General features: G+C 38.1%; 2 protein-coding genes across 3 annotated transcripts; one reads left to right on the top strand and one right to left on the bottom strand.

Moving 5' to 3' along the window:
• Nucleotides 1-11,324: 11,324 nt before the first annotated feature.
• On the top strand, nt 11,325-11,676 carry LOC131156357 (small polypeptide DEVIL 14). The gene has a single exon (XM_058109977.1). The coding sequence runs from the start codon at nt 11,436-11,438 to the stop codon at nt 11,550-11,552; it is 117 nt and encodes a 38-aa protein (XP_057965960.1). The 5' UTR covers nt 11,325-11,435; the 3' UTR covers nt 11,553-11,676.
• Nucleotides 11,677-26,448: 14,772 nt separating this feature from the next.
• On the bottom strand, nt 26,449-66,237 carry LOC131155125 (uncharacterized). 2 transcript variants are annotated; one of them, XM_058108055.1, is made up of 9 exons: nt 66,015-66,237; nt 65,529-65,600; nt 64,710-64,875; nt 63,468-64,450; nt 61,697-61,870; nt 61,474-61,590; nt 44,216-44,395; nt 44,072-44,118; nt 26,449-27,060 (listed from the first exon to the last, which is right to left on the bottom strand). In XM_058108055.1, the coding sequence occupies exons 2-9, from the start codon at nt 65,574-65,576 to the stop codon at nt 26,751-26,753; spliced, it is 2,025 nt and encodes a 674-aa protein (XP_057964038.1). In that variant the 5' UTR covers nt 65,577-65,600; nt 66,015-66,237; the 3' UTR covers nt 26,449-26,750. The 2 variants fall into 2 exon arrangements, with proteins under 2 accessions (XP_057964038.1, XP_057964037.1); XM_058108054.1 differs by having other exon boundaries at nt 65,910-66,089.
• Nucleotides 66,238-72,089: the final 5,852 nt, after the last annotated feature.

Below are 72,089 nucleotides of genomic sequence, written 5' to 3'. Positions count from 1 at the left end.
GCTTCATTGAGATAAAGCTATATAGGTGGGAAATTAAAAGCATGGCCATGAAATATGCATGCATACATGATGCATGGGCCCACAAATAGGAACTCACGTGGCATAGACGTGGACCTGAGAATTCGAATGTCTGCAGAAATGAGAGAGTGGAGACCCATGGTGTCGTCCGCAGGAGAGGCCTTGTGATATGTAAGGTTGCTGTTGAATGCGAGGGATCGTGCCACCCATTTTCCCCCCTAGTTTTGCGTATCGAGATCAGAACTAATTATATATACGTCTCTAGTCCTCTCCTTCTCTACCTCTACGCACCACCACGTAGCTCGCTCCTCGCTCCCTGCACATACAGTGAATGTATATTAATAATTTTTGCATATCACTGTGCTTCAAACACCCCGCAGGCCCCAATGATAGATAGGTGCTAGCAATAGCTAGCTAGCTAGAGATTATACGTAAAAAATATATATATTATATTATAAAATAATGCAGTGTATTATATTATATTATATAGGTTGAACTTAGGAGGATACGGTGCACGTGAAGATGGCATATTTTAAGGGTATGGCCGGAGCAAGGATCGAGGTTTTGTTAACTATATATATACCCGACATCTCACTTTAGGTAAAAAATAAAATAAAATAGGTAAAATCTTTCTTAGATGTGAATTTGGTCATTATTAATTTGGTTGGTTTGAAAATAATAATAATTTTTTTAAAAAGGTAAAATGATCATTCATTCATAAAAGAACAAGTTCACAAGAAGCTTATAAAATAAGGATAGTATAGAGAAAAACCAACCAGTAGAGAAATATAGTGGTAGCAAAAACTAGCAAAAATCATGCTATTGTGAGAAAATTAGAAATTAAGAGCCAATGGATGAAAGAAAAACCAAAAATTCGTTCCAAACCATATTGGACAAACAAAAATTTGCTTGAGACCAAAGAAATAAGTCATTTAATGCTTTCCGACTCACTTCGGAGGAAGTAGAAAATTTATGTTGAAAAATCCTTGTATTTCTTTCTCTTCAAAGTTCCCAAATGATTGCTGCATGCAGAAATTGAACCTCTGACTCTTTTAGCTAGACCCCTGCTCTTTGTTGAATTCCAAGCGAACAACAAAATAGATAAAGACGTAGGCATAACCCATTGCAAGTTTAATTGAAGAAAAGAGTCCCAAACTTGCTTGCTGAAATTGCAATGAATCAGAGTATGTGCAATAGATTCCTCATCTTGTCTACACAGGTGACACATTGATGGTAGAAGCTAGCCCCTTTTTTGAAGATTATCCAATGCCAAAACTTTGTTTTTAGAGGAGAGTCAAAGGAACACTGAAACTTTAGAAGGGATTAGAGGATTCCAGAGCAACCTCCAATGGGTTTGGAAAGAAGGGTTAGCTGAATTAGAAAGGGAGGAATAAAGACTTTTAACTAAAAAAATATTATTCTTCGTGAGAGGCCACAAGCAACAATCTTCCCTACACTCAAAAATCTGCTTACTATAGATCAACTCCCTCTAATCCACGATTATTGAAAACTCAGTGCCTTGAATATTTCTATAAAACAAGATATTCCAATTTTCGCCTACTTGATTGCTGACCAAGATGACGCTGATATTTGCTTCTTGCTGGTTGGACAAGCTGAAAAGAAGGAGATACAACTTTTTAAGAGGCTCATTAGCTACTCATTTATTATACCAAAAGAAGTTGATTTGCCATTTCCTATACGCATCTAGTTAAATTCCAAAAAATCTCCTTCGCCTTTATAATACCCTTCCAAAGACACCAGCTTGGTTGAAATTAACTGCCTCCACTTTCAAATATCTTTGTAACCATATTTAATAGTGATAAGGAGCCTCCATAAGTTGTTCCTCTCAGTGCAAAACCTCCACATCCATTTGCCAAGAAGAGATAGATTCTTTTTTTTTTTTTAAATATTCTTAATTCCCAAACCTCCTTTTCAAACTAGGTGATAAAAACTGCTCCATCTAATTAAGGAGAATTTGAAAATTTTTAAGTTGCCCCTCCAAAAGAAAATCCTTCGGATTTGTTCAATTTTGTTAGCCACAACCAAAGGGATAGGTAAAATGGACAAAGTAAATTGGCAGATTTGATAGTGCATTCTTGATAAGACTTGATCTCCCTCCCAAAGAAAGATACTTTGCTTTCCAATATGCTAACCTTAATTCTAATTTTTCCACTGTAGGATCCCAAACATTTCTTGCTCCAACTTTTGCTCCCAAAGGCAACACTAAGTAAGTTGTAGGGAAAACATCCATTTTAAAATTTAGGATATTAGCACATATGTATCAAGGCACTCTGGTCATTGATTGGGAAAATGTGGCCTTTTGTTCAGGTTAATCTTGAGGCCAACAGTAACTTAAAAAAAAAAAAAAAAAAGCAAGGCTCTTAACCATTCAAGTTCATCAACCGAATCCCTACAAAAGATGACTTTATCATCGACAAATAGTAAATGAGAAATCTCTATACATTTAGTAACATTTGATATAACAATCCCATTTAGGAGTTTAAACTCATTGGCCTTCTTGATCATTTGACTAAAAGCCTTATAACAATAGTAAAAAGAAGAGGTAAGAGGGGATCACCTTGTCTAAAACCTTTGGTGCTTTTGAAAAAACCTAAAATTGTCCATTAATGATGACAGAAAAGGATGCACTAGAGATGCAAAATTTGATCCACCTTTTCCAATACTTTGATCCAAAACCCATGTTCTTCATTAAATTCATTAATAGCCCCATATAACATGGTCAAAATATTTTTCAAGATCAAACTTGCAGAGGGAGCCTTTTAGTTTCTTCTTCTTCCAAAAATCTATACATTCATTAGCCATGAGAGACGCATCAAGAATCTGTCTATCTGAAACAAAAGCAAGTTGGTTTTCAAAAATAATTAAACGCAATACCCCTTTTAATCTAGTAGAAAGCACATTTGAGAGAATTTTGTAGAAAACTCCAATTAGACCGATGGATCTGGACTCCTTTATATTTTCCACCCCCCTTTTCTAAATTAGAACAATGAATTCTAAGTTTAAACTCCTTTCAAACTTTCCTTCCATGTAAAATTCACTTAACGCTGCCATGAAGTCATCCTTAAAATTAAAGTCCCCCCAACATATTTGTATTAAAGCAAGAGGAAGTCATCCTGGAATACAAGGTCCAAACCTATTGGGGTCAGTCCCGACATGTCCGTGACATTGAGCTGGACGTGCTGGAACTGATGGTGCCCAAAAACTCTTCCCCGGGAGCTTTTTACGCACTTATAAATAAAGTTATTATACAAACAAACTTAGCAAACTTAGTGGATTTAAGCACTCAGGTGTCCAAGTCGGGCATACAAGATCCAAACCAAGTGGAGTTAATCCCGACACATCCATGACATTGAGCTGGATGTGCCGAAACTTACGGTACCCAAAAACTTCTCCCTGGTAGAAAATTATGCTCTTAGAGGCGAACTGAGTAAACTTAGTTGATTTAAGCACTCAAGTGTCCAAGTCGGGCATACGGGATCCAAATCAAGTGGGGTTAGTGCCAATATGTCCATGACATTGAGTTGGACGTGTCAGAGCTAACTGTACCCAAAAACTCCTCCCTATTTAAAAATTATGTGCTTAGAGGCGAACTTAGTAAACTTAATTTATTTTAAGCACTTAAGTGTCCAAGTTGGGCATACGAGATCCAAACCGAATGGGGTCAGCCCAACACGTCCGTGACATTGAGTTGGACATGCTGGAGTTGATGGTGCCCAAAATATCCTTTCCAAGAGCTTTTTAAGCACTTAGAAGTAAAGTTGGAATACAAACAAACTTAGCAAATTTAGTGGATTTAAGCTCTCAGGTGTCCAAGTCGGTTATACGAGGTCCAAACTGAGTGGGATGAGTCTTGACATGTCCATGACATTGATTTGGACACGTCGAAACTTACGGTACCTAAAAAATCCTCCCCAATTGAAAACTATGCACTTAGAAACTAACCTAACAAACTTAATTGATTTAAGCACTTGGGTGTCAAGTCGGGCATACGAAGTCCAAATCGAGTGGAGTCAATTCCGACTAATCAAATCTAGCTATTTAAAATTGTATCATTTTTTGTCTAACTATGTCTGATCATTTTTGCTATCAAATCATTTGTACTTACAGTACGCACATATTCAAAAATTGTATACTAATTTTTTGTATAATTATTACTTTGTAGGGTCTGCGGTCTGTCAGGTGAAGATGAGGACGATGCCAAGGGCTACAGTCGAATGCAGTTTTTTTTTTTCATTTTTGGGTATTTTTTGGTTATCTAAATAGATCATGTACATATGATGTTTCTGAACAATTTGTTATAGATATATTTTTCATTTTCTGAACAATTTATGAAATTTTCATTCATTTTGGTTCAATACTATGTGCGCAAAAATTTAATTACAGGTTTTTACAGTTATTAATGGATGGTCTTAAAAAAATTATTTTAAACTTTTAGTGATGGTTTTGAAAATCGTTACTAATATTACGACTTTTCGTAACAAATTTTAAAACTATCGCTAATAGCATGATTTTTAGTGATAGTTTGGGAATCCATCACTAATAGTATGTCTTTAGTGATGAATTTTAGTCAAAAAAATGTGTCAGTTATAGTGACAGCCTTAAACTTTTAGTGACGGAATGAAACCATCACTAATACTCCATTATTAGTGACGGTTTCCAAAATTATCACTAATAGTTAGTTGTGACCACCATTTTAGTCACCGCTCCGTAACCGTCACTAAGTCATTACTAATAAGTATTAGTAATGACTTTCTATTATTAGGCCTTCTTTTTTGAAGTGTTGTTCTTATGGATGTAGGCATTCTATCGAATCACGTTAATTCTTGTGTCATTGTTTATTGCTTTCTTTATTAAATGTGTGATTGTGTTTTTGTATAATTCATCGTTAATTGTTATATTGCACGATCGTTCCACACGCATTAATTTGTGTACAACATTTTGATTGAGATTTAACCCACAATCCATACATGTAGGATTTTGTGTCACACCTTGGCCAACAATCTCATTTCTCCATGATCCCCAGCAACCATCCACTAGTGCTGGGAATTAACCTTGTGCCTTTTGGATATGATACCACTTACAAAAAATTATAGCAAATAAGCGCTTGTCATTATACAAAAAATTATAGCAAATATTGAGAGTGCTACCCAAGTTCCTATATAGCACAGTAGACCAAGCACTCCTTTTGATTGTAACATTTTTTTTTTTTATTGATGGGAGGTCTAGATCTGATCTACACATGGTCCACCTTCAATCCTATGCACTTTAACTACACAAGTAATTCCAAGGGCGCATCAATGGACGGGCGACTTTCACCCCTTCGGATTTGATGCCGCACCATAGTGTCCAAAAGTAATGTGATGGTAGCTGGAATCCCCAGATTAAAGGGGAAAAAAAAAACCTACGCAAGTAATTGCTGGCACAACTTGGCCAATACTTTTGACAGACCTCTTTATAATTACGGGACTTGTATATAAAATATATATTTATTATGTTTTCAATCTGATTGGACCTTTGCTTATCTTTTTCCTATTTATTTATTTTTAATAATCTCATCATTAATGTTGTGTAGGATAGGGTAAGAAGAACTCAATTCTTTCATTGACCATTGGGTACAAGAAGAAAATAGTTTGGATCTTCGTTCTGTCCTTAAAACTTGTGTGAGGTCTGGAGCAACACATTTTCTCCTGTATGTATAACTTAAGAAATTATTCACTTCATCACCTGTTGATCTATTGCTTCTTGGTTGAATTAATATATACTAAAAAGAAAATTATTCACTTTGTCACTTGTTGATCTATTGCATCTCTTATACGAATCTTACCCAGTTGAATTATATGCCATAATTAATATACACCGCACTTTGTAGGTCTCATTTTCCAATGAATCCAACCCCATTTGCTTTTTGGTTGGATTAAGGCTGAGAAAAAACCAGCCACTTCTAAACAGGCCTATCAATCTTGGGATTATGAACTGGATTTATCAGACTGATTTCGAAACATCTTTATTGTGGTGTCATTGGTGAAATATTGTGAGTTCCACTATAGGTAATTATTAGGAACTTAGATAATACCTCTCTCTCTCTCTCTCTCTCTCTCTCTCTCTCTCTCTCTCTTTTGGAATCTTAGTACGACTCTACAATATCAGTTTGTATTAGAGTTCATAAACACATAATCTGCAAGCTTCAGTTTGTGGGAGTTCATAAACTGGATAAATATATATATATATATATAACCGGGTGAAGATTTTGAACTCCATTTATGGGTTAGGCCTGGATAATGCTGAATGTCCTTGAGCCTTTTTGCCCATGTTAATTTGTCACTAAAGGAGTAGTTGTTTTGAACAACATCCTATATTCATAACAACCATTACTATGCATAAGATTTAAAACCATAATTCAAAAGATGTTATATTTTTACTCATACCTACTAACATGATGCAAAAAACACATCATTTGGACCTATACTACTAATCAAACTATACCATTTATTTATGTGGATCCAAATTTTATGATTGATGGGTATTAATTTTTACATATAAAAAATGTTCCTCACAAATCTTTGTCCTCTTCACATACCGTATTGTCATGAGCTAAGCTTATTCAAGGTATTATGCTTGCCTATGACCGCTTATCTCGTGTGTTTGGGATGAGTTTCCATCATGTAAATACTAGTGTCGGTATATTTTCTGCTAGTAGAGTCTTTATAGGCCAAATAAGGCAGTACGACTCTTCAGTCACTTTGATGTTTCCTAGTGTCAGGATGATAATTACATAAAAACCTCTTTAAGGGAGGGTGAGTGTTCATCAGTCATTGTAAAACTCACTAGCTATTGTCAACGTGTTTAGCCTACTTGTCTCCCTCACTAAACACACAATGTCAATGAAGGTCTTGTTAATGAATTGTGTTTGCTTCAATGTTTACTGCTTGCTTGCCACGACTTTTATGAATGCTTACTCTTTCTGCTGCCATTTGATTGAATGCTAATGAAAGTGTTTCGTGGATGAATGTTGGTAAATGATAGGCTAGCTAGTTAAACAAGAGTGCTTTAGCTAGCGCCACACAACCCTTCACAAGGGTGTGAAAATGGTCGGAGCATGACAGTTGGTATCAGAGCTAAGTCCGTGACACTTGGTATTAGAGACCAAGGTTGAGTTGCTACATGAATTCGATTGCCTTTGTTGTTGGATTTGGAAAGCTTTGGTAAGTGACCATGCCACCAAACAATGCTGAGAGGATCAGCGTGCTGGAAGCACAGGTTGAGACTACAACCAACACTATGGCCACAAAGGTGGCCCAGATGAGAGAACTTGTTGATGAAGTGATGAGATCACAAAAACATCAAGCAGTTGATGTGGAGCCCAGGATGTACGAGGGTGCCTGAGATGCCAAGGAGTTAGATAAATTCTTATTTGATGTGGAGCAGTACTTTCATGCTGTGAGGATGGCCTTAGAACAGGCAAAGGTGGATACTGCGACCATGTACTTTGTTGGTGATGCCAAACTGTGGTGGCGTACCAAGTACAGAGAAATTGAAAATGGAAGCTGTGTAATCGATAGTTGGGAAGACTTGAAGAGAGAGCTCAAGGCCCAATTCTTTCATGAGAATGTTGAGTATAATGCAAGGATAAAACTGAGAAATCTCAAGCATACGAGGTCGATTAGGGAATATGTGAAACAATTTTCTGCTTTAATGTTGGATATTCGGGATGTGTCGGAGAAGGACAAGTTGTTCTATTTTCTAAAGGGGATGAAACCATGGGCAAGAACATAACTTCATAAGCAAAGGGTTCAAGACTTGTTAACTGCACAAGCTGCTGCAGAACGCTTGACTGACTACGCTAGTGATGATACCGCTTCGTCCAAATGGTTTGGCGGAGAGGGTAACAGTGAAAAGTCTTTCAAGAAGGGCAAATCCAAGAGTGGGGGAGTCGACTCTAAATCATCAACCTCAAAGGAAGTTTCGTCGTCTAAAGAGTTCAACACACCCAATGGAAAGGGGAAGAGTAAAATTCTGTGTTTCTTGTGTGGTGGATCTCACAGAGTGAGTGAGTGTCAACACAAGGGATTACTTAATGTCTTACAAGCTTCCACTTCGGGAAAAGGGGTGGAAAGCGAGGAGGAAGAGGATGATGCCCCAAGAGTAGGTTCAGTGCGGCTAGTGAGCGCATTGGAAAAGTAGGAAAAAATATCAAAAGTTACACGAGCAAAAGGGTTAATGTTTGTCGACTTGAGGATAAATGGGAAGAGTATCCTCGCTATGGTGGATACGAGGGCTACTCATAATTTTGTTTCACAGTTGGAAGCATGGAGACTCAACTTATCCTTGGAGAAGCATACATGATGCATGAAAGCAGTTAACTCTGTAGCCCAGCCTACTCTAGGAGTAGCCAAGCAAGTGACTATAAAGCTTGGATAGTGGGAAGGTCATGCGAATTTCACAGCGGTGCCATTGGATGACTTTCCAGTCATTCTAGGAATGAAGTTCCTAAGGGGAACGAGGGCAGTGCTGATGCCTTTGGCTGGTTCCCTGTGTCTGATGGGAGATCACTCGTGCATGGTGCAAGTCGTTGCAACGAAAGGAGACAACGAGAAGTCCCTTTCAGCCATACAACTCAATAAGGGGTTGGGTCAGGGTGAGCAGACACGTCTAGCCATGGTGGTGGTAGACAAAGAAGTAGGCTAAGAGCTGGAGCCTACGACCATCCAAGCGGTGTTGGATAAGGATAAAGAGGTGTTTCCGGATAAGCAACCTCACAATTTGCCTTCACGACGAACTGTGGAGCATGATATCAAGTTGTTATCAGGAGTGAAACCACCTGCTATAGGGCCATGTCGGATTGTACCTCGAGAGATAGTAGAGTTGGGGAAACAACTTGATGAATTGGAAGCGGGATGTGATTGCCCTTCCAAAACACCATTGGGAGCATCGATGTTGTTTCAAAGGAAACATGAAGAGCATCTACGAAAGGTGTTCGATAGACTGAGGGGAAACAGTTTGTATGTGAAGAAAGGGAAGTTCTCTTTCGCTCAATGGAGCAACAAATTCCTTGGTCATGTGGCTGAACAAGGTCGTATCCGGAGGGGTATGGAGAAGGTAAGGATGATTCAAGAATGGAAGATCCCCACGACAGTGAAGGAGTTGCGTTCCTTTCTTGGCCTTACTAGATATTATAGGAAGTTCGTTAAGGGGTATTCACAGAGAATGACTCCAATGACAGGACTACTAGGGAGGTATTATTGGCCACACACGCGGGATGATGTGGTTGATTATACCAAAACTTGTCTCACTTGCCAACAAGACAAGGGGGCAGAAGAAGTATGGTACTTTCATGGCCGCACCAAAATACTGTTCGGCAGAGGAGACGACACAATTGTTCCTTGTGCCTATTGTGAAATATTGGGGTGTTTCCCAAGTTATTATTTGTGACTGAGACTTAATGTTCACTAACAACTTCTTGACATAATTTTTTAGGATATTCAGGTCACATCTTGACATCTCTTCGAGTTATCACCGACAGACTGAAGGACAAATGAAGAGATTCAGAGAGCTGCTAAGTGAGTACTTGTGCCATTTTGTCAACAGTAACCAGAAGAATGGGGTGCAACTACTTGATGTGGCTTCGTTCTGTGGAAATGCCCAAAGGAGCTCAACAACTAATAAGAGCACTTTTGAGCTTGTTATAGGCTAGCCACCGCTGTTACCTCACACAGTGGGCAAGCCGTACAAACGAAAGAGTCCTAGGGTGTACATCTTCACCAAAGAATGGAGACAGAATGTAGAGTTTGCCCGAGCCTATTTGGAGAGAGCTTCTAAGCAGATGAAGAAGTAGGCAGATCAAGGGAGAAGACCGCAGTTTCATGTCAGCTGCCTTAAGCCGTTCAACCCCAACACCAATGACCTGAGTAGAAGTCAGTCGAACAGAGCAGAGTTGAAGACAGTGCAACCTGATAGACGTGAAGTTGAAGAGATCCTTGCAGACAGAAAGTTCATATCCTTAAGGAAGAAGCGGCATAAGTTCCTAGTGAAGGGGAAATGCCTTGATGACAAAGAAATCAACTGGATTTCTGCAGAAGATATTCAACCATTCGTCAACAAATTTGAAGTATACCCACCGCCAAAGTCTACGAGGACGTCGACCGCATAAGTGGGGGAGAATGTCACGAGTTAAGCTTGTTTAGGGCATTATGCTTGCCTGTGACCGCTTATCTCATGTGCTTGGGATGAGTTTCCATCATGTAAATACTAGTGTCGGGTTATTTTCTACTAGTAGAGTCTTTGTAGGCCAAATAAGGCAGTATAACTCCTCAGTCACTTTAATGATTCCTAGTGTCAGGATGATAATTACATAAAAACCTCTTTAGGGGAGGGTGAGTGTTATTTAGTCATTGTAAAACTCACTAACTATTGTCAACATGTTTAGCCTACTTGTCTCCCTCGCTAAATGCACGATGTCAATTGAGGTGTTGTTAATGAATTACATTTGCTTCAATGTTTATTACTTGCTTACCACGACTTTCATGAACGCTTACTGTTTCCGCTGCCATTTGATTGAATGCTAATGAAAGTGTTTCCTGGATGAATATTGGTCAACGATAGGTTGGCTAGTTAAACAAGAGTGTTCTAGCTAGCACCGCACGACCCTTCACAAGGGTTTGAAAATAGTCGGACCCTGACACGTATGACTGCTAATACATACATATATATATATATATATATATATATATATATATGGTTTTCTTTTTGCATTAAATAACCTACTTTGACATTTGATGTGTATGTGTGTGTGCCTATAGAAATTTATCGAAACTTTGTGATAAACCATTTATTTAACAATTGACAACAGTCGTGTGGAGGTTGAAAGTTCATGCATTAACACAAATTTTGAGAGAGAAAAACGCTTGACATTGAATTTTTCTTCTTTACTAATTTTTAGGTCAATATTAGGCCATTAAAAAACCTTACAAACGCCTGAATGTATGTCATCCAAATTATAAAATATGTATTTGTGCACATGCGTATGCAAAGAGGGTATGTATGTATACGAGACAGTGATGACCCTCCACATGAAGAAGTTTATGACAGGTCCTTTTCAAGTAGGGCCAGCGAGGAGACAAGCTAGTAGGTCTGCTTTGTTATCTTACTTGGACATTGGGACCCTACCAATGCCCAAACCTTTGTGACTCACCACAGATTCATCCTAGCTACCTTGCATATCTTCAACTCTTCCCTCTATATAAAGCTTAACATCATCCATTCCAGTACACAACTTATTCTTCCGAACCACTTGCTTCCAAAGTTCCACTCCATTTTCTGCAATAATTACCCATCGGCAGCCAGCTAGCTAACTAGCTAATTCTCATTCCTGTTTTCGTTCTCGATCGTCATCGATCAATATGAGGAGTTTTAAGCTTCGGTCGTGGCAGCGGTGCTCAAAGCACATCAGAGAGCAGCGGGCGCGGCTCTATATCATATGGAGATGTGCTGTGTTGCTCATTTGTTGGCATGAGTAGCTAGGGACATGATTAATTCTGTGATGATCGATCAGGAGCATGTGTGCATTGGACTTAGCTTCGGAACATGCAGCTAGAGCCGCACTTTAATTCAAATTCTGGATTAATTGAGGCTTCCTGCAGAACTTATATTGAATTGTTAACCATGCAAGCTGTTGCATGATTTCATAGCAGATTCTTGGTTTCGTACTGAGTTTCTGCACAATCCAGTGTATAGTTTAGCTTGGTTTTGTGTAGGTCTGTAACTTAGATGACATCCGGGAATGTTCGGCTGGCCATTTTGTAAGATAGCTGTTCTTCGAAAAGTGAAAACCATATGCATGCTGTAATATATAACGTTGGATTCAATTTTGCAAATTTGTCTCTTTTGTTTATAACATATAAGATCAACTTGTTCCACCACACTTCCTGGAAATTTCTAATTAGTAATTGTATTAACTTTTTCCCTTTGCTCTTGAAATTTATTCTAGTAATTAATCTCAGCTAAGCACTAAATTATATAAGACTTCTTTCCAACATTCTGTGGCCAAATTCTCAACCATTCCTCCATGTTTTCAGAATTTAGAAACAGTAATGAATGAAAGGAACCACACGAGGTTCCTAAAGCTTGGTGGGTCTAGGGGAAAAAGAAGAGGGTTGCTAATTAACTTGCTGTGAATAAAGACAATCACAACTTATGTGCACTATTTGGAAGCTATAATTTGGCTGCTTCGACAGTATTTTGTTCCCTATTAAGTGTAATAAATTGCATAGTTTGTTCCTAAAGTTCTCCATGATTGCGTCCCATCAAGATACCATCTATCAAGGAATGACACGCGTCGCAATTTGAGTGAACACAAGATTGGAATTGTCAAAATCAAAACAAGTTAATAAGCAGCCACAATAATTTTTTCAGAACTTTGTAATTTACCCTTTTCGCAAAATTTCAAATCTTGTAATTATTTTTTCTTTGCATGTGTGCCCATCTATCCCCATTCACTATTAAGTAGATTAGTCTCTCCTCATCTTCGTTAGTTACTATAATAAAGCCAAACTTAGGGCACTGACTGAGGGAGTGCGGATGTGCAAAGAGATGAGTTATATGAATGTGGAGATTGAATATGACTCTAACGTAGTGGTCGATTGGGTTCGTTCTCGGAAATGCATGGTATGGTATTTGTGGGATTTTTGGGAAGAGTTGCTTGAGGCTCTTTCCATGATTAATTTTACCATTGCTCACCAATTCAGAGAAGGAAATAAGGCTATAGATTTCTTGGCACGCCAGGGAGAGGAAGGCAACACTATGAGATATATGGAGTTTGATTCTTTACCTCATCTAATTAGAGGCATGATGCGACTTGACAATTTTGGTCTCCCTAATTTAAGAGTCTAATGTGTTGTTCTGTCTTCGTTTTCCTTTTCGATACATTTTGTTTCTATATGTTTGTAATTTGTTTTGCTGCAACCACGATTTTCCTCCGCCATAAGTGAGGGGTTTTCTAATAAAGTAAGGAGGTGCGGCCCTCTTTTACCCCCCAAAAAAAAAAAAAAATCTTTGTTAGTTACTAACCAGTAGTCCTAAGAGATTTGGAGTTCAAATAATATATATCTAATTTGAACTTATATGCATTTAGAGAAAACATAACCTGAACTATACCAAATGTTATTCAAAATCAATGCAAGTCAAAATTCGCATTAATTAGAAATCCATACCCCAATCCCCAAACATAAACTAGCTTCTATGTTTTCAATGATTTACCATTATTGACATAATCGTTGAGCTATATATATTAAGTACATAAGCCTCCTTTCATTCTTAGTTGATTACTAAACATTAGTTCTATCTTATAGAGATCTAGAGTTCAAACAATATTAAATTTGGAGTTGTACTTATGGATTTAGACAAAATACAATATTTTCAATATCAAATATCATTCAAAATTAACACAAGTCAAAATCCGCAACCAGAAATCAATACTCTGAACACAAATTGGCTTCTATGTTTTGAGTGATTTACTATTATATATTAACATAATCATTGAACTATATATACATATGATACAACCAAAATTAGTACGCCCATATTTACAAGTATGCCCATGGAGGCAGACAACCGTAAGATTGGTTTTGGGTAACGTTCGGTGTCTCGCGTAACTCCCACTAAATTATTAATAATCCCCAGCGTGGTTATGGAAGCAGAGGTTGATGACTTACATAACCGCCCGAAAGTTACTTGCATGAGTTACTTGCAACCCATAAGTTGTTCGTAACCCCCTATATATAATGGTACCTCATGAATGCCAAGCTGGGGAAAGACCTACCCTTGTTACTATAAAAAGGGGATCCCAGAGGTAGGTAAGGATCTCATATCTACTTCTTTCTACTATTGCAATTTAGAGCCTCTCATTAGTCCCATACATAGGCATCAGAGTGATCCCTCGGAGTACACCCTGGGTCCTTCAAGCCATTCTTGTTTGATCTTTTTCATGTGGTCATGATCGGAGAACAATTCATGAAGATCATTCCATTTTCAGGCAGCAACAATATATTTGGCACTATCTATGGGAACTTTTTTGAAAGGTTTTTACAATCCTTGATCATGAGCCCAAAAATATTACATTAACCTAGAAGAGGTGATGACAGCAAGAAGGAGTCGAACAAACTTGAAAAAGAAGGGCCCAACTGATGAGCATAGCTCATAAAGCCCGAAGAGTTGACCTAAAAGATGAGCACAACTCACGAGGCCCAAAGAATTGGCCCAATTGATTAGCACAGCTCATGAGGCCCGAAGAATTGACCCAACTGATGAGCACAACTCATGAGGCCCAAAGAATTGGCCCAATTGATGAGCATAACTTATGAGGCTCGAAAACTGGCCCAACTGATGAGCACAACTCATGAGGCCTGAATGTTGGATATGTTGCTCATATTGAGTGGAATGCATACACCGAAAAAGCATAATGAAGCAAAGAACAAGGAAGTAGGCTGCAAGAAGAAACCATCGACTATTTGGTTGACAGTATAATCAATGGTTTACCCTGGGGAGATAACTATTGACAATTTCAAGGAAACGGTCGATGATTTCAGTTTGTAGGAATCAGCTTCGGTTTAAACCATTGACGGTTGTGCTAAAATCATTGATGGTATTGTTCGTCGTTAAACACACAGGAAGATCAATAGATTGAGAGATTCAGAGGATTTTCCTCCAAGATTTACTACAGGAGTGTTTTAGATAGTTTTTAAGACTTTTGTACACATAGAGTTAGCATATAAACATTATTTTGTAGCTCTTGATGTAAGTTTTTTCAATTAATAGTAAAAATCAACCGCTTGCTCCTATGGACGTAGACACATTGTCAAACCACGTAAAATATTTGTGTCGTGTGATTTATTGCTTTCCTTTAATCTTTTTGTGATTGATTGTTTGTGTATTGTTCATCATTGGTTACTGCATTGCTTATTTCGATTCGATTTTTGATTTCCACCATGCATTGGCATTTAGCGCTTTGCACGACACTAAAGAACCGACCCAATTGATGAGCACAACTTATGAGACCTGAAGAACAAGTTCAACTAATAAGCACAACTCATGAGGCCCAAAGAACTGACCCAACTAATGAACATAGTTCATGAGGCTTGAAGAATTGGCCCAACTGAGGTGCATAGCTCATGAGGCCCGAAAACAAGCCCAACTGATGAGCACAACTCATGAGGCTTAAAGAACCAGCTGAACTGATGAGCACAACTCATGAGGCTTGAATAAATAGCCCAACTGATGAGCATAGCTTTTAAGACCCAAAAATTGGCCCAATTGATGAGCATAACTCATGAGGCCCAAAAACTAACTCAGTTGATAAGCACGACTCATAAGGCCCAAAAAACAGGCCCAACTGATGAGCACAACTCATGAGCCTTGAAGACTGGCCCAAAATGATGAGCACAACTCATGAGATCCGAAGACCAGCCCAAGATGATCAACATAGCTCATAAGGCAAATAAATTTTAATTTAAGAAATCGTAAAGCATCCTGCTCGAATCGAGTGGAGGTATAAAACAAGTCAGGTTAAAACACTAATCAGCTAAGACTGAGTTAATCCAGGGAGAAACTGGCTTGGATTGAGCCGTTGATCATGCTAGACTCAATTCAGGTGGAGCTGGTGTTTGAGATATCGGCTCGGATGGAGCCAATTGATGTAAGAACTAGATTGCATTAAGCCAATTGTAATCAAAACCAACTTGGATTGAGCTACTTACTCTGGTAGCTTTGGCTCGGATAAAGTTGGGGTCTAGAATCGTTGGCTTAGATTGGACTGATTAAGAATTGAAACCGGCTTAGATTGAGCCAGTCATCAAATAAACCTTGGCTAGAAGGCCTACCTGCTCATATGGGGTTGGAATTAATTGGAATATGCCTTCATTGGTCATTTAAGGAACTAGTTCAAATTAATACTTTCAAAAACTTGCTTCGAATATTTGAGAGTATTCGAGGGTCAATTGTTATAGCTAAAATTAGTATAGCTATATTTACAAGTATGCTCATGGAGGCAAGTAGTCGTAAGGTCGGATTTGGGTAATGTTGGGTGTCTCGCGTAACTCCCACCAAATTATTAATAATCCCCATTGCGGTTACGGAAGCAACAACTGATGGCTTACATAATCGCCCTAAAGTTACTTGCATGAGTTACTTGCAACCCATAAGTTGCTCGTAACCCCCTAGATATAATGGTACCTCATGAATGCCAAGCTGGGGAAAGGCCTACCCTTGTTACTATAAAAAGGGATCCCAAAAGGAGGTAAGGATATCACATCCGCTTATTTCTAATGTTACAATTCAGAACCTATCATTAGTCCTTTACTTAGGCATCAATATGATCCTTCAGAGTACACCCTCGGGTCCTCCAAGCTATTCTTGTTTGATCTTTTTTAGGTGGTCATGATTAGGGAATAATTTTCGAAGATCATTTGATTTACAGACTGTATTTTTGACTTGACAGTGGTCGGTCAACCATTGTCAAGTCCTGCCTTTGGGTCACACAACCCAATCATGTGGGGGTAATACATGACAACAGCCAGCTAACCTACCAAGGTTGTTTTTGTTATTAATATATGAGATGAATTATGCTTATGAAAATCCAATACGTTCTGCTTGATATGTGTATATATGTTCTTCCTAGATATGATATAGAAAGTTATATTAATATGTTTATGTATGGCCTTATGTATAACACAGAAATACTCATGTTGCCACACACTAGTATTAGTTTATTTCCCTTACTGAGAGGTGTATCACCCCAAATTATATGAACTTTTCAAGAGCCCCTGATAGGAGAACGGATAAAGCTCTGCTGAGATAGATACAACTGACTTGCCCTTTCTGAAGGGTAAGTGTTTTGGTAAGGTCAGTTGCATTATGTGAGAAAGGACCCTAGAATTCCTTTTGGGTTATAAATATGAGTACAATGGATGTAGTAACTCTGGTATTGTGAGGGATGGTATCGTGCATATGGTATTATAAGATGTTTATGATTTTATGTTTCCTGCTACTTAGGCTTCCGTACTATATTTTGGTGTATCCCTAGTACCCACGGGTTCAGGTTGATTATGATCTACTGGATCTGTTATTTTGGATTTTAGTATATTATGGAAAAATAATAATAATGTGGAAATTAAGCAGGTCATTACACCAAGAAGTCTGGAATACTCTCCACCGGATATAGAAAGAAACCGACAAAGTGAAGCGGATTTGCCTCCAAAATTTACGAGGTGAATTTGAATCCTTGCAAATGAAGTTGTTTGAGTCCATTGTCGAGTAATATACTTGGGTAATGGTTGTCTCGAACTAGTTGAGGAGAAATGGAGAAAATCTCATAGACATGAGGATATGTGAGAAAATTTTGTGATATTTGGATTCAGAATTTGACTACATAGCCGTCATGAGGGAAGAAACGAAAGATCTAGAGACCATGTCTGTAGAAAAGCTCGTAGAATCTTTGCAAGATCACGATCAGAAGGTGAACAAAAGAAGTGATGATAAGTCACTGGAACAAGTCCTACAATCAAAACTATCTTTGAGTAATGGGAGACACGAGCAAGGGGGGACATCATACCGAGGATGAACGCGAGGTCGAGGATCTCGTAGAAGAGGATTTGGATATACTGAATCCATAGGAGGAGGCCAAGGCAGACAAGGAAGACATGGACAACAAAACAACGTCCCACGAGGAAGAGGACGTGGAAGAAGAGGTGGCGGTTACAACAACCATCAGAACATTGATAAAAGAAACATTGAGTGCTATAACTACCATAAGTATGGCCACTATAGCTATGAGTGTTAGGGGCGACAACAAGAAAACTTTAGCAAGGAGGCTAAGCTTGCCGAAATTGAAGATATAAATGGAGAGTCGTTGATGCTAATGGCGCACAGCTCAACCCAGGACCATAGTGTTTGGTACCTTGACTCTGGAGCTAGAAACCATATGACTAGCAGAAAGAACCTATTCATGGAAATTGATGAGAAAGTTCAAGGGGAGATCTCTTTTTGAAATTTCTATAAAGTCCCAGACCGAGGGAGAGGAGATGTCCTGATCAAGCGAAAGGACAGAGATCACACTTTCATCTCCAACGTTTATTATGTGCCAGACATGAAGATTAACATTTTGAGTCTCGTGCAACTTGTGGAGAAAGGCTACCAAATTAGCCTTAAAGATAAAAAGATGGTGATATCAGACGCTCGAGGAAGCTCATCACTCGAGTCACTATGGCAAAGAAACGGATGTTCTCTCTCACCATCTATCATGACACGCCAAGATGTCTAAGCGTCATCATCAACCACAAAGATTGGTTTTGGCATTTAAGGTTTGGACTTTTCAACTTTGAAAGCTTGAAGAACTTGGGAAGAAAGAAGATGGTGAACGACTTACCCAACATATAGTATTCGAATGAGATATATGAAAGTTGTGTTCCGAGCAAGCAACACAAAGACAACTTTGGAAAGCAAGCCGATTAGAGATCTACCACACCGCTCTAGCTAGTACACACAAATGTGTGTGGTCCATTGAACCCAATTTCAAATGGGCAAAACCGATTCTTCCTCACCTTTACTGATGATTACAATAGAAAGACTTGGGTCTATTTCCTGAAAAGGAAGTCAAAAGTGTTTGACAAATTCAAAGACTTCAAAACTCTCGTGAAGAAGCAGAGTGGCTATCGCATCAAGTCACTCTGATCAGACCAAGGAGGAGAGTACCAGGAAGAAGCTTTCCTAGAATTCCTCAGGCAACAAGGGATTGAAAAATAGTTCATACCGGCCTACACTCCCCAATTGAATGGTGTAGTTGAGAGGAAGAACCGCACGATTCTTAATATGACCAGGAGCAGGTTAAAGGATAAGAATGTGCCAAAATTTTTTGGGCAAAATAGTGTTATATGCAGTCTATCTGCTCAACAGGTGTCCTACAAAGAGTCTTGATTCAAAGACACCACATGAAGCTTGGAGTACTCACAAGCCTAGTGTGAGTCATCTTAGAGTGTTTGGCTCCATAGCCTACGCAAAGATCCCAGGGTCAAGAAGGACAAAATTAGAAGACAAAAGAGAGAAGTGTATCCTTGTTGGATACAACGAAAGCACCATGGGATATCGATTCTACAATTCCATCAACAAGAAATTCATTTTCAGCCAGGATGTTATTTTTGAAGAAAATGAATCCTAGAAGTGGGACCAGGTTGAATCTTCCAAAAATGCAGAATTAATACTTGAAGGAGAAGAACCCACACAGACAAGAGAAGTGGTTATAGAGTCACAAGTTTCCAAACTTCAGACACCTCCACACATTTTCTATTCACCACAAAGGAATGGAACTCCATCATCAAATGAGCATGAAATCTCATACATGAGGCTTAGAGGAGCCAATACCCTAGCTAATGTGTATGACAATACAGAACCTATAGAAGAGTATTTTACTCTATAATGTCTGTTGTTGACTAGAAACCCGATTAGCTTTGAGGAGGCTAACAAAGAAGACAAATGGAGAAAAATGATGAATAAGGAGATTCAATCCATCGAGAAGAACAAGACTTGGGAGCTGAAAAATCTCTCGAAGGGCCACAAGACTATTGGTATGAAATGGGTCTATAAGACCAAAAAGAATGCTCAAGGAGAAGTCCAGAGATACAAAACAAGACTTGTCGCCAAGGGCTATAGGAAGAAAGAAGGGATTGATTATGGAGAAATATTTGTCCCGGTTGCTAGGCTTGGGACTATCAGATTACTAATTTCATTCCTTGCACAAAATGGGTGGAAAATTTGTCAGCTAGACATGAAATTAGCATTTATGAATGGTTTTCTGAAAGAAGAGATCTATATCGATTAGCCACCTAGATATGTGAAGAATGGCAAAGAAGATAGAGTGTACAAGCAAAAGAAAACACTTTATGGCTTAAAGTAGACACCTCGTGCATGGAACATGAGGATTGATGACTATTCCCAAAAGAATGGATTTGAGAAGTGTCCTTACGAGCATGCGCTATACATGAAGATGGAGACAAATGGAAGCATGCTAATTGTCTGCCTATATGTTGATGATCTTATCTTCATCGACAACAATCCAGAGATGTTTGCCGCTTTTACGAGGAGCATGGTTAAAGAATTCAAAATGACAGATATTGGTCAGATGACTCATTTCTTTGGCATAGTAGTTGTGCAAAGAGAGAAGGGAATCTTCATCTCCCAGAGACACTATGCAAAATAAATATTGAAGAAGTTTGGGATGGACAATTGCAACCCTAATGACAACTCCGGTTGAAACAGGATTGGAGTTGAGAGAAAATAAGCAAGAAGATGTTGAACCAACATATTTCAAAAGTCTGGTTGGAATCTTGAGGTATTTCACGTGCACAAGACCAGACATACTCTATGGAGTTGGACTTGTCAGCAGGAACACGGAGACTTTTGACTAGTCTCATATGAATGCAACGAAGAGGGTACTCCGCTATATCAAGGGTACCATCACTGATGGTATGTTCTATTCATCAAGAGGAGATTCCAAACTTATTGGCTATTCAGATAGCGATTAAGGAAGTGATCTTAACGAAAGAAAAAACACAACCAGATTTACATACTTCATGGGAGATATATCGTTTACATGGTCATCAGAGAAGCAACCCATTGTAATGCTGTCATCATGTGAAGCTGAGTATTTTGTCGTCAGCTGAGCTTTTTATCATGATATATGGATCAGGAATGTACTGAAGTATTTAAGATTTTTCCAAGATGGCCTCACAAAAGTCTACATCAACAACCAATCAGCGATTGCACTTGCAAAATATCCAGTCTTCCATGAAAGAAGCAAATATATTGATACTTGGTATCATTTTATCAGATAGCATGTCAAGAAGAAAGAAGTGGAGCTGGTGTCTTGTAGAACATATGATCAAATTTTTGATATTTTCATGAAGCCACTCAAGCATGATATTTTTGCAGGACTAAAAACAATGCTCACAATGATAAAGCCAGGAGAGTCAAGTTTAAGGGGTTGAAAATTAAACTTGACGGTGGTAGCCATCTCCACCAACCCCAACCCACCTTAATTGAAATTAAGCCAATCACCTCTACCAACCTATTGAATATTGAACTTAATAGATAGCCACCTCCACCAACTCCAGCTAATTATGTTGAATTTAATGTTCACCTACCCATCAAACCCATTGCTATATATAGATGTGTTTGTAATATATATGTGGCGTAGAAGAGTGAGAGTAACTAGTGAGAGAAGAAATTGTGCACTGAGAGTTGTCTGTATTTTTTCTTATTATTATTGAAATCAAAGAGTGTTTGTGTGCAATTGAGTGTTTCTCACTGAATTCAATCACAACCAGTGATAAAGTGCTAATTGAACAGAAGAGGTGGATTCAATAGAAGAAGCCATTTTTTTTGTGAAGTTGCATCATTAAACAATAATTTAATGCAAAAATTGACTTCTAACTTCAAGGATTGCACTATAGATTTATGGTTCTTTGAAATTTTTGTTTAAAGTACAAAGCTTTCATTTGAAAATTGAAAAATATGAAAAGAGAAGAAAAGAGAAAGGACATCCCAAATCTTCCCCATCTTTAATAGTATTACTTGGAGGACTTTTTCCCTATTTAACATATACTCAATTTGGGCTTTCCTATAAATGCGCTCATAAAGAACTCAAACGATGGATTGAAGGAGCGGTAAGATTAGGGAGAATAGGGTAAAAAAAAATTCAAAATTAAAGTTTTTTGGACGAATTAAGAGAAGTAATTACTTCATTTCACACTTCTTGTCATTTCTCTTTTTAACAAGAATTTCGATTCCCTCTTGAGAGTTTACCCCAGTGAATTACCGGGGGTGCGTCAATGGGTAGGCGACTTTCATCCTCCCGGGTTTGGTATCGTACCATAGTATCTAAGGTGGCGCGATGGTAGTTGGAGTCCATGAGTTATCAAAAAAAAAAAAAAAACAATGAATTGACTTTATGTATTTAGCATGTGTCTATTGGCAGGACCGGCTCTTTCACAATATGGGGTCCTAGGCGAATGTTTTAATTAGAATCTCTTTATATTTAGTTTTATTTTTATTTTTATTTAAAATTAATTTTTCTAACTTTTGGAGATGCAAAATCACAAAAAATCAAAGAATCAAAAACGTTGAAGTGCAAAGAAAATATCACATAGAGTGAGAGAAACAGAGAAAAAGATATGAGAGTAATAGAGAGTTAGAGACGAGAATGACTAAGAGATAGTGCTTGAGACCATATGAGCGAGGGGTAGTGTAATAGTCAATAGAATATTAAAGACATAAGAGATATAGTCAATTTCAACTTTCAAGAGTTGTGTCAAACGGTCATGAGACATTGAGACTTGAAAAAGAAAGAATTAAATCGCATTTACTTTACTTTTCAAAATATAATTTCATTTACTTTTGAGATAGTAGGAAAGTCAATCGTCACTGAGAGAAAAGAGTATGGGAAGAGATGACATCATAAATAATGTTAACATTAAAAAAATTTGGGGGGCCCCAAAATTTTTGGGACCCTAGGCAAAATGCTCAATGGCCTTATGGTCGGGCTAGCCCTGTCTATTGGATACATCGATCACCACCGCTTATTAGGTGGATTTCGTACAATTTTTTAGTTTATGGGACCTACTTAAAAAACATATAAATCCAGCAAACAAATAATAGGGGGAGGTAAGGATCTCATATCCACTTATTTCTACCGTTGCAATTCAAAACCTCTCATTAGTCCCTTAATTAGGTATCGGAGTTATCCCATGGATTACACCTCGGTCTTTCAAGCCATTCTTATTTGATCTTTTTCAGATGGCCGTGACCAGGAAACGATTCACAAAGATCCTTCAATTTTCAGGCAACAACAATATATTACACGTGTAGTTTCAGATTTGAACACAGAGAATCTGTGCACGGCTGGTGATGAGGTCGAATATTATCTTAATACGTTATAATTTCACTGCCCTGCACGTAAATTTCAACAGGCAGTGCAGGAAATTTCAGCAGAAAGACCGGTGGCAGTGGCGGGGGCGAGGGCAGGGGGATTTGTCCATAAGAGTTTTTTGCTGTGTGGATCCGACATGCTGAATATATTTGAAATTAATTACATTTGAAGTGGAGGGTTTTTCAGTGCATGATGGGTCATGGAGAATCTCTCTTGGAGATCGAGTGAGTGAAGTTATATATTAATTACTATAGCTATATATGACTTTCTTCCCCGCAGGTTCCAACTTCTTATATAGACACCATAGAGAGGTTAACTGTTTCGCTGATCTATCTTTGTACATCGATTATTCATTTTGGACACGCAGCTTCATTAGTTCTTTGGTGTGGGCATCCTCACCAGCTTCTTATTTTCTGCATGCATCAAACTAGTAAACCCTCTTTCCCTTTCTTCTTCTTCTTCTCTTTCTTCTTCTTCGTCTTCTTCTTCTTCTTCTTCTTCTATGAATTTCAGATGAGTTCTTGCCTAAGTTGATTTTATTCATTTGACCCGAATACAAACGTATAGTAGAAATTATATATCACAACTGGGTGTTTTTAGTTTTCATATAATTAATATCCCGAAAATCCGTCAGGGGGTACTGCTGCATGTCCTGGGCTTCGGGTTCTCTCCTATATATATATATGCACTGCCTAGTGCATAAACTCCCTCGTGTCTCTGATTTATTGACTTCTTGTTGTTGTCCTCGTCTTGAAAAAAAATTATTATAATAAAAAAATAACATTCTAAGAGAATGAATAAGTGCCAGGTTCATTGAATCGTTATTTGAACAGAAGAGGCGGATTTAATGGAAAAAGCCATTATTTTGTTAAGTTGTATCATTTTAAACAATAATTTAATACAAAAATTGACATCTAACTTCAAGGATTGTTTAAAATACAAAGCTTTCATTTGAAAGTTGAAAAATATGAAAGAGAAGAAAGGAGAAAGGACATCCAAAATTTTCCCTATCTTTAATGGTATTACTAGGATGACTTTTTCCCTTATTTAACATATACTCACTTTGGGTTGTCCTATAAATGCGCCTCATAAAGAACTCAAACGATGGATTGAAGGAGCGGTTAAATTAGGGAGGATAGGGTAAAAACAATGCAAAATTAAAGTTTTTTGGGAAAATTAAGAGAAGTAATTACTACATCTCACACTTCTTATCATTTCTCTTTTTAACAAGAATTTCGATTTCCCCTTAAGAGTTTACCCCGATAAATTATCAGGGTGCGTCAATGAGCAAGCAGCATTCACCCTCTTGGATTTGGTGTTGTCGTACTATAGTGTTCAAAGTAGCACGATGATGATTGGAGTCCCTAAGTTATAAAAAAAAATGAATTGATTTTTATGTATTTAGCATGTATCTATTGGTTACATAGATCATCACCGCTTATTAGTTGGATTTCATACACCTTTTTAGTGTACAGGACCTAATAAAAAAACATATAAATCCAGAAAATAAATAATAGTGATAGGTCCAATATATATATATATATATATATATATGTATGTACTCGACATGCTTGCATAAAATAGTACATGTAATGAATGACGATGACCTACTCACTGAACATTACCCAACACAACTAAAAAATTTCCTTGGCAGGTACAATAAATTTTAGTTAAGTTAGCAATATTTTGTGCTACTCAATATGCATGGGTAAAAAATACTAATTTTATTATATATTTATTTATCATTGTAATAAAGATAATATATTTGTTTTCAAAAATAAAATATTAGAAATTTTAAAATAGATTTTTTTTTAAAATCTCTAGTTTTTTAATTATAATAAATAAAAATATGTTAATATTTATTCCTTAGAATATCTTACCAAATTAAAATAATAATGAGTGAATTATGGAAATATGTGATAAATGTGACATGTTCTGTTGAAAGAAAAAAATTTTAAAACTAGTTGTTATTAATTTTTTACAATTATAAATTATTCAAATTTATCGAAACTAGCATCAAGGTCTTAAATGGTATAGAAATTGTTCTTTTATATATATAGTTACAAGAACTTGCAAAATATCATTGGTTTTTTTTTTTTTTTTTCTCTTTTCGCATTTTACTCACATCCTAAAATCTCTTCGTTTAATTTTTAACCATCCAAAACACTTCCGTAAGCTAATTTATCACAATTGCTTTTCTAATTAAATTTAAATATCCTTCAACTCGTATTCATTTTCTCGATAATTACTACCTCACAATTTATATAAAATTTTAAATAAGTCATGGAGAACACAAGGAGTGCATGACCATGACTAGTTCCAGATGACGACGAAGTTGAGTGTTTTTAATTTTTTAAAATAATTTTTTTCAATAATTTGTCAAATTGACACACACAAAAAAGAGGACACTTAGAATTTTGCTAGTACTAATAACACCTATCACCCCCAAAAGAATTTACTTTTGAAAAGATAAAATAATTTTTTTTTGTCTCTGACCTACATGTGTTTCTTGCTGGAACCTACTACACTTTATATTTTCCTATGAATGTACCTCAATAAACTCCATGGATTATAAGATGGGATATGGGGGAGCGGGAAAAAATAAAAAAAGCAAACACAAAATTCAAGTTCTTCAAGCAATTAAGGGAAGTTTTGACTACTTCTCACACTTCTCTTTCATTTTTTTTCCACCTCTCTTTACTAATAATACTAATACCAGAAACTTTACCATCATTTAATTCACGAGTCTCATATACTTTAGTATGTAAAATTCCTCATTTAAGTGAATTCATATGAATGTTGGTGATATAACATGTATTTCCTCATTCAAGCTTCTTGTTTGTCATTGCTAATTAACAAACTTCTTATTTGTTGTATTACTTAAAATCAAGCTGTAAATTTCAAACTCCTCTTACAGTACAACCTAATTCACAATGGTTTGATTCACAAGCATAATTTATATGGCTCATTTAAAAAAAAATATGAACTGCCATGACAAACCAACCCCCAACTTCCCCTCTTACCCTATGTTTGGAGCAATGCTTTGGATTTAAATTTAAAAAAATTTAAATAAAATATAATAAAAAATGATATTAGATTTTGTCTAAATTGATACAAATCTAAATATATCAGACATCAAAATTCATGCTTCCAAACATAATCTTTTTCATTCTTCTTTGAGGAAAAGGGGGGGGGGGGGGTGAAGGAAGCAGAAAAGAAATTATATAAAATGGTTAAGCAGCCATAATTCCAGTCTAAACTTGACTTAAAAGTCCAAATATGACAAAACAAACCTCTGGGGTTTCAGCACAAAACCAACCACAAAACTAAAACCCTTTGCAACACGAGACGCCGAGGGTAGTCACCGAAAATTTGACACTACAAAAGCAAAAGCTGAACCTGAGAAAGATTAAAAAGAAATTATAGCATTGAAACAACACAAGGACATGAAAATACTAATATTATGAGAAGCGCCAGACTCTTTGCTTCAATTGTTTATTCTTAAGATCTAATATACGAAGGCTTTACAGATGGAATTTGTGGAGATTTGAGCAATCAAGATATGACACTAAGAACTGTAGCTAAAAGCATAAGTACTAGTAGGATACTCTCAGCTACAATCATAAAACATCATCCGAAAAAGAAGCAAGTAAAGCATTATTTATAACTAACAATAATTATCTAGATAAGTAGAATCTTGAGGAGCTCGGCAGTACTGTACTCTAGGACCTCTTAGCTGTATAATTCAGAATCCTACTCGAACCAAATCCCATTCATCATCTGATAGTGCCTTCTGATCATCTCTGCTTCCCTCTCCGTGGCTGCTCTTTGGAGTCAGGTTGCCAACTGAGGGAGTTGGGCTTGTATTCTTTGGTGCTTCAGATGAGTCAGTTAGCACAGGAACACGGTCAGATGCCATGCTCTTCAGGGATGAACTCGAAGATGCTAAAATGCAAGTAGTTTGACTAGAGGAGACGGATTCACTTAGAGGAATACGTTCGTCAAATTTCTCTTTCAGCAACCTCACATCCTGACATATAACAGATATTTCTCCTCTGCAGAATTATACAAAATGGTTTATTTCCTCAATTTCTTCTTGATAAAACATAAATAAAACTTAAATATGACAAGTGTGCAGATCAACCCCAAAAAATGGCGTGTAGCAAGCCCTGGAACACTGATTTGAAGTCTTAGATGGTAATAACTGATAAATTTTGAGGAAACTCAAGTAGCAAGATATAATAACTTGGTTTCATTCAATAACAGGAGCTAAAAAACAAATAAATAATCCACACCTTAAAAATGCTTTTATATTAAACTCATGGAAGAAATTCTGCAATTTATAAAATGAAAGTTGAAGCTATGTGACTAGAAAGATTATCTACATAACTGACGTAGGACCAAACTGTTAGGATTTTCAAATCAAATTTTCAAGCTTAAGCATGTAATGACCACCACACCAGTTCTTGCCTTGTTAGATTAGAACGAGGTGTTCATCGTTGAGGCTGATGCATCAGGAGTTGACATTGGTGCAGTTTTAATGCAAGACAGACGCCCCATTGCTTTACCAATAAAGCTTCTTCTCCATCCCACATTGGCATGACTGACAAAGAGATGCTAGCCATTGTGCATGCAGCTACAAAGTGGAGACATACTCGAGTTCATTGCTGCTCAGCCTTGAGGATAAGGCTGATTTGAAGGAGACAGGAATGTTAGGATTCCCAAATCAATTGGGATTTCTAATTAATGAGTCCTAAATCAATTAGGATTCTATTTAATGTTAGGATTATTTAATGTTTGTTAAGATTCTCGAATCATCTAGGATTCTAGGGGATATTTTACAGCTCTAATAGGAGTTAGATTCTCTACCCTATATAATATATATATATATATATGACCCTTATGGGCTTTTAGCATTCAAGCAAGCATTGAAGCAATAAAATAATTCATAGTATTTGGCTAATTTGGAGGTAAATCCCCTTGAAATAATCAACCTTATTTCTCTTATTATTTTTTGTTCTTTAAATTTCCCCAATTTGTCCACCATAAAACCCCAGGGTCTAATCACAAACATCCACTCACAGATGGAATTAAAAGCCTAGTTAAAATCAACCCAATTTTCACACTGATCATTTAATTACAACTGAAAAAATTTAAATAGGACTGCTTGCTCAAGAATAAACAAATTTACTTCTACTAGGAGAAAATTTTCAAGTCCACACAATGTGCATGAGGTGGATGTAGGACTCTGCTATGTCATATTCCCCCTACTTCAAGAGTTCAACAGCAAACGAGAAGAGGATCTAAAAGCTGAAGATGGACTTCCATGGTTCCATTGTGAAGAACAGCAAGATCTCTCTTCAGAGACAAACAATCAAAATGATTGACTGCGCATTGTACCTTGTAGAGCAAACAATAGCACTTGTATCATGTGATTCTGGAACTGTCGAGGTTGTCTAAGAATAACATCACATATATCCAAGTCATAAATAGAACAAACTGGGACTTGCCGAACTGTAAATCAACCAACACAGCTACAAAGTCCTACCGCATACCACACAAATGCAGTTGACCAGATCCAGGAAACATTGACACTTGGATGCCTAAAGTATCAGGGCCCACACGTTTCAATACCAACACTTGCTCAACATGTTACCGACACATCAGAAACTAATTATTTAGTTTTAAGTTAGGGACACAGCAGAGACACTTCCCGACATGGCGAGGACACCTCAGGCACACTTCTCACTCCAAAACATTGCTTTTTGTTGCCCCTTCTAATTCTGAGAAGAAAATCCAAAAACACAAAATTGGAGAACTCAAGGGACTGAGTCAAGAGGTTCTTTAACATTGAGGTGATTGGAGCCCTAACACCACTACACCAACCTTATAGTGCATCGTCACACCTCCCTATAATTCGCCCCTTCCCTCTCTGAAGCCATTGCCAGTTTGCCACTTTTGACAATACTCTATAATTCAAAAGCAGTTTATTATTGTAAAACTGCAGTTTGTAAAATGTGTAATTAATAATCCTGGATAAATGGTGCTTACATTTCATTTTAAACTGAAACTACCACAATATTTGATATCTAAAAGGAAAAATATAGTTTATATATATATATATCTATATTAATTGATTAGCATATCCCTGCTGTGTCATTTCCTCATTTTTCTGTAATTGGCATACTGCTGTGTCGATATCATGTTGTATCTGTGTCTTGTGTTGGTATCGGTGCTTCTAGGACCAGATTATAAGATGACTGAAGTTGATGAACAACCCATCAGAGAATGAGATCCACAGAAGCTGTATCAACAATAGGGTGAACCTGAACCTGAACCTGAACCTGAACCTGATGTTTCACATTAGACGCAATACTGATGGAACAATGCAGTCAATTTAGGAAATGAATTTAAGGCATTTCTCTAATACGCACTAAAAGCAATACAAACATTTCCCATTCTCAAACTCGATCAGAATACTCAACTGCATTATAAACCTTATTTGATGGTCTGACCCTTTTATCAACATCATGTTCTTTTGGTTCTATCAAGATTCACCTAACTACTTTTAAAACAGTGCTGATAATCATGCCCAGTTGTAACATTCCAAAGGGTTCTCATCATACTTCCTATAATCTATTAGCCTTTAAATAAACATAAATAACCTGTGTTGCAGGATCTCAAGACACTTACCTTCGAAATTTAAATTTTCCTTGAATATATCTAATAATTTGTTGTCGCAGTCTCATCAAAACACCTAGTGATCTGTTTTTGAAACTCAAATGTATACATATGCCATGGTAATTATGGGCACACATCCTAGTATACAAGTACCCTACATAATTAAATGGTACGAATGTATATGCCTCTCGCGATGCTCTCAAAAAAATGCTTGAACATCTCTTTCATGGGAAACCATGGAAGCCTCATAACTGTCTTCCCTTGATAGTCTCTCTCTTCGCTGCCCTTCGAAGCCTCATGATCTTGCCCCATTGAAGCCCTACCTATCAGCTTCAAGCAGAAGATTCGTCAAAGCCCTAGAGCCACTCACAACTCCTCCCCTCTCCTCAAAGCTCTTTTCTGTCGATCCTTGGAAGCTATGCAGCCTTTTGTCCAAGCTCCGAGCGACTCGCAATCCCCTCTACCATGAACCTCTCTCCCAACCTCGACTTTCTCTCCTTGTATTGTAGCCTCCTTCAACTCCTTCCTGTGGGCTCCCTCTCTCCACCATGCATCGCTATGGCAGGTTGGCCATCTTCATTGAAAGCAAGTCCTTCAACCTTGCTCTTGATGGTGAGAAGGTCAACCTACTCAGGGTTATTGAAAATCACAACCATGGGCAGTTGTCCATCTTTCTCAACGTGGGTGAAACCAAATGGCTCCTGGCTGCCCTAAATGATTTCTGGAACTCAGTGTTAGGCCTTCCTCTTGGATTCAGCACTGGAGGTCAAAGGAAAAGTCATTGCTACTTCAACTAATTGTTTTGGCAAGTTCCTTGCCCTTAACTGAAATTAATGAGGCCGGAGGATCACTGCCTTTTCAGAGGGTTTTGGCTCGAAAGGCTGGTTTAAGTTCTGCTCTGCTGTGAAGGAGCTAGGTCGTTGAATGATCCCTAGCCCTCCAGCTCATCCTAGGATATTCATGCCGTGCTATTTAAGCCACCCTTCTGCTCCCAATAAAGCTGCATTTTTGTCTCTCCCAGAAGCAGTGTGCACACATGCCCTCACTGTGGGGAATGCATCAAGGTTTCCATCACCAAGTCACAATCGAAGTTGGTGGACAGACGAATGGGGACACGCGATCCTTTGTGCATGCAGTTCGTGAGGCTGCCAAGGCTCTTCCATCTTGATATTCTGGGCTCTACTCTGTTTGCCTCCCACTTTCCGAGTCCCCTACTCTTCACCTATTAAGTTGGTTACTTTCACCCCTTTCCCCTCCAGCTGTGGCCCTTTTTGTGACTTTATACTCGCATCAGGTCTTCTTTGGGTCTACTATTTCAGCAGGTCCAGCAAGGCTTGCTGTCAATCAAGTTTCTGAGGGGTATACTCTGGCTATCATCCCTGCAGCAGCCTTAGACCCTTTGGTTGCTGATGACAATCCTCCCTCTCCCTCTTCGAACAAGTTTAATGATTTGGGACTTGATAGCACCAATTGTGATATGCAGGTGTCGAATTGGGTGATGCACAAAATGAATTTGGTGAGTAAAACTATGGGAAATCTTTCAATGGCTTCCAGGAAAGAGCAAGGCAATTATTTGTTGATATAGAGAAGAAAGGAAAAGAAGAAAGAAGGCAGCACCCACTTGAAAGGCACACGTAAGGAATTGAAGAGATTGGAATGCTTGGTAAACTATGACAGGCTGGGAGAATACTCCGATTCAGGAGAGGCTGGAAGTAGATTGGTGAACTGCTCCCATGCTGAGGAAGTTAATCTCCTGTAATGTGAGGGCATTAAATGCAATAAAACCAAAAGATCTGTAATCAGATCGTTTCTCAGTGACTGCAAAGGGGATGTTATTTGTTTTTAGGAAACAAAGGTGAATTCCATGAATAGCAGGATGGTTAACAGTTTATGGGGCATTAAGAATTGTAAGTGGACTGAGTTGAATGCAACAGATAATGCAGGAGGTATTCTCATTATTTGGAATGACTTGGTTGTGGAATTGCTGGAACAATCCATTGATGCCTTCTCAGTCACTTATTTGTTTAAGAGTCTTGAAGATAATTTCTTTTGGAACTTTACTCAGGTCTATGGCCTAGGCGAAGGGTCTTCCAAACATCTTTTGGGGAAATAACTGGCAGAAATTACTGAGTAATGGGATAATCATCCATGGGTCATTGAGGAATGATTGCAACATGATCCTTTACACTCATGAAAGGAATAGGACTTCACTTGAGTTTGCATGCAGGAGTTCCATGATTTCATCAATGCATACGCTCTCATTGATCCCCCCAACTCATTGGAGGCCCTCTCATGTGGTCAAACTCGAGGTCATGCTCAAGAATTGATAGATTCTTAATTTCTTCTGATTGGGAGGAACACTTCCCGAAGATTACCCAATCCTTGCTTCCTTGCTCTGTCTCAGACCACTTTCTAATCCTCATTGACACGGGGAATCAAGCGGAGGCCAACCCCTTCTCCTTTTGAGAATACATGGTTTAAACATGAAGGGTTTGATGAACAAGTCAAGAAATTATGGCTTGAGCTGCACATTGAAGGAAAGGCCAGCTTTGTGATTGCCTCAAAGCTAAAATTGCTCAAAGAAAATACATAATGGTGGAACAAAAATGTTTTAGGAAACATCACTCTAAGAAAAAAGGGTTTCTTGACAACATTAGGGAACTAGATGACATGGAAATCAAAGAGGCTCACAATGCTGAAAAAAAGGTTCAGAAGAATTGCCCTCGAAAAAAAATCTTGCCCATGTCATCGATTTAGAAGAAATGGTTTGAGGCAAAGGTCTAGGGCTCTTTGGTTGAAGGAGGGGGACAGAAATACCATTTTATTTCATCGTACAGCTAATGTGCACCGTAGATTTAATATAATTACCAAAGAAGTGGTTGGAGAGATGTTGGTAGGTGAGGAGGAAATTTTTCAAAGCCTTGTACACTGAACCAGAGAAATAGAGACCAACAGTTGATGGTATTATGTTTAGAAACCCAAGCCTTTCCACAGCACAGTGGCTCAAAAAGCCTTTCAAGGAAGACAAAATTGTTGGAGCCCTTAAGTGTTTCTATCAGGATAAAGCCCCCAGTCCTACTGGCTTTAATATGGATTTCTTCCAAAGGAACTAGGACTTTCTCAAGTAGGAGATCTTTGGGGTTTATGAACATTTCCATAGAACTGGCAATTTTGTCACTAGCACCAACACAACCCTTATCTCCCTGATCCCTAAGAACCCAGGGCTTAAAACATCAAAGACTTTTGCCCAATCACCTTAGTTGTCAGTCTATATAATATCCTATCCAAAGTCATGGTAGTTGGGCCCAAACATGCAATTTCAGAAGTTACTAACAAGCACCAACAAGCCTTCATTGCAAGTAGACAAATCATAGATGCAGCTCTGATTGCTAATGAAGTTGTAGATGCCCACACAAAAGGTGGGAAAAGAGGAGTTGTGTGTATGTTGGATATGAGAAGGCTTTCGACCATGTTAATTAAAGCTCTTGGCTACACATATTCAGAAGAATGGATTTTGGGAAATCTTGGTGCAGATGTATCTTAGTGTATCTAAACCTCATTTTTTCGATTCTGGTATATGGCTGCCTTTCTAGTTTCTTCACATCGTCTCGTAGTCTTAAAACAAGGTGACCCCCTTTCCCTCTTTAATTTATCAAGGTCAAGGAAGTGCTAAGTCTTCTGGTAACCAATGCAAATGAAGGTGGTCTTCTTAAGGAATTTAGCATTGGAAGGTCCAATGACACTATTGAAATCACCCACCTCCATTTTGTTATCATTTTTTGTGAGGATAAACCAGAGTAAATGCTTAAGATGCATCCTCCTCGAATTTGAAGCAATTTCAGGCTTAAAAGTGAATCTGGGCAAAAGTCATTCCAATAGGGACTCACGATCATGGTCCTTTGCTTGCAAGTATCCTTGGCTATAAGCTTGAAGCCTTCCCTATTACCTATCTTGGCCTCCCCCAAGGAGCCAAGTTTAAGGATAAGGGTATTTGGGATCCCATTGTCAGCAAGTTAAAAAAGAAACTCACTAGTTGGAAAACGAACTTTTTGTTCAAAGGTGGTAGAATCAGTCTTATTAAAAGTACTCTATCCAACCTCCCGGTTTACTTCATGACTCTTTTCCCCATCACTTTTGCAGTTGCCAAGAGATTGGAGGGCATCCAAATAAGATTCCTTAGGGGAAACACGAGTAAGGTTTTCAAATATCATCTTGCTAAATGAGAAGTGGTTAAACAACCTTTACAAAATGGTGGCCTTGGCCTTAGATCTCTTATTATCTTTAGCAAGCCTTTTTCGGGGAAATGGCTTTGGAGATTCATGGTAGAGAAGAACTTCTAGAGGGATGTCATTGCTGTCAAGTATGGACTCCATCATTATAGTTAGACCTCAAAAGTTTCAAAGGAAGCCTACAGTACAGGTGTTTGGCAATATACTAGAAAAGGATGGTAGATTTTCTTCCTTCTCATCTGCTTTCAACTGGGGTATAAAAAGGATGTGTTCTTCTGGCATGACATTTGGTGTGGCAAGTCCCAACTCAGATCCTCTTTCCTTTCCATCTTCATATTTTCATACAACAAAGATGCCCTTATTTGCAAACACATGGAACTCACTAGTCAAGAGACAGTTTGGGATATTCTTATGAATAGGAATTCTTTTGATTGGGAACTTGATAATCTTGCATATTTTTTCAGCAGCCTCTGTAAGACTTATTGTCAAGCTAATCCAAATAAGCCCAAATGGGCTTTGAGCAAAGATGGGAACTTCAATGTCAGCTCTTTCTACAAACACATTTTTTCCCTGGCTGCGAGCAGCACTAACTTCCCTTGGAAGCTGATTTGGAAAAGGAAACCCCTTCAAAGGCTACTCTTGGAAGAATCCTTCCCTTGGACAATCTTCAGAAAAAAAGTCTCTCTCTTGTCAATAGATACTTTTTATGCTTGGAGCAGGAGTCAGTTGGTCATGTCCTGCATTGTTCATGGACCAAAAAATTATGGAACTTAGCCATCTCCATCGTAAATCAATAGTAGATCACTGCAGGTATGGTGGAAGATGAGTCGTGGGTTTGGGAAAGGATCAGATCAAATAAGGATGGAAGATCTCTCTCCGACATCCCCCTCACTATTTTTTGGGTGGTGTGGAGAGAAAGGAGCAGAAGAGCCTTAAAAAGAACTATTTATCATATTCAGTCCATCATAAACCAGCGGATGTGATCTCCAGCTGGCATTATGGACTGGTTGGAAGTGACCCCTTGGTAGTTCTTGATTTTCTTGACATTTTTCAGTACGGGATGTTTCTCTCCTATTGTTTTCCTTTGTACTTGGGTGGCATCCTCTTGATGCATCCTTTTAATATAATTCCTCTTTACTGATCAAAAAAAGAATTAAATGGTACGAACAATGATTTAAAATGCGAAAGGATAAGATGAGGCATTTTACGGGAAGCATACAATTTTTTATAATTTAATTTTAAAATTTTAAAAATATAAATTAATTTTGTGCATGTATAACAAAAATAAAATGAATTTTTCATTAAAATGAATTATAAATTTAGTTATATGAATTTTAAGACTAAAATATCGTTTACAAAAAAACTCCAAACTCACATAAACCAAGCTATCATCATTGCCCAAAAGACTGCAATCTGCAGCGACTTGCCCTTTTATTGATAGTAGAGAGCATATATTCTCACAAAACCATGGTTTATTGGTTAACCCTCCCAAGTAAAAGAGAAACAAAGCAGGGACAAATATTAGTCTAGAGCTTATCTTTCTTGAATTTTTTACTGGTATCTCTTGTGATTTTCTCTCACCTCTACAGTCAATTACCTCCAACAAATCGATGATCAGAAAATCAGATGAATACTCCGCATGAAGAACCAGCTGCAATTCTCTCTCTACTTTCAAGTTGATTGCCTCCAATAAATCAATGATCAGAAAATTGAAGAACTTTGCCTTACTCTGCAGGAAGAACCAGATCTCAATCAAAGCAACAGCCACATCTGACTTGTTTTTCTTCAAACTGAAACTGAAAGGAATCAGCAACAGCTGAAAGCAGTTTAAGGAAGTGAAACACCAAAGAAGATATGAGAGTCTTCGTTTGATTAGGATCAGGTTTGTAAAATGGTCTAAAAGGTGTCATCAACCCTTTATATCCAAAGTATTCTTTACAAAATTCAAAATAAGAAAATAGGAATAGTACTGATCCTGAAATGTGCAACAAGCTTTGGAGAAAAAAGGGTAAAATGGGTGCCTTTCACCACGAGGTATATCACTTGGACAGGAATGCACACGCTTCTTGGGAGTCTTGCATTTCATATTGTCTCTCACCTGAACCTCAAGGTGCACCTTAAAAGCACCTAATAATGCCTTTTTAAACCATCGATATGAATTTCTGTACTAGCACATATTTCTTTCATAAGTTTCAGAAGGAACTCCATACATGCCCATCATGTACAAGGATAGCCCTAGAGACAATTTGACAGCTAAATTAACTTTTTTCCTCAGGCCTAACTCCTCAATATGTGAAAACATACTCAATTTAATTAAACCAATCATAGATCTCATTAGGCTCTCCTTCCTCATTAAATTCAGGTAATGAAATAGCAATCCCATGATCAGGTTTGGAAAAAAAGTCTCTTAGTACCCTCAGGATAGTATATGGTACCACTGGCAGCAGCATCCAACAGTCCTGTTTTATTTGTCCATGGAATTTATCTGTGTGTGTAGCTATGCAGAAAGGGTAAAAGGCTGCTCATTTGTATAATCCACTAGCACCTGCAACTCCTAATCTCACACCAGCCATGTTAGCCAGCTCATTAACATAGATGTCAAGAGCATCAAAATCTGAATTTTTTCACTCTTACACTGTCAGGGTGAAGCTGAAAAGTTTTGGTACTAGCGACAGACTGAATAAGAAATATAGGCAGAAATTGTGATTATCATAAATAGCAGATCAGGTTGGATCTTATATCGAGGCCTCCAGGGTCAGGTGATCAACTGAATAGGACCAGATCTGATATCCATTCCAGGTAAATGATAAAGTCAGGTCAGGCTGTATTCCATTGTGGGCTAAATACAACCCTTTTTCGTTTCGCTCCTCCGTAAATTCCACCTTTCGTCTTCAAACCAAGATGAGCAAGCCAGATGAAGGGGAACGTAGCTTGTTGACAGAAGGCACAGGCATGATCTTGATGACAACAATGGATGGTCCTGACAATGATTGGAAGTCCCAGTGTGCTGTTAAGCTTCAATTGCTGGGACAAAAACTTCGGTTTGTGGCTAGAGATCTAGCAGTCGAGTATGAAAAATGACTTTTCTGTCAATATTAGGGACCAAAAGGGATGGGAAAGGCTATGACACTTTGATCTGCGCTGGTTGTCGTCTGGACAGGGAAGGCTTGGGTTTGGATTAGGTTCTTGCAGGACTAAGGGTTTGGATGGGGATTCAATCAAGATTCTATAACAGGAGGCTGCACATTTGTTAAAATAACCCAACATCTTGAGCAAGCATGAGTCTTGCCCTAGATATAAGAAACTTGCACATTTATTTACTTTACTCTGAAGTGCAAAGAAAAACTTGCAGTTGGTAGTAGGAAACTTGTCACATCGATGTACTTCTTTATCCTAAGTGCTACAGTGTACTATTTTCCAATTTTATATTTTTTTTTCTTTAGAAAAAAGCATTACATATTATATTGCTCTTAGAAGACTTACAGAGAAAGTGGTTTTCCTATCTTACAAGCAGTTCAAAATAATAAAATATGTAAAATTTATTGTCAATTGACAAGGTAGATTAAGCTTTGGACAAAATACACAGCCTAACACAGAAAGAATACAATGAGGGCAGAGAATATCTCTAGCAAGTAACAGTAGAAGTCTCCTAACATAATGCTGCCCTTTGTGTGTCTACGTGTCCCCCCCCCCCCCCTTCTCTCTCTCTCTCTCTCTGGATAAGAAAAAAGTCTATCAATAACCAAATCAAAGTCCAAGAAGTATGAGGACAAGGTGTCCACATAGAACAATGAACAAATATTGAACACTAAAAAGATTATCTAAAGAGCTGCCCTCCAATCCCTTTGAAGATTGGAAAGCAACAAACCTCAAATGAAACCAAGAGAATGGACATTTAATGAAGCCAAGAATACCACTCCTGTGATGAATGTGGAATAGATGAGCATCCCCTAAAAGTTCTCACGTTCCTCTCGAGCCAAAGAGTCCAAGAATCGCAAGGGCTGCCCCATTCCATAGAGTGCGTACCTTTTTGCTTGAACCAAAGGCACTGCAACTCACTAACAAGAGATCTCTCACATTCTGAGGCAATATTCATGCTTCTCTGAGATACAAAAAAAGAGCATTCTAAAGGTACCATACAACCTAACAGTGAAGAAACAGGTGGGCGTTTCACTGGACTCACACATCAAGCACATATTTGGGCTGAGATGCATGCTGGGCTTTCTTATTGTAACATGCATGCATATTAAGTCCATTCAACAACACAGTCCAGATGAAGTACAACTTCAGAGGGAATCTTTAACCTTAAACTTCCAAATGATTTGGCTCAAAGAAAAAGAGAGCGCATTCATGAGATGTGAGAAAAAAATTTAGAAAACAAACCCCACGGCAACCTCCAAAACTCTCTCATCCTCCCTATTGGAAGGAACGGAACAGTCCAATATGGAAAGCAACATTGTAAGCTCTTAAACTTTTCTTTTGTTGAGATGCCTAAAAAATTGAAAATCTCACGAAAGGATACCCCCTTCGATAGAAAAGAATGAGCTGATAAGTGCACTATGAAGAGAAGAAAGGTTAAACGACCAAGGCACCTTCAATTTCAAAGAAACCTCACCCACCTAAACATCGCCCAAAAATGGACTTCGTTCCCATTGCCCACTTTGAAAAGGGTGAGACAAAAGACACACAACTTGTGAAACAACTTCCAAGGACAACCATAAGAGATGATACCACTTCCTAAGTTTATCAGCCATTTCGATGGAGCCTCTATTTACTTCCAAAGAAAACCTCCACAACCATTTACCAATTAGGGGAATGTTTTTAGAAAACCATGTTACCAAGCCTTGGTGCATTGGTTTTCTAACAACCTCCCAACTAACCAGATGGTCCTCTTGCTCTCTCCTAAACCTAACCAAAGGAAATCACACATCAACTTCTCAAGTGCCCTAGTCACCTTTAAAGGTACTCTAAAGAGAGAAAGGAAGTAGATCGGAATGTTGAACAACGAAGCACTAATGAGCGTGATGCAACCCCGAAGAGATAAATATGCCCTGTTCCAACCCTCCAACCTCCCATTAGCGCTCTCAATCACCAGGTCCCAGAAGGCCAAGGAGTTTGTATTGCTCCAAAGTGAGAGGTCAAGATAAAAAAGTGGCCATTCAAGGGAAACACAACTTGCCAAAGTTTTGAAGCTTTCTAACTCCCTAGCGCTCAAATTAATGCCAACCACCCCACGTCTGGACCAATTGACCTTAAATCCAGAGTTTTTCTCAAAAATTTTGAGAAAGGTGATGGCCTTGAAATTTATGAGTACTGTCTTTGACAAATAATATTCTATCATGAACAAACTGGAGACCAAAAACCTCCACTTCCTTTGTCCCCGCATAAAGGCCTCTAATCACCCATAAGTCTTGAGAGCATCCTACTCAAGGTGCCCATCACAAGGGTAATTAGAAAGGGAGACAAGGCTTCCTTGCCTATGCCCTTAGAAGTTTACCATTGAGAATAATTGACAAATTGGTCAAATTCAAGCAACCATTGATCCATTTTCCCCACACCTCTCCAAACCCTTTCATAGGCTTCTTGAAATTCATCTTAAATGAAAGCCCCCTCCTTCCCTTCCTCCTCCCATCCTCCACTACCTTGTTAGTATAAGCACAACATCTAAAACTTGGGTACCTCTATTGAATATCAATTGCACAATGGTCATTACAACCCTCAGGACCTCATCAATTCTCAACTTTAAAGAGAGAATCTTGTAAAGACTTGTGACAAGTAGTATAGGTTTGAAGTCCCTCGCCCTCAAAGATCTCTCTTTTTAAGGATTTAAGGCTATGACAACAAAATTCACACTAGTTTTCAAATTCACACTATTGCCCACCATCCCATCCTGATGAAACCCCTCAAAGAATCTCCATATTTTTGTCAAGATATCCTAATTTTCTTGGAAAAAGGCAATAGTTAACCTATTGGATCCAAAATCCTTATCTTTGTTCATCTCAAACACCATTGTCTTTATTTCTTTGGCCTCAAAATATCCCTCAAGCCATTAGGCTGCACTCACCCCTCAATTGGACTCCAATCACACCCTCCCCATCAATTTGCTCAAAGTTGTTCATAGAATCTGGTGATCTCTTCCCCAATTTGAGAATGCCCCCCACATTATAATGCTAAAATAGGAATCCAAACTCTTTTAATAGCATCTTTCCTTCTTTTCCTCGCAACTCTGTGCAGAAACTACAATTGATGTCCCCCTCATTGACCCATTTCACTATTGCTTTCTAACACCAACTCATGTCCTCCCTCAAAAGGATCTCCTCCAACTCATTGCACAAAGCAATTCTTCAAACCCTCGCATCCTCATCTAAAAAACCGCACTCAAGTATGTTTAGCTCAACAATTTCAAAAAAGACGTTGTTGTCTTTTAATATTGCCAAAGATATTTTTATTCCATTGTTTCACCTTTCCTTTATGTATATTGTTTTTTTTTTTTTTTTTTTCATCAATTTAAAACCCTCCCAACCCTGGACCTAAGCGGCTAAGCCTCACCCCACCAAGATTTCGATTTCAAGAAAAAAAGATGCATTAGCCACGTATTCTCAAAATAAAAAGGGGTTGTCCTTGACTAAATTGGATTATACTCGAGGAGTGAAGGAAAGCAATTAGAGGATGATCTAGGCAGGGTTTCCTATGCTAGAAGTGGAAAGGTTTCTTCCCTCTTAGTGAATAAAAATATACTGATATGAGAAGAAGCTTATCTATCTCTACACATTGTAAAGTGGCCATTGCTTAATGGGATATCCTGAAGCCCACAATCTAAAATAAGAAAACCAAGCATCCTCATGCATGTAGAGGTCTTCGACCCCCTAAGTTTATCACAAGATCTTTGAATAGCATGGAAATCCTCCCCCCCCCCCCCCCCCCCCCACCCCACCTCAACCCAATGCACACAGCAAAGGCCAAAAGCATCAACTCAGCGAGAAAAAAGTTTCTCAAGTATGACAAGTTTAGATTAGGAACTGACAAGAACCACCACTACCCAACCCCTTTGACTTCTAACAAGACCGATAAATAGAGAGACCCATTGAGGCAATTAATAATGTAGACCGCAGTCATGTCCCAAGCCACAATTTGACCCCCAAAGGCCCTAGAAGAATGTAATGCCACCTAATCTTTGTTCTTAGAATCCCAAATGCTATTGAGAAATGTCTTAACTTCCCTCAATTTATTCTCTTGAAGAAACAAGATATTGCGGTTAAACTTGTTTAGTAGTTCCTTAACCACTACCCTCTTACCCCATTCCCCTAACCCTCGAACATTCAAGGATAATACACTGCTGGGACGCCGAAGGACTTGCCTCCCATGTCATAGTTAACTGACGACACCAATCTCTCCAACACCCTACTTAACTTCCTAGCTCTTTCCCTCTCCCAGAACTCACCAAACTGCAACCTATTTTTCTCTCCTCTAGAATTTACCACCTCCACGCTATGTTTTTTCAAAGACCTGCCCAACTCACCCACCAAACCAAACCAATCTGACCTGAAGAAATAGTTTCGAAATGCATATGCGTTAGTTGGCGGGTTTAATTTATGTATAACCCAAATATATGGGTCAGGTTACGTATTGAGTATGCAACCCATCCAAAATGTAAATGACATGAAAGTAAAAGATAATAATAAAGGGGCCTAAATATATAAATAAGCCATTCAATACTATAGTTTTTCACTGAGAAACCCAACATATATTGAGTTTGAATGACCATATCACATTGGTGTTTTCATGGTCACATATCTCTTATCATGTTTCGTAAATTTTTAATTTCACACATATTCCTTTGCATTAATTTTTCTTGTTCTTTGAAAAAACTAAGCTGTCAGGCACCAACCAACTCAAATTGTATTAGTTAAAGGTTCAACAATATTGAACTTTCACCAACCTGATGAGGTTGGGTCGGTTGGAATTTTTAGCCAACCCATGAACACCCCTACACACCCAGCTCATCTAAGAGATCCTGCGCCTCCTAGTTTTCCCTCTCACCATCTAAAAGATCCACATTTTGAAAGAATCCTCTTTGTTTGACTCCCTATGGCAAACACTTGACTCAAAATTTTTATAGGACTCCAATGAAATGGCTATTTCAAGTGGAGGAAGCATTATTTACTTGCAGTGCTCTGATCAGCAAAGTTGGGAAGGAAATAGGAACAAGGCACTATGAAACCATCAGCATGTGGATGATCTGCAAAATGGGTGTCGAATGAAGTTGGCTTAGGTTTCCTAGAATCATAACTCGATGTTGGACTTTACTATTTAGCAGGACATTATCAATTTTCATGTTAGAAATCAAAGGCCTGCCAAGTTCCTTTCCCATTCTAAACCCATGCCTGCTTCTAAAGCCGCATCTTTCCTCCTAAGGTTCTTAATTAGAAGCCCTTCAATTTCGGTGGCCCAAGATCTGAAAGACTTGGCATCTTCCTCGTCAAGACTTTGCATCAATCTTTCCCCCCCTGACTCAAGAATCTGCTTCCCTTGTTTTGTAGGTCAAGACCCCAAGAGCCCAAATTCGATATGATTTTCCTGTACACTTCCTAGAGTCTCTGCAGTGTCGACCCAAGTAAATCTGCCCTATCTTCCTGCAAGTATGCAAAATCCCTTTCTTCACAAATGCTTCCGCATATCTTGGCTTCCTTGTGGCTTCTAAGGGAAAACCCCCAAGAGTATGGGCTTGGACGGAGTCCCTTCATCAACAGAGGCCACAGCTTTGTAGCTCCCATGGGCTTTATCTTGGGTATTCCTTGTCTGCCCACTGAGCTAGCTTTCCCCAGATTAAGAAAGTTCATTCTAGGCTTCAATTTCGCCCAACATTTGGGGATTGTTGGGTTTTCCATCAAGAAGCCTAGATTATTTACTTTGCCTACACTAGTTAGGAAATATTTTGAATTTAAATTTGAAAATTTTCTAGATCTGAAAATCCGTCTTGCATTACAAGTCCCCCTGTGAAAGTGTATTCCATCCATGCCATAAGGGGAGTTGCTATTTTCCGGACTTGGTTCGCTGGAATTTCTCCATTGCCAGCAGGATGGAGGTGCAAGTCTTGAGAAAACAATATGAGATTTGGGCTTTAAGGACCCTCCCATGGTTAAGGAGTTGCAATCGAGACAAAGCAGCTCTTATTTGTTCTCTCCTGAGTTATTTACCTTCTACCATGCCCTTTGATGACTCCCAAATTTTTTTCCAGCCAAGTGCTTCCTTCCCTTATTGAGATCAGTTGGCTAGCTCCCTTATGCACGATCTCCATTGAGACGAAGTGACCGAAGGCGTTACCTCTCAATTGGAGCATCACAATGTGGTTGGGACGCTGGGTGCTCAATAAGTCTTCACCAATGGATTCAACGTTTTAGACAATAGGAATAGGCATTAGCTGTGTCGCCAACCATTGCCACTCCTCCTCTATGAGAGGTATGAGGAGCAACATCATTTGGATCTTTATATGGCATGCCAAGAGCTTCCTTTCTCTTCAAATTCAAACCATTTCTTGTTGATTGAAAGTGTGTGTTCCAGCAAAACACTCATGGACTCGATCCTTTGAGAAGGTTGAAAACTAGGCTGAGAGAAGTTATATTTAATAAAAATAGGGTAAGAGGTGATTGAAAGCTTGAGAATCGAGCGGCCTGGTTACTGCTGTGCAAGAGAAAAAGTGGGTTGCATTGGGTTACTCTGGGTCTGGAAGAAAAAGGGGCAACATTAGTAGAAAATAGGAGGGAAAGAGCAAATGATTGGGAGACAGAGGAGCAAAAGAACGGAAGTAAAGGAAAGATGGATGCTGAGTTACAGACAATTGATGTTGCAGGTGAGATCACAAAAAAAAAATTAAATAAATAAATAAATAAGGAGGGTAAGATAATCCAGTGGTTCAGTTCAGGAATCATTTGACCATGCTTTCAAATTGGAAGGCGCATCTTTTAACATCTTTTGTAGTTATCTTCTTTTGAGAATCTTTTTGTGAGTCTGCATGTGTTTGCACAAATGAAAACGTTTTTGTTGTTATCTATAGTATTTTGAAAATATTAATCGATGCATCAGTCATCAGGTCCTTTCTTCCATTATGACCAACAAACCCAAACATCAGTTTTACACAGGAAAATGAACAACTTACTGCAGCATGTCAACAAGGCGACCACGGTCCATGAGAAACTCCCGCAACTGCAACGTTGTCAAATGAAAACATTGATATTACTTCGGTGGTATCTCCAACGGTAGTATTGATAAAAATATAAGTTCTTATGCACATAACAAATACCTTGGAATTCTCTTCTGCTTCTTGTTGTAGTATCTTAGATTCTTTAACGACCTTCTCCATAATAAGCTCTTGCTCGGCAAGAGCATGACGTGCAGAGTTTTCTTTATGTAGTTTTTCCTGCTCGGCTGCTTTCCTTCCTTCTTCTGCTGCAGATAATCGTGCTTCAAGTGTTTGCTGCATCTGTAGCCACACAGTAAAACCATCATGATAATTTTTTCATGACTCAACAAATAACTGTAGGACCACATTTATAAACAGGCTGTAAGACAAATGTTGGGAAGAATCATAAACATCCAAAGAGCACTGGCATATTCAGGTGGCAGAGAACACACCACAGTAAGGAATAATTTAACCCAAGTTGCCACGAGGAAAACAATGAGGGTTGAGAGGAAGAGAAAAAGAAGTAATGACACATAACTAAAAAGGAGGATACAGCCACATGGTGCTGCTTGGTGAAGAGGGAATTTAAGTAGCTGAAACCAAGCCGTTAGTCTTTAAGATGAGACTGCTGAGTTAGAGTCATAAAAAGCAGTTATGTTCATGTGCTAGTTATGTTCAGTAGCAAAATTTTCAAAGCACTTGCAATGGTCAGGTTGATGCAGGACTGATTGACAGGGAAGAAAGTAAAGGAAAATAAAAGAGAATCAAGTAAAACCAGGGAAAATAATAAAAGAAAACTAAAGGAATAGATGGAATAATAAAAAGTCAAAGACCAATTAGCATCCCCAATATTCAATCATGCAAGCTCCTCTCATAATGTGCCAACAAAAAGTCTTTAAATAACCTTGATGTTTCATCTAAATAAGAAAACAAATAAAGGGAAATAGCACTAAATCCCTAAAGAAATAAATTTACAAAATAAGCCCTAAAAGTCCTAAATAAATAATTTCTTTATAATCATAAAAAAATTCTCGAATTACATCATACTCCCCACATTTGTAAAGACTCAACATCAAGTTTGGAGAATGAAAATCAATGAAAAAGCACAAATGAGAAGACCAGAACAATCCTGCGAGCAATGTCAACAAGTCAAGCATGCTTCAAACAAATTCCCTCATGGCAAAGTAGCAAAAAGAACTGCCGATTAGAAACTGGTCTGGTCATTCAGAATCTCAGCATCATGCTATGCAACACAAGAGACAAGGGCAATAAACTGCAGGAACTAGAACTACAGGTGCAACTAGTGTTGTACCATCACCTGCAAGCAACAAAGGTGCCACAATTTCTTCTGGTAAAGCAACAAGCCCTCCAGACAAGAAAACAACTTAATATCCACATATTATGATAAATCTAGTAAATATGCACCTGTTCTATATTTGAGAATCACAGAACAAGTTTAGAGGCCGTTCCATATAGTCAAAAATTATGAAAATGAAAACTAAAAACAAAAACTAAAAAACATAAATAGAAACTGAAGACCAGAAACCAGCAACCTGTTTGTTTAATATTTCTAAAACTAAAACAAATTAATAACTTGATTGAACAAATGCTCATTTTTATCCTCAAATCAAATAGCAATAAAGTAATATGATTAAGTAACAGAAGTACAAAGAATACAAATTAAAAAATTACAATAAAAATAAAAAATATTATAATTATTTTACTTAATTATTATATTTCATAGTTCACAAAAATAATCTTATTGTACATGACAATCAAAAAATAGTGAATATATTTTTCAAGTGGCTTGTATTATTCTTTATACTTTTTCGAAGACACCCACATGACAAGTTGGTAGATAATAATGGCAGACGCAAGTTATTTTCATCCATGAGTGTGGTTTCTCAAGATACAACCAGATCAGTATGGCAGCAAAAGATAAAACAAAAACCACATTAATTACTCAATGGGGAACGTTTTGTTACAAAGTAATGCCTTTTGGGCTAAAAATTTAGGTGCAACTTACCAAAGAGTCATGGTGACTCTTTCATGATATGGTGCACAAGGAAATTGAAGTATACGTGGATGATATAATTGCAAAGTCAAAAACACATAAAGAACATCTCCAGGTTTAAAAAAAGTTGTTTGAAATGTTAAGAAAGTACAATCTAAAATTGAATCCAACTAAATGAACTTTTAGAAAAACACTTTATAAACTGTAGGGATTTGTTGTGAGTCATGGATATTAAAGTATTTTGGCAGCAGATTGCCAAAACAACTAAAAAGTGTTTTTGAAAACAGATGAAAAAATTGAAGACAAACAAAAAACTGACAATGTAAACAAACACATTTTCATAATCTATTTCTTCACTATACAAAAACGAAACCAAAAAATAGAAATGATAAAAAACAGACCCTTAGGGAAATATAGAGGATAAAAAAGGAACAAATATGGGTGCGCCATGAATTCCATGGGAAAGAACCATCTCAAAAGTACCATCACCAAATTGCTTAAGCTAGGGAACCATAAACAAGTTAACAATGACCAAATATATGTTCAAATATACTGCAAGACATTAGTCTTGGAATTCCAATTTGAGAAAAGGTTGGAATGGGTGCACTGAAGTTATAGGCATCATTAATATAAGCCCAAAGTTTCAACAGACAACTCCCTGTTAAGATTTGATAGAGTGGGTTCTCAATCTCTAATAATGCAGCTCATTCATGAGAACTTCACACATGATACTAGTCACTTTGGAATCCTACAAGTTAGGGTTGGCTTTTGACAATAATTTGACCTCTCAACAATTAATTGCCCCCTAAAGAACAAACTTCTCTTTTAAATGTTTTTGTTTCAAGCCATGTGGTTATAGGTTGTTCCCCAAGTATTTCACATGCTACTGCCAATACTACTTTTCAAAATTCTAAAGCTTGATTTGGCAAAGTGTGCTCACCGCTAACAGCCCATATCAAATAACATGAGTCACCATGTCAACTAGCCAATCTAAGAAACAATATGGATATAAACACCCATCGTAATCAAAATGCAAATGCTTATTTAAATGTGTTGCCCACTCAAATACCAAACATTTCAAAACAATGTTTTCGGAGGACAAGTAGCAATTGATGAATATGCAACAATAGGACTGAATGGAACAAAGCACATGATGGTGCAATTTCTTGTTAGGTAGCTTGTATACCTCATCAAACTTGGTCCAAGCCACCAAAGTGCAACCTACAAAACAAAACCTATTGGAGAGTACTTCAAAAATTGTTCTCTAATACCCAAGTTAGAATAGGGCAATGGAGGAGTACGAATAATTGTGTTTTACCTGCACATTGATGGTAATCTCCTCCTAATAAATCTTGGATTTGTTCAATTCCCAATTTGGAAAGTGGTGTTGATTGAGGGGAATGTTTTGCTTCAATTAGCAGTTTGACCAGCATTAATGTTGATTGTTATTTAAGTTTTGCCAATTTCTTGGCACTTCAATAGATCATATTTACTGCATCTATCATTGTGGCACACCAACTGTATATAACTGGCATTTTCTTGCATAGCTTACCAACATACATGGTTTCAAATTGTGTTACAACTTGGACACATGACCCAAGCCTTGTAACTCTTCAAATTGTCTAACCTACTTCATGACTACACATTATGATCAGTAATGCCAGTATTAATTTTTCCTTATTGTTCCATTTTGACATTCCCAACCTATACCGGTCAGAAATGAGGGCATGAAGCTTCTCATTTGCTACCCAAGGATCAAGGATCAAAAAGATGACACAATCCTTCTATCTAATAATACTAAAACGTTAGATGCATTTATTGCAATCCTCTGTATCATGAGGAACTTATGCACATGCGGCCTATATGTCTGTATTCAATTGGTTAATCTAAACAAGAATCTCATCCATTCATACTTGTTTAATCAAAACCATCCATTGTTTTGTTCAAACATGCCTTAGGGTAGTTATGTATCTGCCTTGCTCCCAAATTCTCTTTTTGTCATTTTTTTCTTTGTAGTTTTTGTAATTATCTTTGTCCTCTGTATATTCTTCTTTGCCAAGATCCATCATAAGAAAAGTGGTATTATCTCTATTCAATGATGGCACTTTTGAGAAGTCATCTCGATTAGCGTCTTCCAACAAAGAGGTTGTTGATCCAAAAAGCTGGTTCATCCACTGTGCATACTGACAACAACATGCTAGTACCACATTACAGCTGATTGAGTAGAGCCCATTGCGGATGTAGAAACTTAGGTTACATTTGTTTCTCGAAATAGCTATTCCTAGTAATACGATAAAATTCAATGAGAACTTTGGAAAATAGAGATAATAATTATTCCCCATAAATTATATATCATTTCATCCAACATGCACTCAATGCCCTAAAACTTTTCCACACAACTGGATCCAAGCCCCAAAAAACAAAGAGGGTTGTGTAAGGTAGTTGACAACTAGCATAAAACTTGGTCGGATCTCTACAATATGAATCCCTATCAATTAAGCATCGGGGCGTCTACTACAAGCAACGTGTTGCACTTATGCCACTCAGGTGTAGCGAAAAATTGATGAGGATGGGCTAGGTCGTTGCTTCGAAACAAGGTGCCATGTTGGTGCTTGGGTATAGTGCCCCCGACATGAGTAGGTAAAGAATATCAAAAGACTAAGGCTAGATTAGCAACATGGAATATAAGGACACTTACGGGCAAAAGCATGGAGATAGCTCACACAATGATGAGGATAAAAACTAACTCAATTTGCCTTGAAGAAACTAAGTGGGTGGAGGAGAAAGCTAGAGAAATTGAAAAATAAGGATTAAAAATTGGCATGAAAAAAAACATAAGAATGGGGTAGCAATCATTGTAGACAAATACCTAAAAGATAGTGCTGCAAATGTTAAAAAAGTAGGGGATAGAAACATAAAATCAACATGGTTTTAGGTCAAGAGATGATAAATGTTGTTAGTACTTATGCTCCTCAAATAGGCTTAGCCAAAAACCTTAAACACAATTTTGGGAAGATATGAACTACACAATGGATAAGAGAGACTAGGAAAATATTCATAGGAGCTAATCTAAATAGACACATTGCGAAGGATAATAAAGGTCATGAGATGATGCATGGAAGACATGGACATGGAGATAAAAATGAGTATAGAGATATGATCTTAGACTACGCTATGTCATATGATCTTATTACAATAAATGCATACTTTAAGAAGAGAGAAGAACACTTAATAACCTTCAGAAAGCAGATTAAAACAAATGTTATTTCCATTTCTATCCTAGAAATGATTAAGGGGGTAGTAGAATAGGTAGGCTATTTTAAGAAATGGATAAATTGTTTCTTGAGTTATGACACTTGACCTTTTTAATTGCTGCAATATTGTGCTAACTGGCGCTGGGCTATTTAAGAAATGGATAAATGGTTTCTTGAGTTATGCCACTTGACTTTTTTAATTGCTGCAATATTGTGCTAACTGGCACTATTTGTTGCTTAACTTGCGCGCAAGAAACATCAAAAGAACCTTCCCCTTCCCACCATTGACCCAAAAATAAAAGGAAGAACGAAGCACTAAACATTAGAGAGCCTGCCCCAAAGAAGACTTAGATTGGGACAATAACAATCACAAGTATCAACTACCAATCTAACTTTCACTTCCCTTAATTCAGTCGCAGGACTGATAGGATGGACTTGCACTCTTGCTCAATGACAAAGATACTAGGGCAGCTGGGCTGCTCTGAAGGGTCTCATGCTCTTCAAGGACATTGACCTCCTCAATAATATTAGGGCAAAGGCTTTGGTGGACCAGGCTGCTCACCCTGCTAAGAGTAATCTCTTCTGTTTAGCCATTTGTAGTTCCAACCTAGCGTTTTCTATTCCAAGTCAGAGTTTGGAGGAGGTAATGATGCTCTTTGGCTGGATCGACAACATGACAGCCTAGATAAACCAGCAAGAATAGACAAGGGAAAGTTTATGGCAAAAATGAAGGCAGCCATCTCCTGTACTGATTATTGCTTAGATCTGACTTGCTTAAACAGTAAGGCATACTCTATGGTCATTGCTCATAACAAGAAGTTGAGCAGCAAAGAGATGAAGGATGAACCTACTGAGAAGGTTGAGACCAAGATGAGAGAACTCACAAGAGTGGAATAAGATGGACTATGAGATGGGTCTTATTCAACACTATACTTAAGGCCTTCTAAGGGCTTCCATCTTTGCTAGCTTCAGCTCCTCTAAATGCTTGTGAAGTTGGATTTCTCTAGGCTTGACTTGACTAATCTAAAGCTTCTAATGGAAGAGAAGGAGACTAACAGTGGTAACTTCATACATGAACAATTTTTTGCTTTTTAATTTTGAAAAAAAAAATATTATTTATATCACTTCGAAAAATCCAAAATGCAATATAATCTTTTCTGCACTTCGTGTTTCTTTTGTTTTGTTTTTTATTCATTCCCTTTTTGTGATTGAAAAAAAAAAAAGACTCATTGAGGGAGAAAAGAATAAAATATAGAGTGCAGGAAAAGACATTCACCTAAAGATTTGAAAAAAAAAATGATACAAAGAAAAAAGAAAAAAAAAAAAGAAACATTATCAAATCAATAAAGCTTGCCAGAGTGGAAATGTGAGAAACTAGTCCACTTACAATTGGCCAAAAATGCCCAAAAAGTAGCAAAAAAACTAAATTCTATCCCAGAGAAAATTATATTAGCAAGGCATCAAGTGGATGCCAACCCGTGGTACAAAACATCAACCACACTGTAGAGTGTCGCAAACATCAAGGATTACATTATGATCATTAACAATTTTCCCACTAAGCCAGCTGGAGACAGCAGCAATCCACTGGTCTTTGCAAGTCTGAAGCACAGTAGTTGTATCTTTGAAGGCTCTCTTATTTCTTTATTTCCAAGCACACCAAAAGATGTGAAAATAAATGTATAGCTTGGTAAAATCATAGTTGAAATAGCAAGACATAGCATAGTTGACCCAAAAAGATGGTTGAAGCATACCATAATTCAAGTGGACACGAACTAAGCTGGCCAACCACCACTCACTTCCTCCCCCCCCCCCCCCCCCCACAAAAAAAAAATTCATTAGAGAAAACAGGGCCCTGCATCAAGGAGATGTCAAATAGTACAAAGAAAACAATGAAAGAACAAAAGAGAAAACCCTAATCAAGGAAGTACATCAAAGAAATCGAGAATTACACACAATACTCTCCCAGAAAATCCACTGCCAACTAGAGATCATAATCATCCAGCCATCAAAGATGGTCTGCAAAGAAGAAATTTTCCCCTCGAAAGCCCCCCTATTCCTTTCTTTCCAAACAGCCCAAAAAATAGCAAGCGGGATAAAGAAAATAGCCTTCCTTTTGGACTTGGTGGTGCTGCAGATCCCTCTGCAAGCCCAAATCTCATCCTCAACTGAAGCTGCCATGACCCATTTCTGCTTGACCATGGAAATGGCTAGGATATAGAGATCCCTGGTCCAAGAGTAGTGGAGAAGGATGTGGTTCGCCAATTCTGCTTCTTCGAGGCACAGATAACACCTATCCACTGTAGTCAAACCTTTCTTTTGGAGATTGTCTAAGATGAAGGTTTCCCACAAAACAACCTCACATTTTACAGATGATATTTGAACTCCTCTCCTGTGTCCCCCAAAGGAATCTTTTTTAGATCCCTTCTAGTCTTTTGGCAACAGACTAAGGATAGGGAAAAAGTAGACCAGGACATTGGCTAAGGTGCTTTTGATAAGCGTGAGCCTCCCACTCTTTGAGAGGTAATTCCTTTTCCTTCCAGTCAATTTCCATTCAAATCTGCCAATAATGGGATTTCAAACACCCTTTTCTTTGAACTTGGCACCCAAGGAAAGGCTCAAGAAAGAAATGTGAAAGGACTTGAGATTATAACCTAAGATGCCCGCAAGAAAAGGACCATTATTACAAGAAGGCCACAAGGATGATTTCACTCTTTCCCAAATTCACCTTTACACCTGTAATTGCCTCGAAACCAAGAAGAATGAATCAGAGGTTATGGATTTGAACAAGATCATCTTCACAAAAAATAATAGTATCATATGCAAAAAGTAGGTGGGAGATGTGAAAGGACTTGAGATTATAACCTAAGATGCCTGCAAGAAAAAGACCATTATTACAAGAAGGCCACAAGGATGATTTCGCTCTTACCCAAATTCACCTTTACACCTGTAATTGCCTCGAAACCAAGAAGAATGAATCTGAGGTTAAGGATTTGAACAAGATCATCTTCACAAAAAATAATAGTATCATATGCAAAAAGTAGGTGAGAGACCACTAAGATCTCATTGTTCCTTCTGGTTCTAAGCCCCTTAAGCAAGCCATAGCACATGATCACCAATTCAGTTCCCAAGCCTAACCAAGTTGTACTTCTCTGACTGCAGGCTGCCCTGTTGGGTTGCAGTGGAAGACTTAGAATCCTTTTCCTTCTGCAAAAGGAGAAGTGCCATCTCCATAGTGGGATAATTACCTTCTTTGTGACAATCAGAATTTTGGGCTTGGCAATGAAGCCTATTGAGATCCAAACTGCTATGAGCTTCAAGAGACTGCTGGCTTTTATTCAGGCTCCATTGGACCGGAAATTGGGCCAGATCACTGCTAAAGACATTTCAACTTACAGTCCATTTACTCAATGGGCCCAAGTCCTCAAAACCAAGGGTGCCCAAATTTCGGTCCAAACCCAAATTGATCAGGCACCCCAGCCCACTCCATTCCACCTTCACCATGCTCCCATCCCCCAACGAAACCCTAGCTGCCTCTGCCATTGGAGCCATAGTCCCCCAACGAAGATGTCCCGCTGGTGATGGAAAATCGCTGCCCCTACATCCGCTGCTTCCCCACTGCATCTGTTGCATTGCTTGTTGCTGCTGCATCTGCGTCATGCAACCACATTTTCCCATCCTTATCTATCAACATTACCTGGCTCCAAGAATGAATGTCCCACTGTAAATCTTCGCCAACACCATACTTTCCATTTGGGAAAACCCTAACTGCCGCACAAAATTCTTGCACAAATTTTCCCCGTCCGTCCCCTTCTAGTACTCCAAGAACAAATACTGACAATGTTTTCCTTTCCATCCCAGCCCAAACTCCAAGAACTTCACAAGTTTTGTTGGTTAAATCTCCAACCAAGACCTCACATTATCAAATCTACTGCTTCAAAAACCCTTTCCATCCTGTAAAAATTTGAAACCAAACCATCAGAACACCATTTTGCCACTTCCACAAAAAGCCTCACCCATCAATTTCACTTCATATTACACTTGAGAACAAATGGAAAATCTCCCTTACCCACTTTATCCAGTCTTAGATTGAAAGGTTTTCCCTTCAATCTGAATGGAATGATAGCAATCCCCTCTTTCCGTATTCTATGGCAGCCAAGGTGCCAAGGAATGGTAATGAGAAAAGAGAGAGGTGAGAAAATAGACATTATACCAACTCCTATCAAAGATTAGCATTTTTCAAAGTTCATATAGCCTCATTATTTAGTGCTGAAAGTGTGTGTTGTTTCTTTAACCTCTTTCTTCATTTCTCACAAAAACAGGGAAAATCTAGAAGAAATAACACAAAATCTTGCAGCTTAAATTAATTTTTTCTTGGAGATATGAGTAAAATCCTCAATTCCCACAAATAGTTTCAATTTGGCTTCAGTATCTTTCATATACCCCATCAAATTTTAATTCTTCCTTGACATCTAGTGTTTTAAAGGGAATTCCCTCAATGCGTTTTCAAGGAAAAATGGCCCAAGGCGTATTTTAAAATGCGTAACTCCATGAATGCATATGCCTTCTGCAGCTATGCATAAGCCGCCAAAAAATTGCACCTTTCACGCCTCAGAGTTTAAGGCACGCGCATATTGATTCACCAATCAACCAGTCATCTGAAATATAAACAATATTTTAAAATCAAAGAGAAGGCAGATTAAGGCACAAATGCACTTCGTTCAAAAAGATACAATCCCTCCTAGGCCTCCTCAATGATGGCAGCCCTGAGACGAAGCATCTCCCTCAACGAACCATCCCCCTCAACGAACCATCCCCTTCAACGAAGCAACGCCCTCAATGAAGCCTTTCTTCAATGAAACTATGTCGATCATTCTCCATCGACCAACACTGTCATCTCTCTTGCCGACCATGATTTCCAATCTTTTCTTTCCGACAAGCCGATTGGTGTCTTTGAGTCCCTCTCTCATCTTGCATCTCAACAGTTTCTCTCTCTCACATGAACTCAAGTCTCTATCTCTCATCAAAAAGAGGTCTCCCACTCCCACTCTAGTAGTCAGTACAAATCAACTATTCCCCACCCTTTTTCCGCCCTTGTTTCATTTCTACTAGGTGAATGTCACATGACTCTTTGATTATAGGGCATGTAGCTAGTTAATCTCTTTTTGACTTTAGATTTTTTTTTTCCCATACTATTTTTTAGTTTTAAAATTCAAACATTAAAATTTATAACCTATTTTAATAAATTTCATATTAATTTTTATATATATAATTTATTTTTATATATTTAAAATAGAAAATTTTAAATTTTCAAAAGCCTTATTAAGAATTAAGGCATTAGGGCATAAGTTTTTTGAGAATTTTACTTTAAGATAAAAATATATGAACTTTCTTTTTAGCAAAAAAAAATTCTAATGATAGGAGAAGAATTTACAAGAGGGAGAATGAGACATCTCCCGAAAAAGACCTGACAAACCAAAAAAAAAAAACTAAAAAAAATACAAAATGAGAAAAAATCGACAAGCAAGAACCTTCCTCCAATCTCTTTGAATCTCTTGGAAATTATTCCCTCTAAAAATTCCTAAACCAACACACCAAAATGACGCTAAATGCTGAATTTTATCCCAGATCAGCACCCAATTTAATTTCTCCACAAAGACTATCTGTTCATTACACTCCATCCATATGCCACACCTCCATAAGGCTGCCCTATCATTCCTTCTAGCAATACTGAATTTTATTTCAGATCAGCACCCAATTTAATTTCTCCCCAAAAATATATCCGATCATTACACTCCATCCATATCTCCCATAAAACTGCAAATATGCCGCACCTCCATAAGGCTGCCCTATCCTATCTTCTAACAAAACCTGCGAAAGAAATGGCTAATATGTCTTCTGTTGATGCAAGACAGACCCAACTCTCTCCCACAATACCAGAATCCATAAATCTACCTTATCCTTCCACCAAAATCTGCGAAAGAAATGGTTAATAAGTCTTCCACCGATACAGGACATACCCAACTCTCTCCCACAATACCAAAAAGCTTATTCCAAATCCTGCAAGAAAAATTAATGCAAAAGGAGGTGAGAAGCAGTCTCAGAGTTCTTGAAACAGAGCACACATACACCGAAAGAGAAAGCCTTCAAAGGTATTCTAATTTACAGCAAGTTATCAGTATTTATTTTATTAAGCACAACCAACCAAGTGAAAACCTCAATTTTTTGGGGAGCCTTGGCCTTTCATATAATACAAAGAGAGAGGAAACAAAGAATTAGAATGGATTAAGAAATCAAAATACACTCCCAACAGATCCAAGGACCAAGAACGAACATCCCTCCCCAATGAAAGTTTACTTCCATTCAATCAGATAACAAGGAAGACAACTCCACCTCTCTATCTTTAGGAAGTCTCCAAAAATGGCAAGAAATCAAAGGACTATTCCAATCCCAACAAAGAAAGATATGGTTTTATTTTGCTCAGCACTCAAACAAAAGAGATGAGGGAAAGAAGTGGGGAAAACAACATTCCCTAGCCCAGGGTCTTTCCAGAAACAGATACGTGAACCCCTCCCCACCTTAAATTTAGTGTGAGGGGTGGAGGAAGGATAAATCTGAGAAGTGCCAAAGGGAAGATTCTTCTAGAGAGAAGCGCAATAACCATTTAACACACATTCTACTACTCTTGCATCTAGATCTGAGAGGACAACCTTTGCTACATGGGGTGATTCTAGTTCTCTACCAAACAACTGCAGAAGTTATCGAGGTGATTCAAGTGGTCGTAGTGGTAGAGATGGGCAAGGTAGAGGCACTCCTCGCAAGTGCATTCATTGTGATCAAGGTCATCATACTATTGAGTAGTGTTGGGATCTCCACAATAGACCTTCACGTGTTGCCAATGCAACCACCACCAACTCCACACAGTTTGGTATTGCCCATCAATCATTAGGTGCCCACGCTCCTCAACAAAATGGGGTTGCAGAGAGTAAAAATAGACATATCCTTGAAATGACTCGCACCTTTCTTTATCAAATGCATGTACCTAAAGTGTTTTGGAGTGATGTTGTACTTACTGCTTGCTATATAATTAACAAGATGCCATCATTTGTTCTTAGTGGTAAAATTCCCTACTCCATTCTCTTTCCTAATTCACCTTTATTCTCTCTCCCTCCTTATATACTCGAGTGTGTGTCCTTTGTTCATCAACTAACTCCTGCGGCAAATACATTGGATCCCCATGCTATAAAATATACTTTTCTAGGCTACTCATATACTTAAAGGGATATCGTTGTTATACTCCAATGCTACATCACTTCTTTGTTTCAGCAGATGTTACTTTCTTTAAGTCTACAACTTACTACACCCCTGAGTGCTTCTGAGCTCAATGAGTCTCTTCCTCTACCTAATCTTCCAGATTCTAGTTTGTTGTCCTTGCCCAATCAGCCATCTGAGTCTCCATGTAGTTCAAGTCCTTCTCATCGTCTCGATCATCCTAATTTGCAGGTGTATTCACAACGGTGGCTCCAAGGGAGAGAGCCTCACTAGCTTCTACTACCAGTCTACCATGCCTTTGGTTTTCTTGTATGATGATCATATTTCCCATGGTGTTGATTGTTGTTTGGAAAGGTAAATGCGCATGTACCCAACATCCCATTTCCAAATATTTGTTATGACTTCTTATCACCCTCCTATTATTGTTTTGTTGTTGCTTTATCATCTACTGCCCTTCCTAAATCTATTTCGAAAGCCTTAGCCACTCTAGTTGGAGGAATGCTATGGTAGAAGGGATGAATGCTCTACAGGACAATGACACTTGGGACTTGGTATCTCTTCCTCTTGACAAGTCTATGGTTGGTTGTCGCTAGGCATACACTATAAAAGTCAACCCTAATGGTTCTGTGGCTCGTCTGAAGGCCTGTTTTGTTGCTAAGGGGTATACTCAATTGTATGGTTTGGATTATTTTGACATTTTTTTCTCCCGTTGCCAAATTTACATCAATACATCTATTCATCTCCTTGGCTACCACTTGTCACTAGTTTCTACATCAGTTAAATGTGAAAGATGCCTTCTTGCATGGAGATTTTAAGGAGGTCTATATAGACCAATCACCTGGGTTTGTTGCTCAAGGGAAGTCAGGCTTAGTGTGTCGACTCATGAAGGCACTATACAATTTAAGATAGTCTCCCAAAGCATGATTCGGTCGTTTTAGTGTTGTAGTACTTGAGTTTGGACACACCGTGGATCATTCTGTGTTTTATCATCATACTTCATTAGGTAGGATCCTTCTTGTTGTGTATGTGAATGATATTGTTATTACAAATGATGATAAAGGTATTTAAAGTCTCAAGCATTTTCTAAAAACTAAGTTTCAAACCAAATATTTGGGACCACTGAAATACTTCTTGAGTATAAAAGTATCTAGATCTCATATAGGAACTATTTTGTCACAGAGGAAGTATGTTCTTGATCTGTTGGATGAAACTCAATTGTTGGAATCCAAAACAATTGATACACCCATGGATCCTAGCAGTAAGTTCATGCCAGATATTCTAATCTTGAGATATCTCAAAGGTGCCCCTAGGAGAGATCTTTTACATCGTGATCAGGGTCACACTTATATTCATGGATATACAAATGCCGATTGGGCTAGGTCAACTTTCGGCCGAAAATCCACAACTAGGTACTATATCTCAATTGGTGCTAAGTTGGTTCTTGGAAGAGTACGAAACAAACAGTAGTAGCCAAGTCAGGTGTTGAATCAAAATATAGAACTATGGCTCCCACTACTTGTGCACTTGTATGGTTGAAGAACATGTTGGAAGAATTGAGTTTTTGGCATTCTCAACCTATGAAGTTGAGGTGTGATAATCAAGCTGCTCTTCGTATTGCCTCCAACCCAGTCTTTCATAAGCGGATGAAACACATTAAAGTTGATTGCCATTTTGTTCGGGAGAAACTTGTGCAGAAGCTCATATCTACCACTTATGTGAAGTCCGATATGCAACTTGCTGATTTGTCTACCAAAGCTTTGGGGTGTGTTCATGTTAAATTTATTTGTAACAAGCTAGGAGCATATGATATTTATGCTCCATCTTGAGGTGGAGTGTTAGAGATTATTTATGTCTTTTAGTGTTATTATTAAGTTTGTTAGGAAGCTAATTAGGGAGTTAGTAAGCGTATTATTGTCATTAGAATGTATTTGATTTGTATTATTAGTAGAGGGAGAGACCTAACTTCAAGTTAGGTCATTCATTTTAATCAAATATCAACAAACAGAAGCAATCTAATCTTTGTCATTAGTAAATCTCCCACCCCCCATGTCTAACTCCCTAATCAAATTCTTAATCCTCTTATCATTGACTAGCCTATGAAAGAAATAAGTTTTGCAATCACCATCTTTTACCCATTTAAATTTGGTCTTTTGCCTCCAACAACTCAAATCTTGGAATGGTCGGATGCGGTCCTAGGGAGAGTAATTTGAGTAAGGCTAGAAAACTCGTCCTGCCATGCCCTGTAAAATAAGAGTCTATCCAATCTACTAGCCACTGCTCTAGGCCCCCCATAGACCAAGTAAAAGAGGCATTCCCTAAGGGCGGTCTCTAAAACCACACCCCAAACAAAGAGCCAAAGTTCTACACACTAGCAGAAGCGCCCCCCCCCCCCCCCACTTTTCTTTTTCTTCTCTTTAGGAAATCTCTCCGCATTAAAATCACCTCCCATTATCTACCAGGGGGAGCACAAACCATAAACAGAGTAAAGTTCTTCCCAAAAAGAGCTTCTAAGAGTTGGTCACAAAGGCCTAGATACCAAGGAAATCGACCATTGCCCCCTCCCTCTCACTTCAAAAGGTACAAAAGGGAAGGAACCTGCCTGTTTACCATTTCCACTTTTCTTCCCTAAACAAGAATTATAATCGAGGAGTACTTTACCAAGACTTCTTGACCCAAGTTCCTTTTCCTAGTCCCCCTAACCCTCTAACATTATGAAGTTCAAATTAGCTTCAAGATCTAAGATACAACTCTCAATTATTTAGTTAAAGTTGAGGTTCAAGAGTGTTTACAAATCAACTCATATTATAGCATTTCTTTAATATAAACACGGAGTTAAATTTTCTAGCCAACTCTACCTTGAGAATCACACACTCAAAATGCATAAGCCTTAACAAAAATGTCACAAAAGGCATGCCTTATGTGCAAATGCATAAGTCTCAGCAGCTAATGTGTTAGCCTTTTTGGGATTTGGTAATTCAAATTAAGCCTCAAGGCGTTTTAGGCATGCCTTACCTTGAGACGATAAAACATTGATACAATCAAAATCTCTCATCTAGTCAATTTCACATGACAATTTTGAATTCCTCGGATGTAGAGTCAATCCTCTCTCATCCAAAATATCTTGGTTTGGGCTATTGGGTATAGTAAATACACTAGGTTGAGAGGATGTTACTTGGTTTTTCAATATGGATAAATAGGTCACATATGCTTGAGCTTAACTGGGTATTGCCTCACTATTTCGCTTGAGCTGGATTAGATAGAAACTACGTTGAGCAATTTATGTGGGGTCAAGATGAGCTTATGTACATGGTAAAGCTAGTACGATATGGCATTGGGTTTGGTCATGGGATCTAGGTTACTTGGTTTGGGGTTGAAAAGGAAATGAGGATAGCGTTCACAATAACTGTGCGATGGGAAAAAAAGTGGAATGAGCTCTAATGGTGGGGTCTAGAAGTGCTAGTGGTGTGATTGGATGGTTGATATCACCAACAAGGTTGATCGTGACAAGGCATAAGATTGGAAGAGACCAACGCAACCTGCATGTTCTTGTCTCTTTCAGTAGGTTTTGAGACAAGTATCAAAGGAAAGTTGATTTCCAACGATGAAGATATGTGCTGGTAATCTTTTCTAGTGATGAGTACCACAATAGAGCTCAAGTAGGCTTAAACCTAAACCTAAGTAAGGAAGCAAACAACGGAAATAACAAGGTGTCCATAAAATAATTCTAACTATAAAACAAGTTCTAGTTTTCCTTTAAACAAATTTTAAAAAATAAAAAATAAAAAAAGACAGCCCAGTGGACAAATTTCCCGTGTATGCGAGGTCTAGGGAAGGGGCAGACCACAATGGGTTTATAGTATGCAATCTTACCTTGCATTTAAGTTTTCCTAAATAGTTAAATAAAAATAATCCACCCTAACCATCTTCTTTATTCTCGCATCATAGGTATGCACTGACGAAACACGGGCAAACATTACTTGAGTAACTAACAAATACAGATCGATGTTTTAAAAGGCTCAGCCAAGGCTCACCTCAAGTCAAGGCAGGCCTAAAACACCTTGAAGCTCAATCTAATTTACCAAATTCCAAAAAGGCTAACACATTACCCGCTAAGGCTAACGCATTTGTACAAAAGGCACACATTTTGCACCGTTTTAGTCGAGGCTTCTGCATTTTGGGTGTGATTCTCAAGTTAGATTTTTTGCTAAAAAATTTTTTAACTCCATATTTATATTAAAGGAATGACATAACATGACTATAAGTTGATTTCTAAGACTTTTGAAGCTCAACCTTTCCAAAATAATTGAGGTTTGTATGATGTATCTTAGATCTTGAAAATAATTTGAACTTTGTAATGTCATAGCTATCTCTTGTACGGCATGATTTACATAATGAATTCAAGTTAGAAATTTCTAAATTGCCAGAAAGTGGTCAGCAAATTGTATTTGATTTTTTCTGTTTACATTATATTTGTGTTTTTTTTTTTTTCATTTTTAATGTATATGTAATTTATTTTACATATTTTTATCTATAAATAAAATTCTCAAAAGGCTTACGCACCAATGCCTTAAGGCTTACGCCTCACCTCTTAAGGGTTAAAATGCATTGCCTTACGTCTTCGCCTTTTAAAACATTGATTCAAATAATTCAGAATAGCATCACATTATTGAAGATATTAATCCTTAGGAAATAGACCAAGAACGCAACTCAGATCAAATATATGTTGCCTTCCACAAAGAAGAAAAAAGGCAGACTGGCTAGCAAATTAATGAATCAACACATAAAAATGCACCTCATCAAGAATAACCAGCAACTGGAGTTGTAAAAGAGTAAAACTGCACCTCATTAAGAACAGAGAGAGAGTCATCCCTTTCATCAGACAAGTAGAGAAGACGAGCTTGTAGCTCCCTCGCTTCAGTTGCTAGAATAGCTTTCTCTCCATGCACTTCTCCTGCATGCTGCTTAAAGTAAGAACGGGGCTCAGATTAAATCCTCATTGGCTAACGAATATCAAGCTTCAAAAATTGTAAGAAGAAAATATTTTGTGATTAACAAGTTTACAACCATGTCATTTGCTACATTTGCATGGCGGAGCATCTGTTTCATCTCTTCAACCTTGGCAAGGATATCGATACCTCCTCTTGAAGCTTCTTCTTTGGCTTGTTCTGCAGCTTTTTCCTGATGTTCTACTTCTCTCATCAAGTTGATAACCAACTCCATGGCCGAAAACAAGATTTTCTGCAACATAATTCAGTGATTAGGCTTTGAAAACTGTCCCATCGAAAAGGAATAATTTGAAAATTTTAAGAACTTTCAACCTATATCCAAGAACCATGAACCTTAAATCTAGGTGCCCGGACACACGCAACTTCCTATCTACATTTACCAACAGTACAACAAGCCAGGGTGAGGTAATGGCCAAGACCACCCAATTGTAACTAACCCAAATAAAGGTTATCTGTCAATTTGAATCTGAACCATGCAATATGAGTCAACCCAAAACCAAATGCCTGCCTAACTATTGAAAAACAATCACATTAGATTTGGGCTGACCTAGTCTAAAAGCCTAACTAGAACCAAGCTGTTCCTAGTTTCTAATATTTGTAAGCAATTCTTAAAAGCCACTTTTCAGGTTCAAGCTAGCCTACCAACTTTCATTATGTCATAAGGTAGAAATTCTTAAAAATAAATCAACAGAAAAGAATTACTGAAATTATTGGTGCACCAATTGAAGATTACATTCTCAACTTCAGACAGTATTCAAAATCTTAAATCCCACTTTTTTATTGTAACCTTAACTTGAACATTGGAATAATAACTAATAATAATACACAGTACAATGCAACACGGCAACCTTTCATAGTTTGTGCAAGCACACATGCATGAGCAAACCCACACACAGAATTAAACAGAGAAGATAAGTAATCAACCCAAAAGCCACCTTATAGTCAATAACTTCATTATAAGCTTCAAGACTCGAATTGCTACATGGAGTTCAAAGGAATCTGACTCTATCAAGATAGTTGTGCACTGTTAAACCTTTTCCTCGTCAAGTTTCCAATAGTTACAAATTGAATCAAAAGTAGAAGTTCTCTCAGAAGCTAAATTATGATGATTCAAGCACTTATGGAACTACTTATCAACATATCAAGAAATAAACTTCCTGGAGATGTAACTTCATCCATTTCATATGAAGTAGCAAACAAATTTTCTCCCATTGGTAATAGTGCAAACACTAATGAGGGAAGACGAGGATCATTTTAAACGGAAAAATAATAACAAAAGATTGAACTTGAACACTCTGTGTGGTTGGGGAGAAGAAAAAAGAAAATCACAGGAGAGAGAGAGAGAGAAAGAATAGAAGATAGAGGAGAAAAGGAACTAGTTTCTCTCAGCTGTGTTTGGTTTAATGGAAGAAAGGTTGAGAGAAACCTACCAAAACAGAAGTCAACTACCGTTTACAAAATTACCATTTATTGAAGCACTGCCTTAACAAGTCTATGGTTGTCTCAGTCTTGAGTGGTTTCTCTCCAATTTTACCCCCAATTCCCTCCATTGGGGGTAGATAAAATTCTAAGGATGTCTGAGTCTTTTTTTGAGTGGTTTCTTTCCATTTCTATCCATTTTCCCTCTCTCGATTCTATGGCATCCAAGCAAGAGATGTGAAGGGATTAATTTCTTTCTTGTCACCTTCACTTCTCCCAAACCAGAAAAGGGGATTAGGGGATATAGTTTCAACACTTCAAACAATCAGAAAAACCTATCTTGGGCAATGCTCTAAGCTTTGATCAAAATTAATTCAAATGACAATTGCAATTTTTGAAGACAATGGTACCTTGTTGCTTTTAGCATCTTTAATCATATCTTCAAGAACATCAATTCTACATACTTCACCGGATCCAGTAACTATTGGGCTCAAAGTTGCACCATTCCCAAAATCAACTGTATCGTCAACAGAAGTTTCTTCCTTGGAAGCCGCAGCAACAGAATCATTTAACTGCAGTTTATCAGATTCTATAATGGATGTCCTGGAATCAAACCGAAGGTCGCATTCTAGTGCATCTAGCATGTATTCTCGAGCAGATGATTGAGTTAAATGAATTGCATAATTTTCCACGTCCAATTTGTCCCCAGTTGAATGTTCACAGTGACCATTGTCATTTCTAGCTGTCTTAAGTTCATTAGTTACTGTCCCATTTGAATGACCCAAAACAGCATGTGACTCCTCATTTAACTTCCTACCGATACTGCCATTTTCCTGCATCAATGTGGCTGGTGAAACATGGGAACACTGACCAAGACAACTTTCTGACTGAAGGGTATACCTTGGGGAATCTGTCGTATGCTCTATGACAGCCTGAGTCAACTGAACCAGCAAATTTCCTACCTCCAGATGGTTCTCCCCATGGTTAAAATAATTTGTCACTGGTTCATTAGGCACAATTAAATCAGCAAGAAAATCATTATTCAAACTGCTATTCACACCACAATCTTCGTTCATCAAAGTAACTGAACAGCTTCCAGAGGTCTGAATAGGTCCTTCTTTAACATAGACTTCTAGATGCTTCTGTAAATCTTTCCTTTCAGTGTTTCCACATACCCGATCATGACCATCATTTGCGTGATAAAACTTTGAAACTGAAGACCAATTTAAATCCTCTTCAAGCAATGTTGAATCAGAAAAAATGGCATTATTTGTATGACTAGTGTCGTTAACTTTGCTGGCTGCAGATCCTGATTTTGAAGAAGGGCCTGCACGTGCTTCTTCTTCAACTGCCAGATAGCGGCCTAACGAATCATTCTGGATATCAGATTCAACTGTAACTCCCATGAGCAAAGATTAGTATGTCACAAATTTAAGACAGTAGTGTACAGGGGGAAAAAAAAAATGAAAAACTTTACTGGCACTTTAACTCTAAAATCCCACACCTAATAAAGTAGCATAAACGGCACAAGAAAGTGAACTAACGATAGAAAGAAAAACAGACACGCACATGTGCGAGTCAACTGAATCAACTAAGAAACTAAATGACTTAAATTTTAACTCTTAACCTAATTTAAATTTAAAAAATATTACCTCCTCCGTTAATTGGATCACTAAACCCCTGATTCTCAAAGGATGAACCAGAAGACAAGCATGGATTGGTCATAAAAGGGAGAACTTCCACAAGAATAAATTCCACAGCTGCATCAGCATCCTTGGAGTGTTCAATAGCAACAGCCTTTAGCATTCGAGCATCAACCTATGCAAAACAAGGTTAAAATTGTTGCTTATGTGAAATGAGACTTAGATGAAAATAACTCAATATAGACAAGGAATGGACACAAGACTAAAATGAACATGAATAGTTATAGACAACGAAAGGATACCCCTCTTTACCATGAAATAATCAATCTGCAAAGAATGAAGATTGCAAGAGTAATTCCCATGACAGGGAGGATCATGAAATCTTATGATTCAATATTGAACATTTATTGTTCAAAGTCTTCTCAATGATTCAACCAAGAATTAGTGGGCAATGTTTTTCAGATCAAAGTTAGGGCCAGGTGTGGACCCATAAACTAAGCATCTAGAATGAATTTACTAAAATTTTGCACTTTAATTAGAATGGAATATCACTGGAAATTAGAAACCTAGCATTTATATGGGTCCCCCAAGTCCCCATATAAATTCAACTTACACTGGCAGCTTTTTTAAACCTTCACATTTAATTTAAAAATCATTGGAAGCATTTATAGACCATTTAGTAACAAACGTCAACAGTGTACACTTGCAACCAAAAATAAAATAAAATCATAATCAGACAAAAATGAACCCAATGCAAGAGTTCCTAAATGAAACAAAAAGTATGCGCGACTAGTGATATAATATGGTGAACGGAGATGACACCCATACCTGTGGGAACACGTCCTGCAAAGCCCTGTACACTGAATTGAAACCCATAACTAATAGTTAATAGCTGCTAATCTGCATGTATCAAGCAAACACAATATCATTAACATCACTTTCTGAGCATATCGCATTTGAACAAAATTAACAAGGAATAAAATCAAGAAATTATAAGCGTCAAAGACAAAATCATGACCCTCGAACATATAATCAAGAAATTCAAACCACGAGCATAAAAAAAAAAAAAATTAATACAAGCAAGAACTACAAAGAGGAGCACCACCACAAACAAATATACAGAATCAAAAAAAAAAAATTTCGTGATAGAATTTACATAAACAAAGCGAAACCCAAAACCCCTAAAATTTTGAATCTTGCGAATCTCACATGAGCGAGTTTTATATCACAGAACACACAAGATTAAAAATTTTCCGTTATTTGCATTCCATAGGGTTTTCCAGGAAACCAATACGAGGTGATCGAGATGCCGACCTTGGCAATCAAGCTTGATTCGTCCAGAGAGATGGGAAGTGTTTCTACTTTGCAGTATTCGTTTCTCGCGAAACTGGAGTGGCCGTGACGTGGACTTGGTGACCACGAGAGCTAAAGAATTGGGTAAAAGCGTCAATTGGGGGATTTAGTAAGGGTGTTTTTGTCCAAAGGGTTTGAAGCTCTTTAAGGCGGCGATGAGATATGAGAGTGTGAGGTGATCAATGGCCGACGCTTGGAATCTTCCTAGTGGCTTTGGGATTGGCGAATGGTGATAGCCATTGGGTAGTCATGAGCCATCTCATAGAAGTCGAAATTAACTAATTATTGAATATTATATTAATATCTAGATGTATTCAAAATTCACATTATAGATTTTGTACTAAATTATGTTGTTTATTTATCCAATATAAAGATAGCATTGTACTCATATTAGATTTTAAATTATTCATGGATAAATCATTTCTTTCAAGTCATTCTTGTACGATTAAAAATATTAAATAATTTATCAAGATATATTTTTATGTTAGAGGAATGATATATTTGGGCGTGTAAATAAGAGAAACAAAAATTCTAAGAGAGAGGCAAAAATCCAAACTATTGAGAATAAGATCATATTTTCACTCGTCCAAGGTAGATGGTGCATTAAATGAGTCAATCAAAGGCTTGTTCAGTTCTTGTTGATTGACTAGCGCACATGTGCCCCCTGTTTTTGTTTCAGATGAAGAGCACTGCCCTTGGAAGATCTATGTCCACGAGGGGGAGCTTGATGCTCCATTTGCTACATGTCCAAACAAATGCCATATTCTCATTAATTTTTTTTTTCTTAAATGTGTCACCACATGGACTCGCTGGAGAAGTCATTGATCTGTTGCGATGGAAGGACTAAGAGGAGGCTTGCTAGACCTCGTCCTGCATGTTGTAGATGGCAATGATGGAATGCATATGAATTGCTCATTCCTTCCCTTTTTTCCCTTTTTGTGTTATATCCATATTCCTCATCACATGTTTGGGTGTAGCTATTTTAGCGTTAAATGTTTGTAGTTTTATGGAGTTAGAACACATATTATACTCCTTTAATCCTCCCATATGGTGAGTTTTTCCTATCTCCTTGCGAGAAGTGATTTTTCTCATATGCTTTTATTTACAAACCTTCAGTTGTTATTACTAACATTTGTTGGGTCCTGCTCACATAAGTAATAAAAAAGGGGGGGAGCCCATGTGCTAAAAGCCCATTAGTGCAAATTAAAGGAGGCGGCAATTGGAGTGCCGCCACATACTGAGAAAGAAAAAAAAAAAAAAAGGTGAGTGCCACAGCCGTGTAAAACAGTGTGTGTGGCAGTGCGTGCAGTAGTAGAGTATTGTGCATTCTTCATCAGCTCAACGATTGGAAAGTTTTTTGTGATCCGATTTAGCTAAAATTTGGAGAGCAAATTTGGGATTTGTCAACCTTCGATCTGGACAGTGGAGATTTGTTTCAGAGCTTTGGAGAACCTGATTTTGTAGTACCTGATTTTGTAGTACTGACAGTGTCATGCCCCGAATTCGAAAATGGGCCCCAGGGTGTGATTTAGTAAACTAACATGTCCTTGTATCATACAACATACATGATACTACACAATGTAAGGGTCCGACCCCGTGGGGTTCACGTATACCCTATCCATTGTCACATACAAAACATATATACGCAGTGGAAAATTCAACTTAATACATCTATAAAACCATACTAGAGTCTATGCAAAACAAGATCTAGTCTCATAATACAAAACATAATCCCTGGGTATCCACATAACCCCAAAATGACACTCCAGCCATGGTTTAGTACTTACACAAGTACCTAGACAGTGCTAACCAACCCCCACACTCTTGAACCGGTAGGATGCTAGTGTCAGCTACTCGAGGGTCCTGAAAAACATTTGCATGATAGGGGTGAGACACCTCTTAATAAGGGAGAAACAGGTTATATAAGTGTGTGGCACATGAGTGTTATTTCAACAGTAAAACACATTTTACAATTTTAGTATTTTCGCAAAACATTTCCAGTATACATCTCACAAAACATCTCGATCTAGTGTCGTCACACTCTTTGGCCTAAGCCGGCCACACAACATGGCGCCCTCGGTAACCTGGCGTAGCCTAAGCCCCATAGCGTTCAACGAATGCAAACATGGTACAAACTCATACCCTTTAGTGACCAATTGGAATCATAGGTGGTATTGCACACCCTTGGCCTCAAGCCGAATATCGCCGCCTATGGTATTATTCCGACACGCCTCGTATCTCAGCCTTCGGTTGTTAGCCGGTACGCTTCGATTGTCCTAGGCCTTCGGTTTTATCCCGACTTGGAATTTTCACAAAACCTATAACAATTTAGAACTCACGTTCCTATATCTCATTTCAAATACTCACAGCCTACGATAGTTAACCGGCATGCTTTTTTCCCAAAACATATCATTCACAGCCTACGGTAGTTAACCAGCACGCTTTTCCACAAACATACCATTCTATATATATATATATATATATATAAAAGCTCATTCCACACTTATTTTGGGTATACAAACAATCTCATATCAGGTATTCCAAAAATACAATTTAAGATAATCAAAGGTACAAACATCAATACATTATAGTTTAACCAAATATATAGTTTTCCAGCAGAAACGGAGATGATACCCAAAACCCCCAATTTTTCCAAAAATTGTAAACCCTAAAATCCCGTAATGTCACCCGATAATTTTTTCCAAAAAGTAGCCAAAACACCCGCATAATCGTAAAGCATAGTTTTACCGACTCAGATTACAAAAATAACTAATATAAACAGAACCCCTTACCTTTCCCCTAAAACCAAAACACGAACTAAATGACTCCAAAACAACAAACCGAGTTCCCAAAACCAAAAAATCGGAGAACACAACTTCAATATAATCCTATCTACTACATATCTACCGAACCAAAAACAAAATCGGAACCTTACCTTGATTTTGGAACAAAACCCAAAAATCCTTAAAACAAAATTCCGATCTGCTATAAATGTAGAGATTCTCCTCTTGATCCACGTGGTAATGTCGGATTTGTTGATTCGGGTAACATACGGCCCGCAATCTTAGAGAAAGAGAGAGTCCCTTTAGAATTCTATAGAGAGAGAGAGAGAGAGAGAGAGAGAGAGAGAGAGAGAATCTTAGTTTTCTTCTTAACTAAGTAATGAATAGATATTTATAACTTGGATGACCCAGCCAACCTCCTCGACGAGACGACGTCCTCATCAACGAGAATAAGAAAGCAGTTTGTCGACGACAAAGTGGCCTCATCGACGAGCCTGAGATTTAAGAATTCCCAAAATCTCTCAGCATCCCCTCATTGAAGAACCTCTGAATTTCGTCGCCGAGCTGTAGAAGGGACTTCGTCAACAAGAAAAGGAGTCTTGTTGACGAGCCTTACTGATTTTCCCTTTTTTAAATTTCCTTCCTTTTTCTCTTTTATTTAATTCAAAATTCTCAAGTCGGGTTCTTACAACCTCCCCTCCTTACAAAAATTTCGTCCTCAAAATTTATAGTCTCTCACAAACTAACTCGTCATAAACCTAAACACACACCCAACTCTAGGAAGAGTCGGCGGCCACCCACTTCGCAGCTCCATCCCAAATTTATTACATACTCTCACTTATGGCAGAGGAATACCGTAATTACATACACAGGGTCCTGGGAGTTCACATTTATCACAAAACCCTCCCCAAGACTAACCACATATTAACACTCCAAACAGATACATCACATACTTACCTAAACCGTACCTGTAAACATTACCCTCAGAACAAATGTAGATATGTTCGGCGTATTTTCGTCTCTAATTCCCAAGAAGCCTCCTCAATCACATGATTATGCCACAGTACTTTCACTAAGGGTATCTCCTTGGTACACAGTTTCTGAACTTTTTGGTCCAGAATCTGAACGGGTATCTTCTCATACACCAAAGCATCCCCAATCTCTAAGGATCTATAGCTAATCACCTGTGGCGGATCCAGCACATACCTAGATACGTGGAACACATCGTGCATCCGAGAAAGTGTTGGGGGTAGTGCGATTCTATAAGCTACCGAACCCACTTGTTCAAGTACCTTGAATGGTCTAATACACCTCGGGCTCAACTTGTCCTTCCCGAATCTCATCACCTCTTTCATCGGAGCGATTTTCAGAAATATCTTACCCCCTACCTCGAATTCCAACTCACGATGGTGAACATCCGCGTAACTCTTCTTCCGAATTTGAGCCTATTTAATTCTATCCTTGATCAATCTAACCTTCTTAGAAGCCTACTGTACAAGTTCGGGACCTGATATCTGCTGTTCACTAACCTCGTCCCAATACAAAGGAGACCTACATCTTTGACCATACAATGCTTTGAATGGTGTCATACCAATACTAGCTTGGAAGCTATTGTTATAGGTAAATTCCACTAACAGTAGAAACTAAATCCAACTACCGCTGAAATCTAACACGCAAGCTTGTAACATATCTTCCAAGATCTGTATCGTCCTCTCTGACTGTCCATCAATCTGGGGGTGGAACGTTGCACTGAAAGTACGCTTCATCCCTAGTGCTTCCTGTAAGCTCTTCCAAAATTGAGAAGTGAATCTCGGGTCTCGATCTGAAACAATGGACACCGGTACCCCATGCATTCAGACTATCTTTTGCACGTATAGATCTGCTAGCCTACTCAAGGAGTAGCTAACCTTCATTGGTACAAAGTGAGGTGAACTAGTCAACCTGTCCACGATCACCTAGATTGTATTATGTCTGTGTAGTGTTGGTGGTAACCCAGTGACAAAATCCATGGAGATGTGCTCCCATTTCCACTCCAGAATGCTCAATGGTTGTAACGGCCCTGCCGGCCTCTGATGTTCAGCATTTACCTATTGACACATCAGACATTACTCCACAAATCGAACAATCTCCCTTTTTATACCACTCCACCATAAATATTTGCGTAAACCTCGATACATCTTCGTGCTACCCGGATGTACCGTATACAAAGAACGATGTGCCTCCTCCTCCTTATCCCCTCGTCATTTGGAGCACACAGTATGTTTCCAAACCTCAATACACCTCCCTTAGAGATGTTAAAATCTGCAGTCAGCCCTTGCTGCACCTTCTCTACTACCTCAACTAACTCCTCATCATTAGCCTACGCGACTTTAATTCTCTCTAATAATGTCAGCTGAATCACCAAGCTAGCAATGAAAGCCTGATGATTACCATCCACCAACTCTACGCCAAGACTCTCTAGATCTCATCTGATATGATGCTGACCTACTACTGCAAATACTAACGCGTGCTCTGACTTCTAACTCAACGCATTAGCTACCACGTTAGTTTTCCCCAGATGATAGCTAATGGTGCAATCGTAGTCTTTGATCAGTTCCAACCACCGTCTTTGCCTCGTGTTCAACTCCTTCTACGTAAAAAAGTATTTGAGGCTTTTGTGATCCATGAAGATCTCACACAATTCACCGTATAAGTAGTGTCTCCAGATCTTTAGCGCATATACCATTGCCACCAACTCCAGATCATGCGTGGGATAATTCTTCTCGTACTCCTTGAGTTCCCGAGAAGTATAAGCAATTACTTTTCCCTGTTGCATCAGTACACATCTCAAACCCTTCAGCGATGCATCACTATAAATCACAAAATCACCATCCCCAAATGGGATGGTTAAAATCGGAGCAGTGACCAATCAGTGTTTCAACTCCTAGAAACTCTATTCGCACTCATCGGTCCAATCAAATCTCACATCCTTCCTCGTCAACCATGTCAGGGGACCAGATAACTTAAAGAATCCCTCCACGAACCGCCGGTAATACCCAGTCAATCCTTGGAAACTCTGAATATCCTGCACGCTCTTTGCTTTCACCCAGTCAACTACTGCTTCTATCTTACCTGGATCAACTGAGATACCACCTCCCGACATGACATGACCAAGAAATGCAATCTGCTTTAACCAGAACTCACATTTTTTCAACTTGGCATACAACTTCTTTTCCCATAGAACTTGAAGCACTAACCTCATATGGTTTTCGTG

The sequence above is a fragment of the Malania oleifera genome, chromosome 5 (genome assembly GCF_029873635.1).
Source record: "Malania oleifera isolate guangnan ecotype guangnan chromosome 5, ASM2987363v1, whole genome shotgun sequence".
Taxonomy (NCBI): Eukaryota; Viridiplantae; Streptophyta; class Magnoliopsida; order Santalales; family Ximeniaceae; genus Malania; species Malania oleifera.
This window is presented reverse-complemented; position numbering and strand designations above follow the sequence as displayed.

Bases quoted from the DNA above. Each gene is read 5' to 3' on its own strand.
- LOC131156357 (XM_058109977.1), top strand. From the start codon at position 11,436: ATGAGGAGTTTTAAGCTTCGGTCGTGGCAGCGGTGCTCAAAGCACATC.
- LOC131155125 (XM_058108055.1), bottom strand. From the start codon at position 65,576: ATGGGTTTCAATTCAGTGTACAGGGCTTTGCAGGACGTGTTCCCACAG. The intron at 64,451-64,709 runs GTAATATTTTTT...TGGGAGTTACAG, and splicing joins TGATCCAATTAACGGAGGAG to TTGAATCTGATATCCAGAAT. The intron at 44,119-44,215 runs GTATTTGTTATG...ACAACGTTGCAG, and splicing joins AAGCAGAAGAGAATTCCAAG to TTGCGGGAGTTTCTCATGGA.